General features: G+C 51.8%; 2 protein-coding genes and 1 long non-coding RNA gene across 5 annotated transcripts; 2 read left to right on the plus strand and 1 right to left on the minus strand.

The window, feature by feature from the left end:
- The first annotated feature begins 5968 nt into the window (after nt 1-5968).
- Nucleotides 5969-12750, plus strand: KRT18 (keratin 18). Its single transcript, XM_032786809.2, has 7 exons — nt 5969-6460; nt 9253-9335; nt 9973-10129; nt 10305-10469; nt 10755-10880; nt 11521-11744; nt 12476-12750. Exons 1-7 carry the CDS (start codon nt 6053-6055, stop codon nt 12603-12605), a joined length of 1293 nt encoding a protein of 430 aa, XP_032642700.1. The 5' UTR covers nt 5969-6052; the 3' UTR covers nt 12606-12750.
- A 14137-nt stretch (nt 12751-26887) lies between these two features.
- On the minus strand, nt 26888-28389 carry LOC116828505 (uncharacterized). Its single transcript, XR_012654922.1, has 2 exons — nt 28310-28389; nt 26888-26917 (listed from the first exon to the last, which is right to left on the minus strand). It is a non-coding gene; the product is annotated as an uncharacterized LOC116828505 (long non-coding RNA).
- Nucleotides 28316-53571, plus strand: EIF4B (eukaryotic translation initiation factor 4B). Of its 3 annotated transcripts, none has more exons than XM_032786805.2 (15): nt 28316-28399; nt 36378-36521; nt 37255-37463; nt 41609-41725; nt 41929-41983; nt 42537-42677; nt 44744-44866; nt 45324-45494; nt 45673-45910; nt 46643-46752; nt 47280-47496; nt 47854-47915; nt 49656-49755; nt 50830-50902; nt 51356-53571. In XM_032786805.2, exons 1-15 carry the CDS (start codon nt 28348-28350, stop codon nt 51434-51436), a joined length of 1893 nt encoding a protein of 630 aa, XP_032642696.1. In that variant the 5' UTR covers nt 28316-28347; the 3' UTR covers nt 51437-53571. The 3 variants fall into 3 exon arrangements, with proteins under 3 accessions (XP_032642696.1, XP_074917375.1, XP_032642698.1); XM_075061274.1 differs by having other exon boundaries at nt 47857-47915; XM_032786807.1 differs by lacking the exon at nt 28316-28399 and adding an exon at nt 33852-33912.
- The last annotated feature ends 15897 nt before the right edge of the window (nt 53572-69468 follow it).

The raw sequence follows: 69468 nt of genomic DNA on the forward strand, positions 1-69468 counted from the left end.
CACCAACGTTTGAGTTTACTGTGCTTTGGGGGCCCCACACTTCAGGGGAACACAGGTCCCAGGGGGACTGGGGGGTTAGCGAGGGGGCCTGGTGCCAGCCTGCCCCGGTGACTCATGGTGTTGCTCGGGGGAGGAGGTGGAAGCTGAAAAGAGGCGGGACAGGGGCTTGGAGGAAGGACTGGAATGGGGGCAGGGAGGGGGCGTAGCAGGGGTGGGCTGGGGCCAGGTTGCTAGCTGCTGCTGGCGCCAGGCCCTCCACTAACCCCCCAGGCTGCCCTGGACCCCACATCCCCCTGAAGCGCGGGGTAGTTGCCCCAGTCCATCCTATGGATGGGACAGCTCTGCCTGGACCCCACATCCCCCTGAAGCACTGGGCCCCCCAAAGCGTGAGGCCTGGGGCAGTTGCACTGGTCCGTCCTATGAATAGGATGGCTCTGTTGGGCCCGTTCTGGGCACCACCAAAAATGATACAAACATGGCACCCATGCTTTCATGCCCTGTCTCTTCTCCCCCATGCAGGGCAAACACTGCAGCCTGCATCTGACTGTCCATCCCAGTGAGAACACACAAGCTTTGTCCTGGGGCTTCCAGGGTGGAGAATCTGCTCTCAGGGCCGATCCCCTCACTGATAAACCTCTGGAATGTGCCATTCCTTCAGGCCGGAATGAGAGAATGCAGAGCTTCAAAGCAGCTCATTCATCAGCCAGCTGCAGGCCAGTCAGTTGAGCAAGGCTGGGAGAGGCTGATGGGTTTCAGGCAGAGTCTCTCAGGCCAAGGGGTGCTGCTCTGTACAAAGGCAGGTGGGGTTTGCCTGTGTGTGAAGTGCAGTCGGATGACAGCCATGCCCAGGACGCACAGGTTGCTTTGAATGGGGCCTGCATGGTGGGCCCATCAGAGCACACGGAGGAAGCCCTGATCACCTAAGATCTGTGATGGGTTGGACCATAGCACAGGGTGACCAGATAGCAAGTGTGAAAAATCGGGACGGGGTGTGGGGTAATAGGTGACTATGTAAGATAAAGCTCCAAAAATCGGGACTATCCCTATAAAATCGGGACATCTGGTTACCCCACCGTAGCACCTGGAGCCCCAGACCCTATGTGCCAGGCGCTGCACAGCTGTGGAGTGAGACAGTCTCTGCCTCCCAGAGCTTACAGTCTCAGCAGCATAGATAATGGGGGGAGGGGCTGCTCTCATCAAAGGAAGAGTTAGGGTTAGAAGCCAGCTCTTCTGAGCCCCCACCCAGAGACCTTCTCACTAGTCAACGCTACCATTCCAGTCTCCTGCGGCTGCTGCAGCAGAGAGAGGCTCCAGATATCCCTGCAAATCACAGAAATGCAGGGTGGGGTGGGACCTCGAGAAGTATTATCTGTATGACAGAAGCACCCAGTGGCTCCAGCCAACCACCAGCCGTGCCCCCTTGTACCAGGCAGTGGGAGAAGCCCTAAGCATCATCCCCCTTTTTAGCTGGCTCCTGGATGATTGCCTTTAATTCCAAGCACTCCTGAGTGCAAAGGCCTGGTGCGGAAGAGAGGGGCTGGACTCCATTCTGCTATGACCTGGCCCGGGAAATTCTGGGCAACTCGGTGTCCGGGGATACTGACAAACTGGAGGGGGCTCAAAGAGACACAGCAAAGGAAAACTGTTAAGAGAGGATTCAGGTCAAAGATCAAGAGCTAAATCTGTATAGTTTAGCTAAGTGACTGGCACCTAGGAGATAGGAGTGCAGGCTGCAAATATGTGAGGAGTGTAAACACAGGCTGGGCGTGGGATTAGCGAAGTATCCAAGCCTGTTCCATACCTAACGAGTCTTTATTTTTCTATTTCCCATGACTAGACACTGCCGCAAACTGCACAGCCCCAATAGTTAGGGTGACCAGATAGCAACTGTGAAAAAACGGCACAGGGAGTGGAGGGTAATAGGCGCCTATATAAGAAAAAGCCCCCAAAAAACCGGACTGTCCCTTTAAAAATGGGACATCCGGTTACCCTACCTATAGTCCAGTGGTTCTGAACCTTTCCAGACTTCTGTCCCCCTTTCAGGAGTCTGATTTGTCTTGTGAGCCCCAAAGTTTCACCGCACTTAAAAGCGACTTCTTACAAAAATCAGACATAAAACCACAAAAGCGTCCCAGCGCACAAATGGCATCCTTGCTCCTTTTTACCATCTCATTAGAAAAGAAAACGACTGGAATGGAAATCTTGGGTTTACATTTCAGGGTATAGCATAGAGAGCAATACAAACGAGTCTCTGTAATCATAGTTTGTACTGACTTGGCTAGTGCTTTTTGTGTCGCCTGTTGTAAAACTAGGCAAATATCTAGATGCGTTGATGCACCCCCTGGAAGACCTCTGCGTACCCGCAGGGGTACCCTGGTTGAGAACCATGGGGGGGGAGGGGCACTGGGTTTCGGTTCATCCCATCTATGGGGGCAAAAACTCAGTGACAATCAGAAGTGAGCCTGGGTTGAAATTTCCAAATCCCAGCCCTCCGCAAACGGAGCTGGGGGTGGGCTGGCAAGGCTTGGTTCTGCCTACGGCGGGTATTTCTGTGGGCCACAGGCAAGCTAGATCTTAGAATCATAGAATCTCAGGGTTGGAAGGGACCACAGGAGGTTTGGAGAGTCGGGGGACCGGCCTGTGCTGGAGGAAGATGTGAAAGGAGAGGAGATGTAAAGCTGCAGAGAGAGAGAAAGAGAGAGACAGAGTGTGTGTGTAGGAGGACGTGAAAGGAGAGGAGCTGTAAAGCTGCACAGTGAGTGAGTGTGCGTGTGTGTGTTGCTGCCCACACCTCACCCTTGCCCTGATAAGCCAGGAATGTGGCAGCGCTGTGAAGGATAAAAGTTCCCCCTCTGCTATTAGTTGACGATTTTTACTGCGTGACTTAGGCTGGCTGGATCAAAACTGTTGTGTGTGCACAAGTCTCTCGCACCAGGCTACAGCTCTCAGGGTCGGGCCCGATTGCCCCTTGCTCCACTGCGCTGGCCTGGTGTGGCAACAGCTACACTCTTTGAATCCACAACCTGAATCGCTGGCAGGCTCCACTCAGTTACCAGCTCTGCAAGGGCAGTGGAGTCTAGCGGTTGAGGGGGGGTTGGACTTCTGGGTTCTAGCCATGGCTCTGGCAGGGAGTGGGGTCTAGTAGCGGGGCAGGGTGGCTGGGAGTCAGGATTCCTGGGTTCTATCTGCAGCTCAGGGGTGGGATGGGGTCTAGTGGTTCCAGCAGGGTGGAAATGGTGGTCAAATTCCTGAATTCTATCCTCAGCTCTGGGACAGGAGTGGTGTTTAGTGGCTAGAGCAAATTGCAGCTGGGAGTCAGGACTCCTGGGTTCTATTCCCAGCTAGGAGGGTCTTTGGATCTTAATATCCAACTCACTGCTCTTCCTGCATGGACATAAGAGCAAAGGCTTTGTCCAGAGTCCTTGGCCAGCATTTCTCGTAGCCTGCTGTTTCCCTTGTCTGTGTGAGCTCATTGCTCCACCCCAGAGGAGGGGAGCACTTCCTGAATATACACATAAGCAAATCCTGGTTTGAGTTAAATCCATGTCAATCTGGAGTCTCTCCACTGACATCCCAGAACAGAATTTAACCCTCTCTCATGAGAAACAAGCAGAGCGGGGCTTTGCAGTACTGGCTCCATGCAGAAATATTAATAGGCTTGCTCAGCTTTCATTCTGTCTGTAGCATGCTGGGATTAGCAAGCAAGGAGATCCAGGACAGCACACTTGAAGCAGCATGCACAAAGCACTGGCTAGCATGCATTGCAGACAGAAGTATGCCTGCACACTGGGATAATGAGTATACAAAATCCAGGGGAGTGTGTATAAAACTCAGGGCTTGCATGCCCAAAAATCTGGGTTTGCATGCACAGAAATTGGGGTTTGGAGGTTTTGAAAACAGGACTTGCATGCATGAAGAACCATGTGAAGCATGAATGAAGGACTGGATTAGCAAGCATAGAGAACCATGTTTGCATGCCACGTTAGCATGCAGAAAGAACCACATTTGCATGCTGAGTGAGCATACAGAGAGAACCACATTTGCATGCTGGATTAGCATGCAGAGAGGACCATGTTCTGTAGAACTGATAAATGAAATTGTTTTTAATTGTCCACTTTATTAATGTAACTTCTGTTCACCATTCACTACACTTGCCTACATTGTAACTTCTGTTCAATGTTTGCCATCCACTACACATGCCTACATTGTAACTTCTGTTCACTGTTTGGCATTCATTGCTGTAACTTCTGTTCACTGTTTGCCATATTGTAATTCAAACCCCATTTTAAAACGCTCACTCCATTTCGTAAAAGCTTCCTCCAACCTTCATTTTTGCAAACCCTGCTGTAATCTTATTAGTTTAGTTTACATGTGTGACTGAGGTAAGTATGAATGATGGAATCAACCTCCAGCCCCACCCTGTCCTGATGAAATAAAGTTCAAACATCACCGGCTGAAGATGCAGACAAGAGCCCTAACAAAGTAAGAAGAGTCCACCCTAAAAAGAAAAGGTGCAATAGAAGGAAGATCAAAGCCAGGTCTCAGGCTGAAAGTCAGGCCTGCAATTGACGGGTGATCAATCACCAAACCCAGAGGCAGCCTGACACAGCAAGACCTATAGACTTGATTCAAATTAAACTCTACAAAAAGGCTGGGTGAGATGGGAGACTTTGGAGGGTAACATTCTGCTGCCAATATGGAAGGGCATCGGTGCATGCCCAACAGAGACCCAGCTGGTCCTTGTGCCCGGCTTTCCTGGCCAGTCAGCCGCCACAAGCTACGAACCCAAGCTGCAAAATCAAGCCACGAACTCAAGCTATGTCCAGGACTGGTAACTATGCAGCAGCTGCAGAACATCTGATGGGGGGTGTGTGTGTGTGTAAGGATTAAGATATTAGTTATTGGTCATAAATCAAATTGTTATCATAATAAATGTGGCATCTTTGTCTTGCCCCCTGAAAAGATCCTGTGTAGTTTTGTCTGTACAACAGTTTGCATGCTGAGTTAGCATGCAGAGAGAACCACATTTGCACGCTGGATTAGCATGCAGAGAGGACCATGTTTGCATGCTGAGTTTGCATGCAAGGAGAACCATATTTGCATGCTGGATTAGCATGCAGAGAGGACTATGTTTGCATGCCGAGTTAGCATGGAGAGAGAACCACATTTGCAAATGGGGTTAGCATGCAGAGAAGACTATGTTTGCACTCCGGGTTAGCAAGCAGAGATTCAGCTAAGCGAACATGGAGATTGATGCTGGTTAGGGAGTGATTGCAGTCTGCTCTCTGCTGATGCACCCTATCTACTTTGCCCCCTCATATCACCCTATGCCCCACTCTGCTGGGGGTTGATATGACCCCTGTCTCTGCATCTTCAGAATCTGGTGCAATGGGAGTCCGCTTAGCACCAGCGGATCAGCCCCCCTCACCCTCCTGGAGGGTGCTGGGAAAACCCAGCAGGCTGGGGTGTCAGCATTGTGGCAGCTAGTAGGAGGGGGCAAGCACTGAATGCACTGATTGCAAAAGGCAAGCGAGGTTACCAAATGGCTCTGAAACCCCCACTGGGAACTACAAGGGCAGGCTTCTTGAGCCACAGACTCACAGGCCCAAATCTCTTGTTCGACCCCCTGGCCTGACGACAGGCTCCGGCCCAGAGAGAGCCGGGACAGAAAGGCCTCAGCTCCCCCACGGCTGGACAGATCCCTCTGCTAACTCTGCCCAGAACCCCCCTGTCCAGCTTCCTCAGCCAGGCACAGCTCGGGAACAGGCGTGGGTGGCTCCGGGTGGTATCCGGTTCCATGAGGCTGGGCCCCTGGCGACGGTTCAGGTGAGCCGGCTGTGCAAACAAAGGCCAGGACCAGGCTTCAGCCTAGCCCCACCTTCCTGGAGCAGAGGGAAGCTGGTAGAGGTGGGGGTGGCTAAGCCCTACCCGGCCCCTCCTCTGTTCCTGGCTATAAATCCCAGTCTGCATCCTGTCCAGCCCTGCACAGGCTGAGACCTCACTACTGCTGCAATTGCTTCTCTCTGTCCGTTCCCCACCTGCTGCTAGCACCATGAGTTACTCTAGATCCACCAGCTACTCCAGCAGCGTGAGAGGCCCGAACGTCATGGGCAGGAGGTACGCCCCAAACATCAGTGCTGCCAGCGTCTACGCCGGGGCAGGGGGCTCTGGCTCGAGGATCTCTGTGGCCAGGACCAGCAGCCTGGGCTCCAGCTTCCCAGGCAGCAGCGCCGGAGGCAGTTACAGCATCGCCCTGTTGGGCTCCGGGGTGGTGCAGAACGAGAAGGAAACCATGCAGGATCTGAACGATCGCCTGGCCTCATACCTGGACAAGGTGCGCAGCCTGGAAGCCGACAACCACAGGCTGGAGACCCAGATCCGGGAGTTCATGGACAAGAAGGGTCCCAGTTCCCGAGACTGGAGCCGCTACTTCGACATCATCGAGGATCTGAGGAAGCAGGTGAGGTGCTCCCTGCTCCGCCTCCCCCGCCCAGCCTTGGCCACCTGGATCATGCTCAGATCTGCAGCCCCCAACCCCACTGTATCAGGGCGGAGGTGGCACATGCAGGATCCACACACACACTCTAGCACCACCTCTGCCTGGGACCAAGCAGGAACCCAATGGGACAGGGGAAGATCATGCACCTGTTGGCATCCCCATATCTGGGATCAGCCCTCTGTGCCCCCTCTCCCCCGAGGAGCAGGGGGTAGCATGGCTTTGCTACCCTTCCAGGGGACCATGCAGCAAAGGGAAGCCTAGCAACAAGGCTCCCCCCCGCTTTGGGGAGTGTTGTAAGGTTACTGACTTGCACCCATATCCCAAGCACAGCCCCGTGCGTTCACCCACCTGGGCTCCCCCCCAAGCCCCCAGGAGGTCCCTCTGCAGTCAGCTCGCTGTGGTGCTGCGTCTGGGCATGCCGGGTCCGGTTGGGCTGGAGGCCGAGGGGCCCAACCCAGCCCCCTGTGCGGGGTCGGCCTGTATCCCCAGGTGGGAAGCTGGTAAACTCAGCCAGCTTGAGGGCAGGCACTTTGCTGCAGCCTGGGGCTCCAATGCACCCTGCCACGGAGGAGTTACTCATTCACCTCCCCTGCACAGAGGCCTGACCTTCAGCACAGCTCAGAGGAGCTGTAATCAAGGAGCAGGAGCAGGGTGTGGCAGGGCAGAATCCCAGCTTTTCCCTGCTCCTCCAGCTACAGCCTGTCGGGGCAGCAGGGGTTTAATTCCCACCCACTCTGCAGGGGGGCTCGGCCTCTCCTTCAAAGCAGATGATTATTCCAGTAGCAGCCCTGTTGTGCCAGGCGCTGCACACATACCAGGGGAAGGCAGCCCCTGCCCTGACATGAGCTCCCCTTCTAAATAGGGAGAAGGGAAACTGAGGCATGGAGCAGCAAAGTGACTAGCCCAAGGTCAGTGGTAGAGTGAGGGCCCAAACCCAGGTCTCACGAGTCCCGGTTCAGCGCTCTAACCACTAGGCCCTGCTGCCACCGTTAGGGCTAGTTTAGTCTCCTTAATGTTTGTTGCATGCCAGTTTCCTAATCCAGCCCCCCAGGGCCATCTCAGGGGCACTTGCTTGTTTGCACCAAAACTCCCTTCCCATGCAGAGTGGGACGGGTCAGGGTAAAACGGGTGCGGTGAGATGTAGCTGGGGTAGGTGGAGGACAAGACGGATGTTTGTTCCCTCTCTTGGTTGAGTCACCGGTGGCAAACAGAACAAAGAGAAACGGTTTGGAAAGGCACGGCGGGAACAGGTGTGCAGGGCGACAGGAGACAGCCCCATCTGGAAGGGCGGGGGCGCAGGTGCAGGGGGCAGAGAGATGGAAAGCACCAACCCCTGCCTGAAAACCCCGCCAGGCAACGCCCCTGGCTCCCCTGGGGGAAAGGAAGAGAATTTATACCTGAGGGCATGACCGCCCTGCGATCCACAGCAAATCTCTCTTCCCCCAGAGCTGGGAAGAGAACCCAGAAGTCCTGATGCCTCTGCTCTAACCACTAGACACCACTCCCCACTAAGAGCTGGGAAGAGAACCCAGGAGTCCTGGCTCCCAGCCTGTCCTACTTTAGCCCCCTCGACAAGTCCCACGCCCCTTCCCAAGCCTGCAAACAGAACCCAGGAGTCCTGACTCCCAGCCCCGCCCTGCTCTAACCATTAGACTCAACTTCCCATACCATGTCTTTCCCTACTGGAAGTTCAAAGAGAAAGGCCTGGTCTACCCACACAGTGTCATTGTGCTGGCTAGCGGTGTGAGGTCGTGGCCCAGTGGAACCCCACCAGTACAACCCCTGGGGTGGAGGCTGGTAGAAAGGTGCCCTAGGGGGGAGGCAGCGTGGCTGAGTGGGCAGTGCACTGAAAAACGTGGGCTCGATTCCTGACTCTCCCACTGGCTGGTTGGGCAACCTTGGGCAAGTCACATCACCACCCCGTGCCTCGGTTTTCCCGTCTCTGAGACTGGGATCTCACAGATTTTCGAAGCACCGGTGCTGGGTTTTCAGCAAGAGCATAGCACTTGAGGTGCTAATGTCTCACCGGTTAACTGGCTGTTAATTTAGGGGAGTAACCGGAGCTGAGCTCACGGGGAAACCCAGCCACCAAGGCCTGTTTTTCTGAGGGGCTGAGCAAACATGGGGGCTTCCATCGGCGCTGTGGGTTGCTCTCAAATCAGTCTCCAATTGGACACGCCAAAAGTGGGGTACCCCAAATTGTAGGGCACGTTGGGCCTAACTGCTGCCCAAGGTCACCCAGCAATGGGACTGGGAGCCAGGACGCCTGGGTCCTTCAGGGGAGCCTACCAGTAAATAAAACCCAGGCCTCCTGGCTCTCCTGTGCTCAGCCCCCGTTAGTCTCATTTTTAGGGCTCAGATCTCAGGGTGACAGGCACCCACGAATAGACCGGGCAGTGTCTCTTTAAGCACCTTCCTCTCCCGTTGCTGTGGGAACCGCACCTGCCTTGCACCTGTGCTGAGCTAGGCAAACAATGCGGCGCATTGGCAGGAGCCCAGCGGATTCAGGTTACAGGTTCCTGGCAGAGGCTGGCACAGGAGAGCGAGCGCCAGATCAGAGGCTGGGTGCGGCACCCTCTGGCTGTTGTGGGGCATCGCCAGGGCAGGTGGGACCCTGCTGCCATCCTGGGGGCATGCACACCCCGCTGGGAGAGCTCAGAACTCAGCCCCTTGTCGGGCCCCCCATACCCAGCCAGCCGCAGCGCTGCTTTCTGCACCTACTGACCCCCACCATGCATCTTCCCCCTGCCCAGATCTCAGACAGCGCAGTGGACAACGCCCGCATCGTCCTGCAGATTGACAACGCCCGCCTGGCCGCCGATGACTTCCGGGTCAAGTGAGCGTCCTGCCGAGCAGACACGCAGTCACTGTCCTCTCGCCCTGACCTCCTTTGCCCTGGCCGGGGTGGAGATCCCCTGGTGGGATTGGACTGGTGGGAGGGGCATGGCCCAGAGGGGAAGCGCACCCCTCCCCAAGGTATGTGGGAGGGGTGCAGCAGCTCTGCTGTGCTGTCTGCACCCCGGATGTTGAGGGAGAGGTCTGGCACTCAGAGTGCTCCCCCCCCAAACACACAGACTCATGGTGCAGGAGTCTCAACCCCCAAACATACACCTCCACCCTACTCACACACAGGGTGGGCTGTGCCCCTCAGATGCACCCCCACGCATAGGGGAGGGGCTCTGCTCCACAAATGCATTCCCCACCGCCACACATAGGGGCTCTTCCCCTCCCAAATGCACTCCCACAAATGGGGAGGGGCTTTGCCCCCCAAAGGCACCCCCTGCAGCACTCCATACATGGGGGAGGGGCTTTGCCCCCCAAAGGCACCCCCTGCAGCGCTCCATACATGGGGGAGGGGCTTTGCCCCCCCCAAATGCCCTCTCACCCCCACAGACAGCAGAGGGGCTCCAGCCCCTCCTGCAGAGCTGGAGCTCCGTCCCCAAGCAGTGAACCCCTCCCCATCCCCGGCGCAGGTTCGAGTCGGAGCTGGCCATCCGCCAGTCAGTGGAGAGCGACATCAACGGGCTACGGAAGGTCCTCGACGATACCAACATGAGCCGGCTGCAGCTGGAGGGGGAGATCGAATCCCTCAAGGAGGAGCTGATCCATATGAAGAAGAACCATGAGGCTGTAAGCGGGGGGGGAGGGGGCTGTACCCACATGGGGCAGGACCATCCTGCATGGCTCAGCTCTGGGCTCACCATTGCGGAGTGGGAGGCAGCCCCCAGAAGGGCCCAGGATGGGGTGGGGAGAGTCCCTTCTCCCAAAGGGCGAACGTCTCACCGGTGCGGGTGTGTCCCTGCAGGAGGTGGACAGCCTGCAGGCCCAGATCACCAACTCGGGGCTGACGGTGGAAGTGGACGCTGCTCAGCCTCAGGACCTGGGCAAGGTCATGGCGGAGATCCGGGCTCAGTACGACCTCCTGGCGCAGAAGAACATGGCGGACCTGGACCAGCAATGGAACCAGATGGTGAGCCGGGGAGGTGGGGTGGGGCACTGCCACGGGCTGTCCCGGGAGGGTCCCCCACTTCCTGCCACCCTCAAGAACCAGACCACTTAAGGGGCACCCCCCTGCCCCTCAGTGTGGCTGCACATTCAGGACGAGTTCACGTCCCCAAGCCCAGAATCGGGGGTGGTTCTGATCCGGGGCTCTGGTTTGGAGGTTTGGCCCAGGCTAGCTCTAGCTGTCAAGGAGGAGACTCCCCAACCCCCAAGTAACTGACCTGCCCCATCCCCACTCCCTGTCCCTCTCCAGATCACCCAGAGCACCGTGGAGATCACCCAGAACACAAAGGAGATCGAGGTGGCCCGCAGCAGCATCTCCGAGCTGCGCCGCACCTGCCAGACGCTGGAGATCGAGCTGGAGTCCCTGCGCAACCTGGTATGCTCCCTCTCCCGTGCCAGAGCCGGGGTCCCCCTGCCCTCCCTCCCCGCCTCCCGTGCTAGAGCCAGGGTCCCCCTACTCCCTCCCCGCCTCCTGTGCCAGAACCAGGTCTCTCTGCTCCCCTTCCCGTGCCAGAGCCGGGGTCCCCCTGCTCCACCCCCACCGCCAAGGCCGGGATCCCCCCGCTTCTCCACCACCACTGCAACTGGGCTCCTCCCTCACTCCCCTGTCCCCCAGCACTGCTTTCCCCTCCCCAGCACCAGAGCGGGTTCTCCCTGTCCCACTCCCCCTGCAATACCATAGCTGGGCTCTCAAGCATTATGTCCACAGTCTCCTGCACCCCGTTGAGCCTCTCCCCATCCGTGCGCAGGGAGGAGGCTTTCTCCCTGTCTTCCCCCAGAGCTCTCATCCAGCCCCGGTGCTCAGGCTGGCAACTCAGCATTCCGGGGATACCCTCCGTGGGCTGCGAGGGAGCTAACGTTGGCCCGTCACCCTCAGCCAGGCCACATCCTGGTTTCACCTTGTCCAATGCTGCCCCCCAAAGGGCAGGAGCTAATGCCTGTGGGGCATGGCATCCTCCCCAGAGGTGTGACTGGTGCCCACAGAGGCATGGCACTGACTTCTCCTCCCCTTGCAGAAAGCCAGCCTGGAAGCAAACCTGCAGGACGTGGAGCAGCGCTACGCCATGCAGATGGAGCATCTGAATGGGCAGCTCCTGCGGGCCGAGGCGGAGCTGGCTCAGGTACGCAACGACATCCAGCGCCAGTCTGAGGACTATCAGGCCCTGCTGAACATCAAGGACAAGCTGGAGGCAGAAATCGCTACCTACAGGCGGCTGTTGGAGGGCGGAGAGGAGTTCAAGTGAGTGTCTCAGGCCGGAGTGTCGGCTCCTCCCACAGCCCTGCTGCTGTCCAGGCACCCTGTCACGCTTCCCATTGGTGGGAGTGGTGGGATAAGGAGGATTTAACCCTGGGGCCCCTAGACTTCGTCATTTGTTCCACTAAGGAAACCCAGCTCCAGGATAACTCCTCTTGCCCCTCACTCCCTGTTATAGCAATTCCCAACTGGGTTAGCTGAGGGTCCGGAAAGCTGTTGTGATTTGACCCAGGCCACAGAGAAGGTCAGCAATGCACCCAATATTCCCCCACACTCCCAGTGTCTTGCCCCAGATGCTGGGCCACGGGGCCCCTGAGGCTACCCCAGGGATGGGTAAGGGGCAGTCAGGCCCAGATCCCCACCAGGAATGGGCTCTGCCCCTCTTAGGGGCAGTGCGGGACCAACCACACGTCTGGGGCTGTCTCCCAGGGGAGCCTCATCGCTAGAACCCCACGTTCCTGGGATTCGTGGCTCTGGCAGGGAGCCAGTGGTGGGGAAAATGGGTGCCCATTGAGTGGGGGCAGGGAGGGGCTAATGCTTACCGGGGCATAATGCCACTCCGGGCTACTAATCCCGTGTGGGCTGCTCCCTGATTACCTCCCTCCCAAGAGGTGTGCAGCCCAGCCTCCAGGTCCTCATCCCTGGTTGCATGCAGTGGACCGGGGACTCTGGGATGGCCCCTTGAAAATTCACGCTCCCTCTCTCCCCCTCTGCAGCCTGAGCGACGCCCTGGTGGACACCCGCAGCATCACGCAGACCACCCACAAAGTCGTCACCACAACCAGGAAGACGGTGGACGGCAAAGTGGTGTCGGACACCAGCGAGTTCCAAGAGTTCAAGCGCTGAGATGATGCACCTCGTGGTCCCTGCTCCCTTCCCTTAGCATCTGGCATTGCGGTGCCCTGAGAGGGCCGCGTGCAACCGGCTTTGCCTCCCACTGCCTGCTTGCTTGGTCAGCAGAGCTCAATAAAAAACACAATTGGCCTCAGAACGGGCTGCTTCTCTTGGGCATCTGGTGGCCTTTGGGGGAGGGGCAGGGGATCCTCGCTGAACCCTGAGTTCCCTTCTAATGAGGTTGTAAAGTGGCCCCCTGCCCAAGGTGCTCGGAGCTCTTCTCATGCTGCTGCACGGCACCCTGGTCATGTAGGGACATAGCCCTATATCTCCATTATACAGATGGGAAAACCGAGGCATGCAGTGGATAAAACGACTTGCCCAAAGTCACAGAGCCAGTCACTGGCAGAGATGTCCAGTCCCTGGTCTAACCACCCCTCGCCAACTTTCCCAGGAGTCCTGAATCCCAACCACGCCCCATCCCCAGTCATCCCCATCAGACTGCACTCCCCACCCAGGAGTCCTGATTCCCAGCACTCTCTCCCAGAGCCACGGGTAGAACCCAGGAGTCCTGACTCCCACTCCACCCCTCCTCCCCTAACCATTAGACTGCACTCCCCAGGAGTCCTGATTCCCAGCCCCACCCCTCTCTAACCATTAGACCACATTCCTTCCCAGAGCCAGAGCCAGAATCCAGAAGTTCTGACTCCCACTCTCCCCCCCTGCCCCCAATCACTAGCCTGCACTCTCTTCCTATGGTCAGGAAAAGAACCCAGGAGTCCTGATTCCCAGCAAACCCCCCCACCGGCCTTCGCCCACTTTAACCATTAGACCGCACTCCCTCCCATGGTCAGGAATAGAACCTAGGGGTCTGATCCCCAATCTCCTGCTTTAACTAGCCTCCCCAATTCTAAGCACTCACGCTTCCATTTCCCTCCTTCGGGGTTCCCGTCCTGCCCCTCGATAACACAGACCCCGGTTGTGTCTCAGAGAGGCCCATTGCCACTGGCACTCAGTCCGAGTGGGGCTCACGGATTTCACACTTCTTCCGCTAGTCCCGGGGCCACCCCACGACGCTTTATTCCATGGCGGAGGGCTGCCCAAGTCCAGTTCCCTAATGGCACTAAACTCAACAACCCCACTCTCCAGGCCTGTTGCAACTGGAATGAACAAGTCGGGGTCACAGGCATCCTGCACATCACCCTTAGCACCGGACTGGGGGGTGGAGCGGTTCTGCCCAAGGCTGGGCTGGCTAGTTAGCGGCACCAGTTGCCTTCCATAAGGCAGAGCACTGGTCGTATATGCCATGCACCGAGCCCCTTCTGCTGGCAGCTGGCCCCTGACAGTCTGGCCTTGTCATGCCAGGAATCAAGGTTTTTTTAGGGCTTTCCCCTGACTTGTCTCCAACTATCAGCCCTTTCCCCAAAAGGGGGTTAAATCGGTCGCACCCATTTGGCTCCTTAGATCCATGGTGGCATGGCCACAGGTGAGACCCTGGGTTGCAGGGCCCCTGGGTGCTATGGGGCGCAGTGGCAGAATGAAGGACCCCCAGGCAGGCTGGCGAATGGGCGCCAGCCGTGGAAGGAATCCCAAAATGTACCACTTGGGGATGGAGAGAGGGTGCGGTGTTCCAAGCTCCGCCCACAACATGAGCTCCACCCAGGCCTACTGCCAAGTGAGACCCTGCTCAGATGATGACGCAGGTGTTCAGTCCTGGCCTCTCCCAGCAGGGGGTGCCGTAGGGAGCAGGGCAGGAGCGCTGGCCATGGGGGGAGCTCCCAGCTACTCCAGCCCCAGCCTCTCCCAGTGTAAAGCAGGCACAAGTGTCAATTACTCCCTTTCCCGCTCCAAATGAGCAGAGCTGGGCAAACCCCAGCCTTGGGAGCAGGCAGGAGCAGCTGATTACTGAGGATGGTTCAGAGGGAAGGGAATTTGGCAGGTGCTGCTCCGCTCCCTTCTGCCGGGGCCAAGCAACCTCGCTGCTCTCAGCCATGTCCGTGTAAACACCAAGCAACCCCGCTGATTTCAGTGCCGTTCCTCCTGCTTTGCCCCGCTAGGGGTAACCCCTGGGAGCTGGCGCTCCAGGTAACCTTGGGGTAATAACCCTTTCAGCAGCTCCGACCCTTGTGGGTTGGGGTCCTGGCTTCCCACTTGCAGGGAGAGGAGCAGGGTTTGCATCCAAACCAGATCAGCTGATTAGAGCAACCAGTACCCCACAGCCTTAAACGCCCACTGATTTCAATGGGAGTCAAGCACCTCAGTACCTCTGAGGATCTGGGCCTTTCTCCTCTAGGTGTGTGCTTCAAACTGCATGCTTTGGAGTAGCAGGTGTGGCTGTGTGTGGGTGTGGGTGTGTATTTGTGTGTGTTCAGCCTCAGGGGGTGTGTGTGTGTGTGTCTACATGGGTGGGTGTGCGGGCTAAGGGGTGTATGTGTGTGTGTATGTGTGTGCACACAGGCTCAGCTGTGCATTTCGTGTGTGTTCAGCCTCAGGGTGTGTACGTGTGTGTGTGCACATGGGTGGGTGTCCGGGCTAAGGGGTGTGTGAAAGCTAAGGGGTGTATGTGTATATTTGTGTGTGCACACAGGCTCAACTGTGCATTTCATGTGTGTGTTCAGCCTCAGGGTGTATGTGTGTGTGCGTACATGGGTGGGTGTGCAGGCTAAGGAGTGTGCGAGCTAAGGGGGGGTGTATTTGTGGGGCGCACAGGCTCAGCTGTGCATTTCATGTGTGTGTTCAGTCTCGGGGTGTGTGTGTGTGTGTACATGGGTGAGTGTGCAGGCTAGGGGGTGTGTGAAAGCTAAGGGGGGGTGTATTTGTGGGGCGCACAGGCTCAGCTCTGCATTTCATGTGTGTGTTCAGCCTCAGGGGTGTGGCCATCGGTGAGCGTGGGGATGTGCACACGCAGGTTTTTGTCATCGCTTCTTGGGCCATGAAATCAACGTTCACCGGCGTTTACCAATCAAAATCAAATCCTTCCAAGCCATTGTAGGTAGGCGTATTTCTGGGGCCTTCTGGTGCTACAATGGAGGGAGGGAGGGGTAGGTCAGTACTAGACAAGTAGACATGGGGGGCATGGGAGGCTGCAGACTCACAGGTATGTGGGGACAGGGGTACAACTGTTTTGTATTATTTCTCTCCACTACCCTTGCAGTCTCTTGTGCTGGCGGTCATCACACGCCGTGCCCAGAGCTGCCCCATCCCAGCCAGATGCCCCATCTTCATGCCAGCTGGACCTCGCCCCTTCCCTTAGCCCTTGATCACCCTCTTTCGCTGTGGCTCAGCAGGAGTGGCCAAGCTGTCTGCTGGAGCTGAGATAACTCACTGGCCCTGAGATAGCAGCTGGAATAGCTCTGGCTGGGCACAGCTGATAGGTGGGTACAACACCCTTGAAGACAAATATTTGTTTCAGGGGAGAGACGGCCTTTTCCTGTGGGAACTTGTGCTAGGAAGGGGCCCTGTGGACTGGTGATCAGGTGCCAACCAGGGAATTCTCACTGATACCATCCCCCTGTGCTTGGGAACCAAGCTGTTTGCAGTGAGGAGACCTGGGCTTCCCCTCCCGCTAGGCACGGCAGGGCCAAGTTTCATGCCAGTTGGTGCTTCAAAGCCCCAGCTTCTGGAGTCCCAAGGTGCAGCGACATTGGAAACATGACTCTCGCAGGCTCAAAAAACAGATGGCCAAGAAAAAGATCCCAGGATGATTTTTTTAACGGCATGACTGTTGAGCCAATTGTGATTTTGGGAGGGGAGGGGGGACCTGGCTCATGATTTGTGATGCCGTGGAATTGGCCATGTAGCATGAAACCCCTCTGGATGGGAGGCAGCATCTAGAGGTCAGAGCACAGGGTTGGGCACCAGGGTTCTAGTCCTGGCCCTGGGCGTGGAGCAGTCAGGGCTCAGTCTAGGGGCACCTGCCCAGGGGAGAATTCCCTATTTAGCCAAGGAATGGATGGCAAAGGCAGGAAGCTCTGATAGGTCCTTCCCCCTGTGCGGGGTTCAGACCCTGGATCCCCGGCCTAGATGAGTCAGTTATCCAGAATTCCCTGCCGTGCCCACGGCTGCCTGAGTCATTTTCAAGGACACTTACTGCCGCTCTGGCATGACTCACCGACAGAGACCCCACTCCAAAATGGGGCACTTTGTTCCCCCTTTCTGTCAGGACAGAGTGAGGGGGGCTTCCTGCCCTGTTCAGGGTGCCTAGCTGCAGCAGGACGTGCAAAGCCCCCTGCAGACTCTCCCCAAACGCAGAATCAGTGACTGTACAAGGAGAGGCACAGCACTGTGAACCCAGAGACCATGCAACCAGCTTGGCAGAGCAGAGCTCAGGAGCCCGAGTGAGTGTGTGTTTGTGTGTGTGACCGTACAAGGGTGAGTCACTGCTGAGATAACCTTGATCAGTAACTCCGTTGCCTTGGGGAAAACACACAAACAAAAGCCCCTTGTGTTGCCACCTTATCTCCAGACACTAAACCCTTTGATGTAGTTAGCCTGGGCCGCTTGGAATGAGGGTCAGACACGCCTCACAGAAATAACAGGAAGGCAAGCTGAGAAATGCATTCAGCCCGGCCTGGGAGCCCTGCGCATCCTCCTCTTGGCTAGTCTAGTGCAAACAGTGCCTTGCAGGGCCCCCCAGTGTTGGGAGCTTCCCCACAGCAGTGCCCAGTTCAGTTCTCATGGCATTGCCCAGAAAGTGAAAATTGGCACAAGCTCCCAGCCCAGAGGTTCTCCTGCTAGCATTCAGGAGAATAACCTGCAGTTAAACTTTAAACAGCTTCCTCTCTCATATCAGCAGCTCATTGAGACTCTGAGGGCATTTGCGTGGTGGCAGAGGCTGTCATGGCCCCTCTGTGCGTACCCCCCACTGCCGTGTTAATGACACCTCAGCCAGCAAACCCTTAAGAGACTGAACTGGGGCCCAGCGGGTGGGAACAAGGCTCACGGATAGATTGAAACTTCCAGGGTGCAGAGGACCAACAAACTTCAGCCTTAGGTAGCAGGGCCAAAGGCTATTCCCTAGATATCCTAGGGGTCTCAAGGCATCCAGAACTAGAGGCCACTTTGGAAAATGTGGTTGCACATAGATAGATAGATAGATAGATAGACAGATAGATGTTACTGGGTATTTATCTATCTGTTCAGGTTCCTGTACTGATTTAGCTTTGTTTGGGGTCTGCTGTGCCCATGGCATGACTATGTATTGACCGGGAGGGTTGTCTCTAGTGTCACTGGATTCCAGGGGAACCCTTTGCCCCCTTGCCAGGCCGGTCTGTAATCCAGGAGGCGGGCAGTGCCCCAGCACAGCAGGGCGGGCAGTGTGTTCTTGCTGGAGGGGTGAGCCTTTGCTGCGTGGCCGGAGTGGCAACATCCGGGGAGTGGAGGGACGGGACGTCCCCTGCAGGCCCGTGTCTGGGCAGACAGGAGTGGGGCTGCCGGGCATTCTGGGGATTGTCGGAGCAGGCCCCAGCCCCTCTCTAAGGCTGGAAAGTCCCACTCTTAATGAGCATGAGACCAACACAATGCCAGGCTCTGGGAGCAATTACAGGAAGCAGCTCTAATCTCTCCTCTTGATGGCCTCCCACTGCTGCTCATTTCACCCAGCCACCCTGCATGCTGATAACGGCCTCTGGGCAGGGTAGGGCTCCTAACGACCTTGCCTGTCTGCAGGAAAATCCCCTGGGACTATCATCCTGCTGAGCCTAAAATGATAACCTACAGCAGGGGGAGATCCTGCCTAAGGGGGCTGGGGGTGCATCAGTGTAAGCCTTTTGCCCCAATGGAGGACGAGATACTGCTTTGCACCAGGACAGCTCTCCCCACTGTGAATTGCACCGGGAGGGCCCTGTTGTGCACCGGTGTCCTGTCTCTGCACCAGTGTAGTTTTTGCAGCGGTGCTGTTGCAAATTTCTCTAGTCTAGACCAACCCCAGGGAAAGATGAGGAACCTGGGAGGAGATTAACGCAGAGCTAGGCACTCACAGCTCCTCCATGCCTTTGATCACTGCACCCCCAGGAGCTTACTCCTTCCCCCTACAGCCTGGCCACACAACGCACACCCGTCCTCCTCTCTCTTTCAGAATCTCTCCCGCTTGGACACCTCCATGTGTGGTCCAGCCACACTGAGAGCCACCCTGGGGTAGTCTGGCCCCCCATAGTCCTTCACCAGGATCCCAAGCCCAGTGTGGACACACCAGTGTGGTAGGGATCAAACAAGCCATGTCCACAAGAAGGTTGTTATGAGCTGGAGTCCTTCCTCTGCTCCCCTCCCTCCCTCCTTGCTTGGCACTGCGGGAAGCCTGGGGCTTTCCAGGCCTTGGCTGGGAACGCTCCACATTGCTGGCTGCCTGGGTGTGCTGCTCCAATCTGGCAGAGAAAATGGGGGCCTTCCACCAGCCCCGGGGATGCAGCTGTGCCACAGAATTGCCCCTCCCCTCTTCGTTGTCTTTCCACTGCCGCTGTCACGCACTAAGGAGAATCCACAGTGCACCTGGCACAAGTGGACTGGCAAAGGCTCCAAATCCTCCATTTATCCCCACACCACCAGCAGCAGGGCAAGTGTCTGTCCACACCTTTCCCCGGACCTCCCTATCCCCTCCACACCGACTGATGACTGCAGAAGGATCACCCGACCCCAAGCCATGATGTTCCCATGAAGGAGCTGGGTTCTAGCCTCCCACAGGCCTCCCTAGCCAGCGCCTGCATGTTGTCCTCATAGGGAAGCGCCTGGATATTTTGATTCCCCTGGAATTTCAGGGCTGGGCTGGGTCAGCTGGTTTTGGCCCTTTCCCCTCATTGTTTCAGCAGCTCCCGTTCAGCCAAACAGGAATGTCTACCCAGCTGCCAGGAACAAGAGGACTCCCCACAGGTGTGAGTCTACACGTGTTTTTATGCAAACATCTCTGCTGGCCCTCTGGGGTCCCTGGGCTCCAGCCCTGGCAGCCCCTGGAGAGGCAGGGTTCAAGTTAAGCTCTCCCCGCTGCATGGCTCCGTGTTGTGCACTGATCAAGCAGAGGCAGCGGCTGGAGCATAGAGGGAGTGCCAGGGCCAGAGCTAGCGTCCCAACAAAGCTAGCTTTGTAGAGAAACAAATAATACGCCAGCGTTAGGTTTCGCTTCTCTGCATCCAACCCAAGAAGCGTCTCCAGCTCCTGCAGCAAACACTCGGGGCTCTGTCTCACCTCCTCTGGGGTCTGTCCCAGGGCAGAGGATGGTAAAACCAGTGTGCACAGGCCAGCGTGCAATAACAACCCTACCATAACAAACCGGCACGTGCAGCCAAGCGCTCATAAACCCATATGTACTGCCCAGTCCTCACAGGCAACCCTACAATAATGAACCAGTCTGCACAGCCCAGAACATAGGCATGACTATATAAAAACAAATCAGTGCATGCTCACGTTTCCCTTGTGGAGCTGCAGGCAGGATTTCAGTTCGTCACACGAGCTTTGCACTGACAGGGGAGGATCTTAAAGGAGAATTTGGTCCTGGAAGAATCCAGCCAGCTAACCCCTTTCATCCACAGTCAGCGTGAAATGGACAAGAGGGGATGGGGCGTTAGGAAACTGACCAAGAGTGGCTCATTGCTTCCTTTAGGGTCAGGCAAGGCATGCTCTGCCCCACGGTCTGCTGACATCCGTGTCAGGCACTCTAGGGACAAGCCCAGCACTCGATCTGTTCACACTCCGATTCACACGCTGGACTCTGCTTTGGCATGAATCCATGTCCACATGAGAGTCGGGATCACCCAGCATCCCTGGAAAACATGGTGCCGTGCAAAGGGGACGGTGCCGCTCAACTCACGCTTCAGGGGGCAGACTCAGCACCCGGGCAGGGGCAGAGGGGATGCATCTTGCCTTCCTCCTATCCAGGGGCTGTGGAGGTTGGTACAGCCCCCAGCTCAGGCTGGTGCAACCCTGAGCACCACTGTGACAATGGCCCCTTGTGGGTGCTCAGAATTGCTGGGGCACACATCTACCCCAGCCCAGACTCCTCTGGGTCCCTTCCCACCAGGGCCGCTGCAGAAGCAGTCCGCAGCTCTATCCATCAGCTCTGGGCATGGTGTAGGGGTTCTCTGTGCCACTCGCCAAGGGAGCATTATACCCACCCTAAGGCCCCTTTTTGCAGCCACAGCACCAGGCTGAATCTGGCCACAGGTCCTGGGTGCATTAAAGTCCATGGGAGTTTCTTACATCCTACAAAGTGGGACCATAGGCCCCTGGCTGGCAGAGGGCGGAGTCCATGCAGGTATTTGGGGAGAGATTCGTAGCCCAGTCCATGCTGGCTCTGTAGCTGTGGATGTTAGAAATACCCGGTCCAGTCTGAGTGAATGGAGAGATCAGGGGGTGAGTCACCCGGGAGCAGGAGCCAGCAGCACTGAAAACTCAGTTCAGGCTTTGTGATATGTCTCTGCACCAGGCCTGCATTTCACTGGAGTGAGTGGGTGGGTGGGGAGGTAGCCCACGAGCCTTTTCCTGTTCCTGAGGTTGCAGTGCCATCATGTGGCCGTTCTGTTTTACTCCTTGAGAACACCCAATATTTTTGTTGGCAGTGTTGGGGCAGCCATGGTGGCCCCGGGCTCTGAGTGCCAAGGTGGGCGAGGCCATGTCATTATTTGGAGCAGCTTCTGTTGGGGAAAGAGAGAAGAGGAGCTCTGTGGAGCTCGGAAGCGTGTCTCTTTCCCAACAGAAGTCGGTCCAATAAAAGATATGAGCTTACCCACCTTGTCTCTCCCCCCTCCATTCATAAAACAGGGTTTATAGCCATCCCCCCCGTTTATTTGCCATCTGGCTGAGCTCTGCTTTGATTGGTCACAGCCCATCAGTAACCCTCCAGTAACAATCCAGTGTGGGGAGCCTTAGGGGGGCAGCTATGATAACAAACCAGCATGTGCAAACGAGCCCTCTTGAGCAACCCTGCAAACGCAAAGGTGTTTGCACAGACACTCCAGCACTCAGGAGCAACCCTACGTTAACAAACCAGTGTGTTTAACCCAGCACTCAGGAGCAACCCCACAATACGAGCCTGCATAGCCCCCCACTCACGAGTGCCCCTTCAATAATAAACCAGTCTGCGGAGCCCAGCACTGAGATGCAACTCTACAATAACCAATCAGTATGCATAGCCCCTCACTTAGGAATGACCCTACAATAACAAACCAGTGTCCATGACCCCTCGCTCAAGTGACCCTACAGGAACAAGCTGGTGTGCACCAGTCTGCAGCTCACATGTTGGAAACCCTGCCGGTGCCCTCCCAGACCCCTCTGGCAGAGTAGAAGCCACATGAATAATGTTAAGGACCATTTCACACCAGCCAGGGAAACTGTGTTAAGACCCTTCTAGCAAGAACCAGCTCACTAGCAAAGGGCTAATGCATAAGCCAGCCCCACCAGCTAATGAAGGCAGGGACTTGCTAGGCCACTGTAAAGGCACCAGCTAAGTCTCCGGGTAAGCGATGGAGCTGGTGAGTCCACAGCAGCTTCACGCGCTTGCAGCAGTAAAGGAAGGAGCCATTAGCCCATCCTGCAGGTCCATGGATTTTCTTGGCTCTGCACTAAAGGGTTTGGATCTGCCCTGTGGTTCTCCCTTCCATGCCCTTGCCTCATCTCACGTGCAGAAAGGGAGAGTGTCCCAGATTCTCCCAGAATGCACTGAGACAAACCGAGTCAGGCAGCGTGACCAGAGCTTATTGTTATTATTCATCTCCTAACAGCAGGATATCATGATGCCAGGTGCTGTACAAACACAGTGAGAGAGCTCTTGCTCTGAAGCGTTTGCCTGCTAAACAATACAAACAATGATTTGGGAGGGGAAACTGAGGCACAAAGCAGGGAAGTGACTTATTCAAGGCCATGCAGCAGAGTCAGGAATAGAATCCAGGTCTCCTGACAGCCACTTCAGTGCCCTAACCACTGTCTTGATAACACAGCAGCTTGGCTGCTGTAATCCTTAGGCAGTGTGATCTAGTGGATAATGGACTGGACTGGGATTTAAGAGACCTGAACCCTGTCACCTGCTGGGTGACCTTGGGCAAGTTTCTTCCCTGCTCCATGCCTCAGTTTCCCTATAGATATAAAATGGAGGTAATGATACTGACTTCCTTTGTAAAGCATTTTGAGACCTACTGATGACCAGCACTAGATCAGAGCTACGTATTGTTATTTAATAAAGATTTTCTGTCAGATCTCACTGGGGTGGGTCTTGTTTTGTAAATGCCTTTTCTGGGCAATTTCTCCCCTTCCTCACCCCCCAGTTGTTGACCCTGCCTGAAATGAAATATAGTGAAGTACCCTGGTTAATGTAGCCACAATGGGCGATCATCTACGTAGTAAATAATATTCTGACTTCCACTACTGACTATGAGAGCTGAGATAGAAAGCGACATTCCTTTATTAATAGTTCACACATACCGAACTCGTTTCATCTGAGGATTTCAAAGCACCTTACGCATGTGAATTAAACCAGTGTATTTATTATAATTATTAGTTATTATGATGATTGTTAACTTCCCTCTCAGGTAGGCCAACATTATTAACCCCGTCATTTTACAGGGCTGTGCAGTGAGTTGACCAATGTCACATAGGGGGTTACTAATAGGATTAGGAAGAGAACCAAGGAGCCCTACGTCCCAGGCCCCTACTTTGATCGATATGCCTCATTGTCACTATTGTATCACAATCTCTCCTGGAGCCAGACTGGATAAAAACTACAGTCCAGGAATGGATTACAGTCTTTTAAAGTGATGGCCCCTTTAAGAGAGACAGAGAGAACTTTGAACATACCAAATTCTGAGTCGGTTGGGCACAGAAGTGGAGGAACAAGCTGCAAAATGGGGCTTTCTCTTAGCAAGACCCAAAAGGCTTCCAGAAATCGGGGACCCAACCAGAAACTGGGGACCAGAGAACCAGCGATCCTGTGGTTTTCCCATCAGCTCCGCAAAGGTATGGGGATTTAGGTATAGGCTAATTGGAACAAGGGGCGTGATTTCGGATGGTTGCTTCACTTTAGGACTCTTGGGTTTTAACCCCAGCCCTGGCAACTACCTTGCTGTGCAGACTCAAGCAAGTCACTATGCTGCACTGTGCCTCAGTTTCCCCATCTCATAGACTTTAAGGTCAGAAGGGACCATTATGATCATCTAGTCTGACCTCCTGCACAATGCAGGCCACAGAATCTCACCCACTCACTCTTGTAACAAACCCCTAACCTATGTCTGAGTTATTGAAGGCATAAATTGTGGTTTGAAGACCTCAAGCTGCAGAGAATCCTTCAGCAAGTGACCTGGGCCCCATGCTGCAGAGGAACGCGAAAAACCTCCAGGGCCTCTGCCAATCTGCCTTGGAGGAAAATTCCTTTCCGACCCCAAATCTGGCAATCAGTTAAAGCCTGAGCATGTGGGCAAGACTCACCAGCCAGCACCTAGGAAAGAATTCTCTGTAGTAACTCAGATCCTACCCCATCTAACATCCCATCACAGACCACTGGGCATACTTACCTGCTGATAATCAAAGATCAATTGCCAAATTAACTGCCAAAATTAGGCTATCTACAATACTCACCTATGCAACAGCGGTGTGTGGAGGAATCCTCAGCTCATGTTTTCAGCAGCATTAATAACCCAGAGAGTTGGTCTGAGAGAAAAATAATCTCTAAATTCCCATTTTTCTGTTTCCTTTTTTCAAACAGTAAATTGGAGGATTTTGTGGGGTGAAAGAAAGGTGGTTCCATTGGCAGTCTGGGGACCCTAGGCCTGTCTAAGGAGTTGGGACCAATCATCTCTGGGCGTGAAAGGGCCTTCACTCTCTCTGTTAGCTGAGATGATGAGCCTACCACAGATCATAGGTTAAGCAGAGGTGTCCCGGATCAGTATTAGGGTGCTGCAGTACGTGGTGCTAAGGATGCACCAAGGGGTGCTCATTCTTCCACGTCTGCAGGGATACCCCAGTATTGCCCTTGGGGGTGTGGCACTGCAGGGAGCAGTGTGGCTCTCCCCTCAAGTCAGTACAGACTCCAGCATGGTGAAGGGAAGAAGGAATTGTGCTGCAACAGTAGCCGTATTTCAGATGAGCTGTAAAACCCAAGATTTTGACCAGTTGGCTCCCTTCAAACCCTATAGCAGGGTGCCAATAGCTGGGGTGAACCCCTTTCATCACTGAGGTAGGCATCTGCACTGTAGCTGGGCGACTGTAGCATTTCGAGTGTAGATATAGCCTCAAAATGTATATCAGCATGAAAATCCAGACACTTGAGCCATGTAGCTATGCCGTCGTGATGCACTTTGCGGTGTTCCTACAGCGACAGAAAAAATCCTTCTGTCGGACAGGCTGTGGCGACACTGTGGGGCTATGCCGGCTCCGACTCCATAGTGTAGACATCTCTTATCCTGATGTAAGTGTGGCTTTCTTTGATTTAGCTTAAATCCTATCCCAAATAACATAAGTTAAACGGAAAAGGCCATTCATACCAGAGTAAGTGTGTCCACATAGGAGGAGGTGGTGTCAGAGCAGTATGATTATACTGGTATAACAGGTAAAACTTTCCTGTGTAGACAAAAGCCCACGGGGATGTGTGTTGGTTACGCAGCACTGGTACACAGCTGGAAATAAACCTGTTCCTTGCTGCTGATGGTCAGCCCTGACTACGCTGCCATGAACTGCCATGACCCCAGAGGTGGCTTTCTTGCAGTGTTAGGGAGATGTTGATTATCATCCCGCTGTGGTCTTTCGAGAGGGCCCAACACCCTGAACAAAGTTCCCCTCACAGACATGCGCTTGCCTCCGCCAGCTGCCACCCACACCCCACCAAGTGCCCCAACTCACCCACAACCCTACTAACTGCCCTGAGACATTCCCAACCCCACCAACTGCCCCTCTGAACTACCCCAGCCCCACTAACTGCCCCAAGTCACCCACAACCCTACTAACTGCCCCCCTGAGACATTCCCAACCCCACTAACTGCCCCCCTGAACTTCCCCAGCCCCATTAACTGCCCCTGAACTACCCTAACCCCACTAACTGCCCCCCAAATATCCCCACCCCACTAACTGCCCCCCCAACTACTCCAGCCCCACTAACTGCCCCCCGAACTACTCCAACCCTATTAAATGCCCCTCTGAACTACCTCACCCCACTAACTGTCCCGATCTACCCCAACCCCACTAACTGCCCCCCAAACTACCCCAGCCCCACTAACTACCCCGAACTACCCCACCGCAGTAATTGCCCCAGCACTACTCCAACCCCACTAACTGCCCCCGAACTACCCCAACCCCATTAACTGCCCCAAACTACCCCAGCCCCACTAACTACCCCAAACTACCCCACCGCACTAATTGCCCCAGCACTACTCCAACCCCACTAACTGCCCCCCAAACTACCCCAGCCCCACTAACTGCCCCCCAAACTACCCCACCGCACTAACTGCCCCCGAACTACCCCACCGCACTAATTCCCCAGCACTACCCCACCCCACTACTCCCCGAACTCCCCAACCCATTAACTGCCCAACTACCCCAGCCCCACAACTCCCCCAACTACCCCACCCCATTAACTGCCCCGAACTACCCCAGCCCCACTAACTACCCAGCCCCATTAACTGCCCCCCAACTACCCCAGCCCCACTAACTGCCCAAACTACCCCAGCCCCACTAACTACCCCAGGCCCCATTAACTGCCCGAACTACCCCAGCCAACACTAACTGCCCCGAACTTACCCAGCCGCCACTATTACCCCAGCAACTTACCCAGCCCCCCCCCACTTAAACTTTCCCCCCCCCCCGAACTACTCCAACCCTATTAAAAGGCCCCTCTAACCATACTCACCCCACTAACTGCCCCGACTACCCCAACCCACAAACTGCCCCGAAATACCCAGCCCTACTAACTGCCCCGAACTACCCCACCGCACAACTCCCAGCACACTCCAACTCACAACACCCCAAACTTGTCCCCCAAAACCATTCCCCAGCCCCCTCACTGCGCCCCACCAGCCAACCAGAGACATCCTTTCAAAGAGCGGCGGCCCCGCAGACTGCCCGGGGGGGCAGCACTGCTGACACCCCAGCAATTCACCTCCCCATCTTGGCGTTCAGACACCCGAGAGCGCGCCGATGCTAAACAAATCCTTCCCTCACCCCTCGTTTTTTTCGTGCTTGACCGCCCCCCGCGGCGCTGCTGGATTTGCTCTGCACCGCCCGCACCGCAGATCAACCGCGCTCCCTCCCGCTTCCCCCTGGAGCCCCGCCCCTTCGAGTGAGAGGCTTGTGCCTCGCATAGTCACGTGACGGGCGCCATCCGGGCCTTTGCCTTCTCTCCCTCTGCCCACCATGCGCTCAGAGCTGGGGGTGCTCGGGCGCCTCCGGCCCTTGAGACAACGAGCCGGTCCCGGTCCCTTCTCCGGCCGAGACTCCACCCGCTTCCTCGCCCTCCCGGCCGGAGCGAGGCGAATCCTGTCGTCGTCGCCGCCACGCAGGGATCGCGCCGCCCGCCGCGCACCTCCCCTCCCCTCCCTCAGCCCGCCGGCGTCGGCGCACGCCCCCCCCCAGCACCGGGGCGCGCGCGCGCGGCGCTCGGAACGTTCGGAGCCGCCGCGGCGCGCGCCGTCCTACCGTAAGCGGCGTGGGGGGGGCAGCTGGGGGAGGGGCGGCTCGCGTCGCCGATGATTGACGGGGGAGCCAGATGGAACCTTCGGTCGCGTGACTGCGCAAGCGCAGGGATTGGCTGGCTGAGGGGGGGGGCGGGAGCGGACACGGAGAGAGGCAGAAGGAGACTGGGCGGCACCCACGTGGGTGCGCTGGTGATTGGGGGGGAACAGCCCCTGGCTGCGGGCGGCGCCCAGCCCGGGTGCGTGCGCGGGCCCATCTCTCCTGAGAGAGGGCGGGATACAGGGCCCGTCACTGCGCACCCAGCCCCCCCGCCGCCGCGTGGAGCCCCCCAGTGCTGCATCATCTCCCCCAGGACAGGGCCGGGGGTGCAGGGGGCCCCTGGTTTCTCCCCCACCCCAAAACTAAGGGGTGTGGCCTGACTGCTGTACATAGAACCCCGTGGGGGGGCGGGGGGGTCTGCGGCCTGCCCCTAGTGCTGGGTGTATCTCCTGCCTCCCACCGCCTGCCCTGAGGGGGTGTGAAGCTCCACACACCCCAGGGACCAGAGGGGCTGCAGTTTGCCCACTTGGTCCCTTTCTCGGGGGAGAAAAGGACAGCCCAGCCTGCACACTCACCGCGGGCTAGTTTGCATCTCTTATCTCTGTCCCCAGGGAGCTGGATAGACCCTCTCCTGGGAGGTTGCACCCCTCTCTTGAACACATTGCCCCATGCCATTTTGCCTGGTCCTGTTGCGACACCCTTCCTCTTGCGCTGTAGAGTTGTCCCTCCCCAAAGCAGGATCTGCTGCTGTCCTGGCCCTGTGTCCTGGGTGGCAGGGATTCAGCGCCCCTTCTACTGCGGGAAATGGGGTTTGTGCCCTGCTCTGTACAGCTCCTCTGTTCCTTTCTCTTTGATGTGCATGGCTCCCTGCCCATTCCAGGCCTTGCTGTCTGCCCTGTATTTCTAATATGGTGCATAGGGTCAGGGTGGAATCCGGGGGGTGGGAAAAAGCATTGCAGCATTTACCTTCCCTTCAGAATAAAAGGTGAAAGATGTGGCTGTTCTAAACTGAAAGGGCTGTCTCTGCTGTTGAGATTCATTTACCTCCCTGGATGATGTTGAACTTGAATTTCTATTACTGTCTTAGTCTGAAGAGTGACTTTTATATGCCTTTGAAATGCACCAGACTGCACCATTATCTGCAGGTATTATCCAAAATAAGCTGGAAGGTACGTACCCTTGAATCTCCTAGCAGGGCTCTTCTTTCTGACCCTCTGAACCCAAGACCCCATGTTGAAGAGTTTAATCACATGTCCCTTATTACAAGTTACCCCTTTGGAACATTCCTTCAGCAAATGCAGTTCGTTTAGAAAACCTCTCTGGAGCTAAAGGCCTGTTTTTTGGGGGTAGGGGAAGCGCCATTGTTTAAATATAGTCTTACCCTGTCTGGAGCAATGGGTCTCCCGTTAATTTATGTGGAAGACTGGCTTTACTCTGTTGGACTCTTCCTGGCACTCAGCCAGTATTGCTCCATTAAGAACTGAAGGGTCTGTAGCTATTGAGTCAGGATGCCTTTGTTTTAGGGCTGTGCTGAGGTTCTGCAGTTTAACTAGGCGGAGAGCTTTTAAAATAAACTGACTTCTGTCTTATCTCGCTGGTTACACTTCTGATGACAGTAACCACAAAATCCCTAGCTGTATGAGAGTCCATTGGTATGAATTCGGTCGACTGTGTCCCATTCAGTTCCCTAGAGAAAAGGGAGCAGAATTTGTGTGTTCTGTTGCATTTATTTTTCATAGGATGGGGAGTGCAGTGTTTGACATGTAGGAAAGATCAAGGCATGAGTATATTGTTCGGGCAATTTTCTTCACTTCACTCACTTTTTCTCTAAAATAAGGAATAGTTTATCTTTCTGAGTTAAGTACACAACCAACTACATCCCATATGAACTGCAGTAACATTGCTCTCTCTGTATGACTGAAATGTCAAGGTGGCATGGATTAGGATAGTTAAGCTAAACTGAATCGCTCTGAATTTGCAGATGCGGTTTAGAGTTCCCACAGCAGAACTGTAAGGTCCCATATTTCATAGCAAGCAGTTTGAGGCAGAAGTACCTGCCTTTCCCGTAGGTGTTTGCACAAACACGTCTGTAGCTGACTAGAACCTGAGCCCATGATGTGCTTGTGCATTGGTGCAGCCCAAAAAGCAAAATATTGCTTTGAGCTTAAGGATAAGGGAAAGTGATGAAACACACAAAATCTCTTAAGTCACTCATTTAGAGCTACATTAAATATCATACTTAAAAATTCAAGGCAGAATTAGTATATTGTATTTTCACATTTGCTGGGGTAACTTTTTTTAATGGGGTAAGTTTAAAAAAAAAATTAAAAATCTAGCATTTTCAATATTGCATCAGAGGGTAAGCAAAAAGGCTTTGTGCCTAGGCTAATCAAATTTCCCAACAGTTTTACAAAGCGGCATTAATAAAATGTAGATCTCTGTACAAGTGCCTGTACATCTCTTAATAATGGTAATGTTTCAATAAGCTAAGTTTGAGGAGAGCCAATAGTATATGATTTTTGTTTGTATATAGCAACTGGGTAAATTCCAATTCCAAAAGTAGATGTTAAGAAAACATGCTTGGAGGGCTTGGTGCTCCCAGGTATAACTGATGCCTAGTCTGGAGACCGCCTCCTTGATATGAGCAGAATCTGCTAATGCTAGCCTTATTGGAAATCCACAACTGGCCAGAAAGGACTTCTTTTGTCCAAGTGGCTTTCCCTGCATTGTTCTTCCTGAGCCATATGAGGTTTTGACAGACTCAGTGATGCATAAGCAGCGAAGAAGTTGCTTCATACTGTTCGCTGCTCCTGTCTGTGACAAATTTGAGCAGCCTCTGCTCTAGTTAGCAGTGCATTTGCTGTCATTTAGCAACCAGTCATTGACGCCAAGTAGACTTCCTTGGGGGGTGGGAACATGCATGAAACACACCTTCAGCACTCTTCTTTCTGAGCAATGCTTGCCTACAGCAGGAGGGCACTGCTGCTGCTGAGCCACCAGTTCTTTTATCCTTGGCCAATGTCATAATTCCAGGAGTTCACCCCTGACAACAGAGCTTTAACCATCCTAGAGGACTAACTCAATTTTAATTCTCAGTCATTGTAGACTCCAGTGCTTTAACAATTGATAGTTCTTAAAGGTTAGCTAGATTCCTCTATCATCCTGATTTGCAAGAATTCTTGCAACCCCCGCTTGCCATGCTCAGCAATAGCATTCCCAGCATATACGATAAAAACATGAGACCAGAGAATTTTGCAGGAAGGGAGGGCACTTCGGAGTCTTTTAAATTTCTTCTGCTGCATCAAGAGGGTCACCTTAAACATCATGCAGCCTTTATCCCTGAGTTTTCTGGAAGGCTGCACAGGTAGCAGCATGTGGAATTTCTGTGACCACCTTTAAAATAACAACGTTTTGTGAACTGAGTGGCTAATACAGTAGCGATGAACTTCTAAAGCTCACCCCAGGGTAGACATTTCTCATTTAGATCTAATTATCTATAGTGCTGTTTTAGTCACTGGTGAGGCCATCTTCTGCACAGTGTCTGGAAATCTGGTTGCTGAATTAGGTGTGTGACAGGAATTGAGAGGGTAGAGCAGAAGGTAACCTGGAAGAAAAGAGATGTTTGCAGTGAAGTAGGTGGATGCTGGTGATATCATTTGAGTGATGGGGGAGGGAGGAAGCAATACACCTGTGCCTCTGCTCAAATAGTTCCACTAAATTATACAGACCCTCCTTTAATCACTTCCTTCTGACAGATTTTGGGTATAGGGCATTATTCCTGAAACAGCTGTTCTAGGTAGAGTGCAAAGTGGGCTGACCTTGTGATCAAATATTAATCATTGCTGCTCTGTAAGAAGCCTAGCTGCAAGTCTTTTCTCTTTCTTCCATAGTCAACGTGGACTCTGTGTAGATACCTCTGGACGACTGAAGGTACAACCACACTAGAAATGCTACAGCAGTGAGGCTGCAGTGCTGGAAAGCAGACACTTAACTACAGCGATGGAAAAACCCCAGCCATGGCAGTAGTAAAGCCACCTCTCCCAGACAAAGAATTCCTCCGTCAACCTAGTGCTATCTACGCTGCGACTGAGGCTGGCTTAATTACATTGCATGAGGAATGAAACTTCGCAACCCTGAGCGATGTAGTTAAACCAACCGAACTTTGGCGTGTCGGCCAGCCCTGAGTGCTGTTGAGGGGCTCCGGAAAAGGCAGTATGGCTTAGTGGGTAGAGCACTGGACTGGGATTTGGGGCCTGAGTTTCATTGCTGACTGTGGCCTTGGGGAAGTAGCTTCCTCGCTCTCTGCCTCAGTTTCCTCACCTGTAAAATTTGGATACTGATACTGACTTCCTTTGTAAAGTGCTTTGAGATCTACTGATAAGAAAGCACTGGCTAAGATCTCTGCTAGGAGGATAGTAATTGCAGGCTTCATAGGTGATGGATTAAAATAGGGGCTAGCAAAATGGGATAGGAGAATCTACCCTATATGTTTATCATCCTGACACCTCAAAATGCCTCCATAGGAAATGAGGGTCTTATTAACTGGATCTCACTGTTACTCCTTGGAACTCAGCCTGCAAGGCTGGAGGAGTTTTAAGGCTCCAAGTCCATTCCCATCTTGCTTGAGGTCAAAACTGCCTGTGCCTCAGGGTTTTTTCCCCTCTTCCTCTTAACCTAGCCATGAAGTCATAATGCTGAATCTGTGATTTCACAGTTGCTTCCGTGGCAACAAAATAGGGTGGCTTAATAAAAAAAGGACCATGTGGCTTTGCTGCAGGATTTAGTCTCTAGAGTGGGCGAAGGGGGGAGGAAACTGAGGAGGACGAGCAGTTCAAGCAAATGCCATGTATCTTTGTTCAGGATCTGCCCAGTTACCATGCAGGCAGCAGAAGAAAGTAAGTAAACTTACTTGAAGCTGCTGCGTCTGAACCAGTTCATTTCATATACTGAGCTGCCCGGTAGGGCACGGGAAGTGCCTTGTAGCCAAACTTACTTGGGAAGATTATATGCTGCTGTAAGAAGTATAGTTGTTTAATGTTGTGGGCAGTCAGGAGCGAGCCACTGCTTGTGGAAGGGGAGAAAAGTCAGGTGGTGCTGGACTCCCTCGGTGTGCTGGTAGGGAAAGCTGGGCAGGTTGCAGAGAAATCGATTTCTTGGGAGCTGCTGAAGGAGAAATAGTCATGCAAAGACCCCCTCCCAATAGAAAATATCAAGCAGTCTCCAAGCATGGGCGGAACAGAGGTAGGGAGGTGGGAGCAAAAGGAAGGGGAACGAATAGAAACACAGCAGGTACCGCTAAAGGTGTCTTTGTGGGATGCCGAATGCAATGGCCTACCCTTGATCTTCTGCAGAAGTCCCATTGATGTCCCTGGGACTAGATGGCTCTAGCTTAGCAGTCTGATTCCCCTCTCACCAGTTTTATACCATTCTGGCTTCAGTGGCATTCCTTCCTATCATTTGGGTGGAGGAATAATCTGGCCCAGCTAATGAAAATACTTGGGTGTGAGCCTGCCTGTGAAGATGGGCACAGTGAAATCCTCGAGGCCCAGGCTTCATACGGCATTCAGAGGGGGCACTAAAGGCTGAAGATCAAAGCTGGAACATCCTCAAGGAGCTAGTAGAAGGCAAAGAAGAGAGCAGGCTTGCATCCTAAAGTCCCAATACGTGTTCTGTGTCACTCCGCATTGCTAAGCTTATTAATGCTGAACACATCCTCTGCCTAGTGTGTGGGTTTAAACCAGCCTGTGATACGGAAACGCCATTTTAAAGACACATTCTTTAAGACACTGAATGAACACTGGTGATGGGTAAGCTTGCTCATATGACTTCTTTACCACCCCCAGGAAAGCCGTTAGTGATTTGGAAAGCTTTGCATGGGTGTAGGAAGTGCTACAAGTAATACCTGCCCTGACCAGCCTAAGGGGAATTCTAAAGAGCCTCCTAGGACCTGGCTAATCTTATCAAATATTATTTCACTGGGTGACTTATTGACTGGGTGGATGAGAGAAGCCTGAAGGTCAGCCATGGAGTGCCCTGTTATCATATGACAGGAAGCTGTGGAACCTGCCCATGTTCAGAGTCTCCATGCTTGTGCACAACTGGCAACACGGTGGATGGGAGGCTGTAAAATTGGTTGCTGCCAGGTTATGGGTCTCTAGGAGCAAAAATACTGATATCTGTCCACTTATGATGGCAGCATTTCACTGCAGACTGGCAGGCTTTCCAAGCTTGTCTTTTCTTTTCTTGTTTTGTTTTCCTCAGGTGGTTAAAGAGAAGCAGCTGATAGGTCTCCTTTGGACGCAGGTGGTTACACTGCTCTGACAGCCCAAAGCAGAAAGTCTAGATTGTTTGCTGAAGCTTAAAATAAAGGGAAGGTGTCCAGGAATGTCAAATTAGATTCAGAGCAAACAACAAAACTACTGAGCAAAAAGAGTTGGCCTGTTCTGTGCCCCTCCCTGGCTGTTGGTAGAAGACACTTAGGATGAAGACCCTGTGGAGAGCATGGCTTAAAATTTCTGGGGCAGTGACTTTTCAGTAGATATTCTTGGATGCCCAGAGAGTTTAGGTTTTCTGTAGGGCACAGTGTCCCAGGAGTTGTAGCAGAGGGCTGAAATAGCAGGGGTGAGGCTTCTTGCTATGCTACAATTTGGACTGAGACCAAAGGGGAACGTGAGGATACAAAGTAAGTCCGGTGTGCTGAAAGGTGGGGAATAGGTTTGGGTAACAGGGAGGGTATTATCGGATGTTCAATATGCAGACAGAACTCGATGTTACTCTTAGTGACGGGCTGTACAGCTACATGCTTGTAGCCAATTTGCTGTCATCATACTGATCCTCATCCACCAGAAGAAGAAACATTTTTTTGTGCTGTCAGTGAGCGGTTCCCTGCTTGTACCAAAGAGAATGGTAGACGAGGGCTGGTTTATTGGCAGCTGCAGAACATATTTGAAAGCTAGTAGGATCTTTTTCATAACATGCATTTATTGAGAGGTACTAATTGTCACAATACAGAGGTCAGTTCTTCATTCCCCTGGCAGAAGGTTGGTAAGAGATCTGTTTGAAATGCAGCAATGCTTCTACTAAAGTTTATTGTAGCAACTACTAAAGATAAAAGGGCATAAATTTATTAGTGGTTTTGGATGCTCAGCGCGAGATACTTTGGAAGGGCCTGACTCAAGTGTTGAGCATCTGTCCACTGAAAATTGAGCACCTGTAAAATATTTCGAGTTGAGAACCCAAAATCTCTCGTTGTTTCTGAAAACTCAAGCCAGGTTTATTAGAATTCCATCAACTTCTCTGTTTTAAAATGTCCAGTTTCCATTAACTCTCTTCAGTGCTTGTTTTTGGCCTTAAGGTGGTATTTTGAAAGTTTAAGGAAATTGCTTACTAGTTTTGGGTTACATGCAGGTGAAAATCTCTCTAGTTTTTTGTTTTGGTCTTTTGCCACCACAGAAACCCATATTGAGTTGTCTTGTGCATATGTAATTCACATGCTGCAGTTGAAATGCTGAATCTTTCAAGGTGGGTTATTTTGTGAGTGTGTATAGGGGATCAGTAAGGAATTATGCTCTTGCTTTGCACATGCACAGCACAAATTTCCAGTAAATGTGCAATGCCGTGCTGGTTACCGAATAACACAAACGTGATATCAGTGTTAACCACGGGGTGGTTTTGTGCTGTCATTTCATTGTACAGTTCCATAGTTCTGTCTGTGCGTGTGCAAGTACCTGATTAGTGTGTTAGTCTCTTTGTTAATGTAAACAAAACAGAAGTTGCCCAGGTGTACAATTAAAGTTAGTTTTTAAAACACAAGAACTGTAGCTGTCAGGCTTTCAGAATAGCGAATCTCCCTTGTCGTATGTATAGAATACCAGACTTATTGCATATTTGAGTGCATTTAAACCTATCTAAGGAACTTTTCTTGCCGCCGTCACCATAGTATCTGAGCATCTCAGTCTTAAAAGCATTTCTCCTCACAACCTCTGTGTGAGGCAAAGCATGGCCGCTATTCTGATTTACAGGTGGCCTGAATCTCTGTGCTTCAGGTCCCATGTCGGCACTGCAAGCTATGCCACTGTAGCATAGACACTTCCTACATCAAGGGAGGGGGGTTTTCTCTTGGAAAAGTGGTTTGACCTAGCCATGTTTATACTGACGTCTTTCACAGCCCTGAGTGATGTAGCTAAGTCGATCTAATTTTTATGTGTAGACCAGACCTCAGTAATTTGTCATGTGAAGCCTGTAGCAGATCAGGGAATTGGTTAGCACTGACCACTGGACCATCCTTCCTCCATAAAATAGACCATGAAAGGGTTCAAATGGGATACAGTCCTACCAGAGCGTCCAGTCGCGCTCATAGTTCAGGTGATCTGCATGCTTCTCACAGTAGCATTTCAGCCACCTTGTTGGCAATAGTATATTACTCACTTAGAAGCCAGGAACTCCCAGCACAAGTAGAATATATGGGGCTGTAGACTTTTCACAGGAGGGTCACAGAGGCCTTTGAATAATTGTCCGTTGTAAGTAAGAGGTTGTGGGTGTCGCTGTAATTCGTGTAGCTAAGGGATGCTCTGGGACAAAGGAATGAAAGTAAAGAGGTCCATCTGAACTAACAAGGGCTAGGGAAAAAGTGGGGAAGGTTCAAAGTGAGATTTTTAATTGAAATCCAATCTATCAGAAGGGTCCTGAAGAGAACAGCAAAACGGGTCTTTTCTCTGTCCCATTCCCCTGAATCCTTAGGCCACAAGCTACAGCCAGCGATTCTAAGTGCTAGTGAGAATTCCTCTGGTGTCAGTTCATAGAGATGCCAATTAAAATAGCAGGAGTCAAATACCCAACAAAAGTTATGATGGAGACCCGTGAATAAAAAGTCTTTCAACTCCATAGACTAGTCTGCCAGTCTAATGCTATATAACAAGTGGATGGCTTTTGTTTTCCTAGTCTGTGGGAATGGTGGGGTGTGGTTTTGTGCTGGTGAGATTTGGCCTGGAGGTGATAAGTTACTTTTGCCTCCTCCTCCTGAGCACGTAGGATACTTGCCTCCATAGACATTGTGATGGGCAGTAACTCCTCCATTCCCTGTCTTGTTGAATGGAATTAATTGTGCCTAGATGTTACTCAGATCTGTCCCCTTCTCCCCTTTAACAGCTAAGAAGAAGAACAAGAAGGGGAAAACCCTTACTCTGACAGACTTTCTGGCAGAGGATGGTGGCAGCGGTGGTGGCGGTGGACCCACCTTTATTCCAAAGCCTGTCAGCTGGGCCGATGAAACAGACGACTTGGAAGGAGACGGTACGTTTGTTCCCAAGTTTCCATACTGTTAGCATTCTGTCTCTAGGTACTGTCCCTGAATAGCGTGTGTGTCAGTGAAACCTACTAATGTTAATTCATCTTGAAGCTAAAAGATTACAGGAAAAGTGCCTTAACTTTTTTTTTAGCTTGTTCCTGATGCACTTGACTGCACTTTGGTCAGTTTCACTGTCATGTTCTGTATATAGTTTCCCTGCATTTGTGAGAGTCTTGTACATCAATGGGGAAAGAACGAAAATTTTCAGTGACACGTAGTATTTGGCACTATTTGTAACACCTAATTCCTTTGAGAGACCGGCTTGAGTTCTCTGCTTTATCTGAGGCTTGGTCTGGGGCTTGCAGCAGAGATGTCGTGATTCAGGGATTCCGTCTAGGTAGCTCGTGGCTGTACTCAGAGCCCACTGAAAACGTTTGTCTGCTGTATTTGACCATTTTGTTCCCATTTTCTCACCAGCCTGGTCTCTTGGTTTTTTTCCTTCGTCCAGTTTTGTTCGTTAGCTGAATTTCATGTTTTTGTGCAGCATATGTAATTTTCTTCATAGTTATACCAATCATAATTGGCGGCATCTTTAATGCCTTTATTTTACAGCTGAGGAGGGCTGCAAGTAAATTCAAACATTAATTGCAATGGAGATGGGATCCAAGAGGCATCAACATCTATAAACACTGGGGGACTTACTCTGTGTCTTGACCATGTGCAAAATTTCTTTTCTAGTTTCCACCACTTGGCATAGTAATGATGATGATATGTACCGAGCCGCACCAATTGACCGGTCCATCCTGCCCACCGCACCTCGGGCTGCTCGGGAACCCAATATAGACAGAAGCCGTCTCCCAAAGTCGCCCCCGTACACTGCCTTTCTGGGAAACTTGCCTTATGATGTGTCAGAAGAGTCTATCAAGGACTTCTTCAGAGGACTTAACGTGAGTATCTGTTATGCATAATGTTAAGTTTATGTGACACATACAGGGGCCATGTGGCAGCAGAAAGCAGGTGGGACGTAACTTATGGTTTGTGGAATGCTCTCATCTATTGAGCTCTCAGCACCCTATAGAGGCTTGTGCTATTGTACCAGTTCTACAGACTGAAATGACTTGCCCAACATCACCCAAAAACTGAATGGAGCTCGGAGTAAAGCCCAGATTTTTCCTGGCAGAATTGCCTGTATGGATCCCACTTCTGCATTGTTTGTGTCCTTGGCACTCAGTCCTGTTATATTCTGAGGCTGTGTCTACACTTCAGGCTGGGATATAAGTTCCAGCTCAAGGTGATACACCCATGATTGAGCTAGTATGTGAAAAAAGAGTGGAGATGTATGCAATGGGAGAAGCTAGCCACCCCAAGTAGGTGCTTTCTATCAGACACTGAACTTGGGGTGGCTAGCCCCTCCCACTGCTGCAGCTAGCCTGCTATTTTTAACATGCTAACTTGATCAGAGTTAGTGTGGGTATGTCTCCTTAAGCTGGGAATTGCACCCCAGCTCAAAGCACAGACATACCCATAACAGTATTGTCTTCTGGGGCCCACCCAAGAGCATAAAAGCATTCATTGCAAGCTAGTCGCTGCTAAGAGCAGCTGAGGCAGCTCGCAGAAGCTCGAACAAGAAGTTGACTTCTAACAAGACAAGTATCTTTTAGAACGTTTGTTAACAGAGCCCCAGGCTTCTCTATAACAATGGCCACTGATCAGGAGAGCCACTCTTGAAAGCATTTTATTTGTGCACCATGAATAATCTGTCCCCCTCCTGTCTTTAGACCAAGCAAGGATAATTCTGCTTCTGTGGTTGATTTAGCAAGCTTGTCTACATAAAGGAAACAGCTTCTGGTTCTGGTAGCAAAGGCAGACTGTTTGTGTCAGTCTCTTTCTGAGGATCTGATACTATCTTCCACTGGCACATGATCTGGATGTGTCTTCTCCTTGGCATTAGGGGGCAAAGTTGGGATTGTCTTCCTCTATGAACCCTTAGCTGCCAGCAGGACTACGTAAGGTCTGTGGGACTCTGGTAATGCAGTCTTCAGATGCCCATAAAGTCTGAACAGCCAGAGATCAGACATCTTACGTGAATACATATGGGTTCCCACAGGTTCAGCCCGAAGGAGAGTTTCTTTTGGGTTTCACCTATGGTATTTGCTAGACTGGGTGACAGCTTGACTGAGGAAAGAAACAGCTTTAAAGAGGAGTTCAGATTGCTATGAACTATTAATTCAGTCCTAATCAAGCAGGAGGCTCAAACCGTCTTCTCTTGGAAGGCCTGGAATAGAGGGGAGTGGTGGTGAAGGGAGAGAATTACAGGTAGGAAATTTTCCCCTTCCTGAAATAACACAAGCATTACAGTGGTGCTGAAGGTCAATATGAAATATTACGTGATGTCCCATTGGGTGTTGAACTGAATGTTGCCCACGTGATGATGAGCTCAACTGCTCACAGCAGATTATGTTCAAAATGACATTGCTTGCGTTTCTTGTCCATTTCAGCTTGCATCTATAACTCATTTGTTCTGCCTACTGATGCAGCATCCCCTCCTTCTTGGAAGTAATAGCATGGGTGAAACTCCTGCAGCAAGCCATGAGTTGGATGGCAGCCCGAGGGATAACAGCTGAGGGTTAGGCAGCCCCTGGGATGGGATCTTTTCCACTCCCATGTCAAACTTGCTCTCCAGCCTGTTCACCAGAGGGAGCAGGACAGGGTGTTGCATAAGCAAGTTGCCTATGACAGTACAACAATAGACTTCACAGCACCAGCTGCATATAGCAGCCTAGGGCTGTGTCGAAGACCTAGAATACTTAGCATGCAGTGAAGAAGCCATTTTTCATCTCATATGCTCCAAGTTCCACATATGCCTCTACCCTGATATAATGCGACCCAATATAACACGGTAAAGCAGCACTCCAGCAGGGTGGGGGGGCTGCACAGTCTGGCGGATCAAAGCAAGTTCAATATAACATGGTTCCACTTATAATGCGGTAAGATTTTTTGGCTCCCAAGGACAGCATTATATCGGGATAGAGGTGTATCTGGAAAAATAAATGGGAAGAATAAGGAAGAGATGAGGTCTAGTAAGTGGCTAAGGGTGGATAGGGACTTAATCTGTGGGACAGCTGGGAGTAGAACCCAAGAGTCCCAGGCTCAGTTTTGCCACTGTCTTGCTGGACAGCCTTGGGAAAGACTTTGCTTCAGTGTCACCATCTAGAGAGGCCGTGGTAGCTTTAGGTGGCTGGCAATGGTGAGTGTACCTCTTAGAGGTGACCGATGTACTGTATCAGGCTTTACCTACGCTACCACTTTTGTCAGGAAAACGTGTCAGTTGACATAAGTTTAATCGGCAAAAGTGATGATGTGGACAGCACTATGCTGGCAGGAGAACTCTCTCCTGCCGGCAGACTGTCTACATGGGAGACCTTACACAGCAGCATGGCTGTAGCGGTACAAGTGACGTAGCCTTACGTAACCAGTTGGTGAACTCATTGGTATCTTTGCACTTCAGAGTAAGGGACTGCCTTGTTCATTTCCTGCCAACCAATCTCCATGGCATTCTGATGCTTATAATCCTCCAATACTTGCCCCCATCCTCTACTTACACCCTAGGTGCATTAGCAGATGACTGGGTACTTTTGGTGGTGGTGGTCCATGCTTCCGAAAGACACCACTGAGCAACCCTAGCTGGCAAGCTGATGTTTTTTTCTTCCAGCAGCAAAAACCTCTTGTTCTGACTGAGTCAAACTGAGCAAATTTGATAGGGAAATATTAATGGGGTGTGCGCGCATGTGTAATAAATACGGGATGTCAGTTTAATGACCATCGTGAGAATTTTTCTTTCCTCACTTGCTGAGCTGCAGCTTTGCTCATATCATTCACTCTTAATCACTACCCAACAGCTTCTGTAATTCTTTATCAAGCCGATGGCTTGTCACGTGTGGCTTATCTAAACACAATTTGAGTTCCTTGTTTGAGTGTAACCTCCACAAACCTCCGTGTTGATGATATGCTGTGGCTTTGAGCTGTGTGCTGTGCTGTGCTTCTCTAAGCAGGAAGCACAACTGGGAGCAACAGTGCTTATGAAGAAGTTAATCAAGTGGAAATCATGAATGTGATAGAATTTGGTTTAGCCTTTGAAGTGACATTTACTACTTAAACTAATATCACTGCTTACAGTACAATTTGCTTAAAGTTCTGCATCCCAAACCTAATGGTAAGCGTGGTGTTAGCTGCCCTTCCTGGCAGTGGGATGTCATCTGTAGTTAATTGTGCAGCTGGCTATAAAGCTGCTGTTCCTGTTTTCCGTAATCTAGCTTGAAGGGTCTTCCAATTTCTGACCTGCTTCAATGGACCTTATATGAGGACCTTTATCTGGTAATACTAAGTAAGCTGTGGAAATAGATGGAGTTCATAGGTCGCATTCATTGCGGGGTGGGGAGAGAGCACGTCTAATGATGTGCAAACATCCTTTTGCAAATTGTGTAAATGTGAAACGTTCTGACCTGTGTTGTCAGTTCTAACCCCAGCCTAGGTCAGTTCTGAGCAGTGCTCTTCTTTGACCTATGTGCAATGGGGAGGAAGGGGCAGCAGTTATCTCTGCTGCTGGTAGTTCTCAGCAGAGATTAAAGATTGAAAGACTCGCAGACCTTGTTTTCACCAGGAATGGCAAGGAAGCTTGCTCTACCACTGCCTGTTTTTTCCCTGTTCTGTGGATAGAGACCTTCTGTCTCCAGGGCTGAAAGTCAGGCACCATTTACCAGTGCCATATTCTTCATTCCAAACTGCTATTTGAGTTCTCAGACAATAGTACTTTAAACAGGAACCAGGTGTTTTTGATATACTAATCTTCTTATTTGCCTGCAAGCGAACTATGCTGTCTGGCTTGCTTAATTCATAAATCTTATTTGAGTCACATGACTTTGGATAACTCAGCATCTCGTATTTGGAGACCACATGCTTTCTCCAATGGATTTGAACTGCCAGATGAATATGTAGTTAAACCCAATCCTATTCAGTCTTTCTCTGCATTGCTCATCAAGGGATCCTGACCCTTCTGATGAGAATCTTCCTTTCTGTTGCCAATTGACTGCAGATAAGTGCCGTGCGCTTGCCCCGGGAACCTACTAACCCAGAGAGATTGAAAGGTTTTGGTTATGCCGAGTTTGAAGACCTTGACTCCTTGCTCCGGGCTCTGAGCCTCAATGAAGAGGTGAGTTGAAACCCTCAAAGAAATGGGATCAAAGCAATTCCCAAAACTCTTGCTTCCAGACCCCAGGTGGCATCACAGGGTGTTCTGGGGCCCAGTTAATGGACTCTGTGCCTCAGTGTTCAAAGCTCTCCCTAGAACAAACTGTTTAGGCACCCCCACATCCTCAGACTGAAAGGCTAATGAATCTGGTATTGTGTGTTCAGTCTCTAGGGAACAGAAGGATACGAGTGGATGTTGCTGATCAAGCTCAGGATAAAGGTGAGAACTTCCTGGAATAGGTAGCAATTTTCTTCTCTGACCAGATAAACTGCTGACAAATTAGGCACCACACCGCAAGGCAACTGTCTTCATGACTGAATCTGCCTTAGCACTGGAGTGCCTGAAGAGCTGGCTGGCAGCCTTACCTCCCTCTGACCTAAATAGTTCAAAGGCAGCATACAAGCCCTCCTTGTTCATGCGTGCTGTTCTCAGACTCACTGCAGGGCCCAGGCTTCTGCACATCTGCAGGCTTTGCTAAAGGGGTAGCTGGACTGTTCAGAGGCTGCTAGCTGCCTGTCAGCAACATTAGGGCAGCCCTCTCCTCCACTGTCCTTGAATCTGGCTGGGGCTGTCATCCTTCTAAAGCATCGGTCAGAGGTTCTTGTTGCCATTGATGTATGAACTGCAAGGCAACATGCCCAACGCAGAGATGCCATATTAGTCTCAGTGCATTTCACATCCATGGATTTCTCCTTGGGTGCTCAGCCCTTGGGCATTTGAAGACTTGACCTAGCAAGCCTGACTCAACTGTCTGGTTCCCTTCCTCCTGCAGACAGGGACGATCGCTCCTTTGGCAGAGATCGTGATCGCAACCGGGACTCAGAGAGATTTGAGACTGACTGGAGGGCTCGTCCTGCTACTGATAGCTTTGATGATTACCCTCCACGCAGGAGCGAGGATAGCTTTGGAGACCGTGAGTTGGCCAAGAACCCTCCCTCTAGATACTATGATGAGCATAGTCATTAAACGCTACCTGTGAAATGTTAGTTCCACGCCTCTTCTTGGGTTTCTTCTGGGATTTGCTGAGGGTGGGAATTTATTGGCTTCCTGGAGTGGATCTGCAGATCCCCAGATTTGAGGAATCTGATCCTGTGTCCCCCTCAGACTCCAGCGATATCCTTCCTCTTGGGATAGTGTCTGCTGGAAAACTAAATCACCGTGGTATCCTAGCATGCTTATTTTCAGCTCTGCACATGGTGACCAATTCAGGTACTGGGTGGAGGCTAGACAGATTCTATGTAGGTAGGCTCAGGTGTTTGACTGGGACCAGGAGATCTGAGGCCTGCTCCCATCTCTGCAACAGCTTTGTTATATGACCTTGGGCAAGTTCGTCTCGGTTCCTCTGTTTCCCATCTGCAAAATGAGTAATGCTTCCCTGCCATCCCGGGGTGTTGAGAGTAACATATGTGACATTTCAGTACCAAAGTGGCAAGTGCTGTAGACAGTCTGATGAAATATGTGATTCAACAAGTGATCAAAGGTGGGAGGAATGAATTGAACTACGTATAATCTTTGCCAAATGAGCTCCTTGGGACAGTGTGTCAATTTAGGGCATGTTTACACTACAAAATTAAGTCGACATACAGCCATTGCAGTAGTTTAATTCAATTTTTAATGTCCGCACTTCTCCTTCTGTCGGCAGTGCTCATTCTCACCCTGCGCACTTGCTCCAATTTAACAGATGTTGTGGGGCACTGTCAACTGGAGCCCTGCCCCCCTGAGGCTGACAGCTGGAGCCCTGCTGCATCCTCCCACATCCCCTTACCAGGAGGTGACCACAGATCAGGCTCTCCACTCCCCAACCCCCTCAATCCCTCATCAGCTGTCAGCCCTGGGCTTGGGCTCCGGCTATCAGCCCCGGCAGGCAACAGGTGATGTAAGCAACACATTGTCTACATGGACACTGTCTTGACCCAACTACTTTGGCTTAAGCGTTACACCTCTCACGGACATGGAATTAAATTGGGGTGGTGGGTGACTTGCAAAGACAGAAGCAACATTAGGTCAGTGTAAGCTGCCTTACATTAGGCTCAGTCTACACTACAAAGTTAGGCTATCATAAGCATCTTTCCCAAATCTGGACCTTAGCGTCCAAAAATCTGGGTGCCTGCATGAAACCCTCTAAGCTTAATTACCAGCTTAGATCTGATAGCCTGCCACCAGCCAGGAATTCCAGTGCCTGGTACACTCTGGTCCCCCCAAAACCTTCCTGGGGACCCCAAGAACCCAAATCCCTTGGATTCTTAAAACAAGGAGAATAAAACCATTTCCCTTCCTGCTCTTTACTTCCTCCCAGATTTTCCCGCCCTGGGTATACTAGGAGATTTCCCTGCTTCAATCCCTTGAACACAAAACCGAGAGGACAATTTACCTTCCCCCTTCTTCTTTTCCCCCTCTCAGTCTTTCCCTGAGAGAGGCAGTAATCCTGGCACAGAGATTCCTATCCCCTTGCCATAACTAGAAAAAGAGAAGTCAACAAGTTTAAGAAAAAGAGCTATATTAAAAAGAGAGAAAAAGACAAAAAAATTAATCTCTGTATTAAAGTGACAATACAGGGCTATTGCTTAAAAGAAAAATATGAATAAACAGCCTTATTCAAAAAGAGAGACAATTTAAACATTCCAGCAACTACACACATGTAAATACAAAAAAACAACAACAGTCTATTGTTTTTTCTACCTTTGTACTCACAACTTTGAAACTGAAGATGAGAAGCTCACAGATAGAAAAGATCCCCTCTCATAGCTGAGAGCCAGACAAAAGACACAGACCCAAACATTCCTCCCTCAGCTTTGAAAAAATCCGGTTTCCTGATTGGTCCTCTGGTCAGGTGTTTGGTTCTCTTTGTTTACCCTTTACAGGTGAAAGAAACATTAACCCTTAGCTATCTATTTATGAGAGAGCCTCAGTGTTTTGGGAATAGTGTGTAGTCATCCAATACTGCCTGTCTCGTACTGTAACCTTCCTTTCTCTCTTTAGGGTATCGGGACCGCGATCGTTACAACGATTCAGACCGGTATCGCGATGGCCCTCGCAGGGATATGGATCGCTTTGGGGGCCGAGATCGTTACGATGACCGTAGCAGAGACTATGATAGAGGAGGTAGTATGGCTTCAGAGGCTTTCCTATGATCTGAGGGATCGTGGTCTCAAACTGCACGTCAATTGGAGTCTGTTTCTGTCCAGAGCTGGCGCTAACCATTGACAAACCACTTAGTTGTGCAGCTCCTAGGGCTGTTGTTTTTCCTCATTCTAGAAGTGGGGGATGGACAGTAGGCCAGTCATTGTATGCCTCGGAGCTGCAGTCCACTTAGTCCTCTGGGTGCGAGATGGTGTGCAATGCCCTTCCCTCATACTTCCATTTCATAGTGCCCACTGACTGAGCAGATCCAGAGAGGTTGGGTTGGCTGCACCATTGCCCCTTTCTTGCCTTCCTGTTTGGGGAATGTTGCTTAAACCTGGAAGGGCCTCCCTCTCCTGCACTTCATCAGCCATCCTCTGGTGTAATGCTCCATTGCTCAGGAGTAACCAGCGCTGCTTTCCCTCTCCTCCTCCTGTAGGCTACGATTCCAGGGTGGGCAGTGGCCGGAGAGCCTTTGGCACTGGGTACCGTCGGGACGATGACTTCAGAGGGGGCGGTGACCGTTACGAAGATCGCTATGAAAGGAGGGACGACAGGTGGAGCTCCCGGGATGACTACGCCCGGGATGACATTCGTCGTGATGATAGAGGTAACGCTCTGCTTGTTCTCAGGGGTGGGCTCAACAGCTGAAAGGAAGCTGAGCTTGGAGGGTTGTTAGCCTGTGCATCCTGTGCTCCTGCCTCCTCCCAGCTGGGTCTTCCTGGGGTCCTGTTCTGAGCAGTCCCATGGCGTTTGCCCTCAGTCACTGTCCACTTCATCCAATGTAGGTCCTACTCAGAGGCCAAAACTGAACCTGAAACCACGCAGCGCCCCCAAGGAGGAAGACTCCTCAGTGGCCCCTGCCACTCAGTCCAGCCGCGCAGCCTCTATCTTCGGGGGTGCCAAGCCTGTGGACACAGCTGCAAGGGAGCGGGAAGTGGAAGAACGGCTACAGAAGGAGCAGGAGAAGCTGCAGCGTCAACTGGAGGATGATAAACCAAGGCTAGAAAGGCGGCCCCGAGAGAGGTAGGTGGCAGGATGGGGCTGGAACACCACTGGGAGCAGCTCTCTGCATGAGCTGTCAGACTGCACCTGGTGGTTGTGTGGTGTGCACACTGCCCAACTCGCCACATCCTTCTTCTAAATTGTTCATGCTAGGTTGCTGAGGCTCAGCACACCTGCAAAGCTGTGTAGCCCTCTGATAAAGGGTGCTGGAGATGTGACTGTTCCCCTCTGTAATATTGCAACGTCTGCTTGTTTTCATCCTTTGGAATAATGTTGTCAAAGGCCATACGTTCGTTAGAATTCCAGGCGGCTCCATAAACCTAAAAGGAGCGGTCGGCCCTAGCAGTGGGCTCCTGCTATGTCCTATTCACCGAGGCAGCTGTACTTTCTTGACTTATATTGTCAAAGATGATGGGCTTGATTCTCTCTTGGGTGACTTCTGAAGAGAGGCAGCCTTGTCCAGTGGGGAGGGCCTGGGCCTGGGAGTTGAGACACGAGTTCTAGTCTCGCCTTGGGCAAATCTATTAATCTCTGTGCTTCACGTTGCCCATTTGTCAAAGAAAGGTAGTGGTGATAGCCCTCCTTTACTATCTCTCTTAAAATCAGCAGATGGGAAGTGCCAAGCAATTGTACTGCCTTCCCCCAGCTTTGGGCTGCAGAGGGGCCCTTTGCCCACGTTCTCCTCCAGCCCCGCACCCAGTTCTTACTGGACACTGCAGTTTGATCAGACTTGCTTCCCCGTTTCTATTGTAGGCACCCCAGCTGGCGTAGTGAAGAAAACCAGGAGCGCTCACGGACAGGGAGTGAGTCCTCGCAGACTGGGAGCACAGGCACATCCGTGGGAACTGGCCCAACGGGAAGAAGTAAGTCGAGGATAGGATGAGTCAGCCTGGAGCAAGCCTGCCTTTCCCAAGTCGATTGCTTAGCCCCACTTCTGTTGAAAGCCCCATTGCGCATGGGGAGGGATCCCTAGCAAGGCTTGGTGGATGGTTGCATGGGACCAAGAACATCTGTGACGCTCAGATGTTTGTTCACCAGACTCCTTTGGTGCAGCCTCCATCATCGTACCCATATTCTGTCCCATAAGAAAGCAGGTGCTGTGTGAGGCCTAGCTTCCTGGCTGTTGTAGCGATCAGGTTTTAGTGGTCATTGGCTACACAAGAGCCACTTATCAGGTTACTCGTGGGTATCGTTAGGTCAAACCTTCTGGTCTCAGACAGGCAAGAATCCTAAGATGATAGTTAAGGGGCTGTCGAGGTCGATGACCCAGGCTGCCCAGATTGGAATAATTGGGGATCTGTCCAGATCACCTCCCTTGGGCTAGATACATTTGGGGGAAGTCTTGCCTGCCCACGTCCATTGTGCTCACTGCCATCTCCCGTCCTTATAGCCACCCGAAGGAGAGAGAGTGAGAAGTCCTTGGAAAATGAAACTTTCAGCAAAGAGGACGATGCCCCGTCTCCCACCTCCAAGATCCCCAAGGAAGAGAAGCTCCCTCTGAAAGTGATGCCAGCACCGCCGCCAAAAGAGAACGCCTGGGTTAAACGCAGCAGCAACCCCCCTGCCCGCTCCCTGAGCTCTGACACGGAGCAGCATTCTCCTACAAGGTGCGTTTGTACTGAGCCCCTGCTTGGGGTCTGATCTGTCAGCCCTAGATGCTTGCAAAGAACTCCGGTTACAGAAGGGAGGTTAAAACTCCCATGGAGATGAGCTTCTGTTCTCCACTGAAACGATGAATTACAGCATGCATCTTCTAGAGCGTAGCTTCAGGCAGTGGCCTCAGGTTTAAGGCTGGTTTTGGGGCTTCTGGTTGCCGCTTGTATGACCCACATGTGTCTGCTGAAATCGTAGACCCAAGGCCGAGGTTCATCAAGAAGGAAATAGCTCTCAAAGTCAGCAGTATCCCAAGCACCTGTCAGAGGATGCAGCATCCCTGATGTTCACATTTTATTCTTTTTTCCTAGCAGCAGCCAGGCAGCACCAGCACCAGAGGACAGAGCACCCCCTAAGAGTGCTCCCAGGAAAGGTACGGTCAGGGTTTGTTTTCACTTGTAGGGCAAGAAGGGTTGAGAATTCCCGAGGTGGACTAACCCTTTGATGGTTTGATGCCCTTAGTTATATGGCATTAGCACTGCAGAGTTAAGGGGTGGTTCCAGGTTTGGGAATTGCTATTGTTCGTATGGCTTTATTGATCTCAGCAGGACCAAAGGGTAAAAAACTCTATTCAAGTTCTAGTGACCTTAAGCTGTTCCTCTGCTGGACAGTAGAGGGCAACAGTCACCTCCCTGCATTGATGGGAGCAGAAGTGGACAGTTTCTTCAGACATCTGCATAGATATGTGACCAGCCGCAAGGGGAGAACTGCCATGGGTCTGAAAGTGTAACCGCTCACTAGCCTGAATTTCTGTTGGAGTTTCTGTGGTTGGGGAAACCTGACTTCCTGTGCTGTTGTGACTGCAAAGCCTCCTGCCTCAACGCTGGCTTAACTGGTTTGGGGGGTGGATTAACCTGAAGAGTGTTGAATTAACAGCCCAGGAGAACAGAGATTCAGGTCCTCTGCCTGCATAGAGACTGTAACAATGCCACTGACTACGGCCTGCGTAGGAGACTGTTGGAAAACAGCACATTTTGAAACAAGCATAAGGAGGCTGTAGTCTGAAGTAGCATGTGCGAGATGGTTCAGGAAGCATCTTCCAAGGAACGTAATTCGACCTCAGATCCTCTTGGATAGGGCTCTACTAAATTCGCAGCCATGAAAAACGCATCATGGACTTTGAAATCTGGTCTTTTATGCTTTTACCCTAACTCTACAGCTTTCGTGGGCGAGACTAGTGTTTCTCAGATTGGGGGTCCAGACCCTAAAACGGAGTTTTGGGGGATCACAAGATTGTTTTACGGGGGTCGTGGTATTGCCACCCTTACTTCTGTGTTGCCTTCAGAGCTGGGTGGCCAAAGAGCGGCTGCTGTTGGGCAGGCACTCCGCTCTGAAGGCAGCACCCTGCCAGCAGCAGCGCAGAAGTAAGGGTGGCAATACCGTACCATGCCGCACTTAACTTCGGCACTGCTGCTGGCGGCAGCTCTGCTTTCAGAGCTGGGCTCCCAGCCAGCAACAGCATGAAATTCATGATTTTTAAAATCCTGTGACCATGAAATTGACTAAAATGGACTATGAATTTGGTAGGGCCCTACTTAATCGGGAAAGGGATACTCAAAACTGCCTTTGGGATCCCTGAGTTCTAGAAAGAGGATTTCATAAAAGGGAGAAGCAAGTCATAGATGAATCCTAAAATTCTTAGACTTGACATGGAGGCTGCTTAAGGAACTGAGGGTCACAGAAGACATGCTAAACAAAAGAGGAAGCAGGAAGGCAAAGAAAGACTAGGAGAGTGAAATGTCAAAGGGGCCAGTTGGGCTGTGTAGGCATCCCTCCGAACATGGACAGCCAGCCCTTGTGGAGCTAATAGAGACAAGCAGGTAACAGGCAGGCTGGAACTTAGGAAGGCTCAGATGGGTTTTGGGCCTTGACTGTAAGCTGTTTGGGGTAGTGTTGTGCCATGTGTATCACAGGCTGCCTAAGGGCTTTCTAAAAACACACCACAGAACTTCGAGTGTGCAGCCGTAGGGTCCACCCGACATCTAGTGCACAGCAGGCTAGTACACCCCAGCTTGCTGCGCTGGAACCATTCAGATACACAGGCGTTAAGTGATTGGTTGAGATTTTGCTATATTAGTGAGAGGGAAGGTTTCATCGGCTCTTTTTTCTTCAGGAGATGAGAACAAACTAGATGAGGGGAAGGAGAGCGTTCCGAAAGGTCGAAGTGGCCCAGGAGACCGAGGCAGCAGAGATCATTGGCAAGATTCAGATAGGTATGTCTGTCAGTCTTGTGGTGCCTCATCTTCCCCTTCTCCTCCTGCCAGTCCTATTTCAACAACTGTTTCAGATTTGAGCAGGATTCCAGTGTCCTGCACCAGCCCCCTCTGACCTAACCAGTGGCCGGTGTGGAGTGTCTGGCCATCTGCCGTGCTGGGGTCAGGCCTTAAATAGCCGCAGGCTTCTGTGTACTGAGCTGTTACGGCCTCGGTAGTGCTGATGCTTCCAAGCTGGGAGCTGGTTTTGCCTGGTTCAGCACCCATTGCCAGCTGAAGCACTGGCTGGTGTAATGGTCTCATGACTCCTCATTCTCCAGCTGGGCCTGAGGCGGGGTGGTCTTTTACAATAGACTGTGCCAGGTATTTTAAAAACACTGCACCACCTGAGCTGACCTCGGTTTTAGTTCTAACTTCAAAATGCTCATTTTGGGCCTTTACCAGAAGGCTAAAATCCAGCCCTGCAGGTCTTCCCCTGCATTCCCTAGACACCTTGTCAGCATCTTCCCCGATAGCCCTGCCCCAGTGATGCTGCTACCACCAAGGCCAGTAACCCTTCTCTTCTCTTATTTAAGTCCCTGGGTTTTTGCTAGAGCATTCATACTTGGCTTGTTTGTGAAAGGGCTGACGTCAGAGAGCTGAGCATGTTACTAGCTGTGCCCTCGGGGACAGGCCAGTACTCCCTCATTCGTCCACCTTCCGAACTCCTAATCATCTAGCAGTAGTCAGTAAAATAGCTACACGGCCTCCCTCGCCACCAGAAGTAGGCACGTGCAGACTTAATTCCCCTGTAGAGGATCTATAAAGCCAGTATCCCTCCTTAACTGGAGTGGTGCATGCTGTGTCTGGTCAGCAGTCAGCGCTGGGCTGAGAACCAGGCTGTGTGAAACACCAATGGCTAGCCTGTACGTTCAATGTGAAATTGGCCATTTTCTCTTCTCGATTGGCACCCCTTTCAGATCCAGTGTGCACCTATCGTGGGCACAGCTGTAGCTTGGTAGCGGTACACTGGCTCTGTTGGCAGCTCCTCCAGCTAAGTGAACGCTTGTTCAGCTGAAACTCTGACTCTTGCAGGAAAGAAAGCAAGAAGGATCATGACTCGCAATCTGCGTCTGAGCCAAAGAAACCCAATGAGAATACAGCCTCTGTAAGCATTTAATCTACTAGCTGCTGCTTGAAGCACAGAGCAGCGTGTGGGGAGAGGAGGGTTGGCCTTACAGTTAAAGATGCTGGACTGAGATTTCATAAACCTGAGTTTGATTCCTACCTGTTCCGTGGGCTTCCCGAGTGCCATCTGCGTCTCCTGTTCTCTGTTCCCCATCTGTCAGATCAGGCTATTCTGCCTCTACCTCTTATGTGGGAATATAAATTCATTGTTTGGGAAGTACTCGCATACTATGGTAAGGGATGTGGGGTATAAATACCTTGATTAAAAACCACAGTGAAAATTCTTTGGTGGGTAGTGGGAGCTGGGTGTGATTCTCCTGTGAAATGCTCTATCCAAACTGAAGTGTCAGGCTACTGAACTCTGTCACAAAGAGGCTGCAGAGTTGCTGACCTGCTGTTTCATTCCCCATTTAACCTGCTTTATTTCTTGCAGAAGTTCAGCTATGTTAGCAAGTACGCTGCTCTGTCAGTGGATGGTGAAGATGAAGTGGAGGAAGACAATTACACTGATTAAAATCTCCAGACCCTGCGCTGTCTCCTAGCCGATCGCCACCCAGGAACATAGGAAAAGCAAACCAAACCAGATGAGACAGAAATAAAATGTAAAACTCAACATCTCCTGGAGACCTTTCTTAAACTTTTTTTAAAAAACAAAAGGAAACCATTTCTCTTGCATGCTGCTGCAGCCTTTAAAGTATTGAACTAACTGGAGAATCTCTGCAAAGTGTAGCGAGAGAGAAGTGCAAGTTTTAAAAAGAAAAGGGCGACTCAGCGTGGTTTCCAGCGTGACTTGAGCATAGGCCCTGTCACTTAGAGTGGACGGTTTAACATGTTAGCCAGCCAGGTGTCTTGGAGAAGCCTGAGCTGATTGGGCAGTAGGATAGCTAATTAAGGAAGAACTGGCTCTTCTCCCTCATCTTGCTAGCCTAAATGGATGAATTCTGCAATGTTACCTTAATAAATGATCACTTTGAAGGTAGGGTATCTAGTCCATGAGGTTATTCTAGCTTCCTTCCTTAAGCGTCCAGCTCTTCCTTTCCAAAATCCAGTGCAATACAAAGCTTTACCCAGTGCACTAGGGAAGGAGAAGACTGTCTTGCTGTCCCAACAGTGGAGGATGGGATGAGACGTTGAGGCAGAAGAGGGGGTGTTGAACCGTGCCCGTCTCTGAAATGAGCTTCGAATCCTGACACTCGTCTCTGAAAGCGATGCACCAGGTCAGGCCATTTGATCCAGGAAAGAACAGGCAGGCTTTCCAGTGAACACCAGCAGCAATCCCCTGGGCAGTGAAGAGCCTCAGACAGCAGTCAGTTGGGAAAGAGTTAAGCATGCTAACCAAGCAGTGAAAGTCCTCCCTTTGGAGGCACAAATGCTCAGCTCCCCTCCTCTGAGCCCTGCTGGGACTGACAAACCTTTCAGGATTTGTCATCTTCCCGTGGGTTGGTATCTGCCTCTCTTGGAATCTCTTCTTCCCTCCTTAGCCACCTTCTCCCCACTTCTTTAATCACCTGGTGTCACCCCTTTCACATGTTTTAAATAGCCCCCCTCTCCTTGAGTGAGAGCTCCTCTTCTGGTTGGGCATGTAGACCTATTGAGATGCACGAGAGGGCAAGCTAGATAGCCTCAAGGCTGTCTCTGGGTGCACGGAGCAGGCTGCACTTCTGTGCCTCCAGAACATGTTCCTGCCTCCTCTGTATCTGCTTGTCCAACTCTCTCCCTCCACTTGGACAAGCAGGCAGACAGCATTGGTGGCATAGGCCCGTGTACAGGGAATACCTGACCCAGACTTCCACTGAGGAGAGATTCTCCAGTCCCTAAATATTCAGTGGCCTAAAACTGGCAAGATCTTAAAAGTCAGATTCTAAATTTTTAGCCATTTTAATTCACCTCACTAGGTTTCCTGAGCTGACGGCAGAGTTGTGATAATCTCATGGCATAGTCAAGCCATCACGAGGGTTTCACTGCCTTCTAAAGAATATGCTTCTCAGAAAGAACCCATTCATGGTGTAGCATATCTGGATTGCAAGACTACAGACAATACTCATTTGATTGACAAGGTGTGCACCCATTCATTCATTATCGCCTTTTTACCTTAGTTGGTGGGAGGAGAATTGCACAAATGCTTGTGACTTAGGACTGTCTCTCTCCTCTGGGCAAACTCCACAAAGCACAGCTCTCTGTCGGGTGCTGGATTTGATGCATTGTAAAGCTGCAGTTGGTTGGTTATTTCAGTCACTTTTTAGCTAGTTTCAAAAAAGCTTAAACCTGAGGTGTCAGCACATACTACGGGGGGCCCACCACTGGGACAGCAGAGCTGAATTGCAAACATGGTATTGCGTAGGTCTAGTTAACGCACGGGCTGTATTTGAGGTATGACTATCACTAAATTGCATCTGAAAAAAGCATTCTCTTCCCCACCCCCTCCTCTGCTGTCGGGACAGGGTCACACTGATTGAGTTGTGTTTTACACATTCTGAAGACATGTAAAATTTGTACAAAAATATCTTCTATGAAAATGATTTGTAATCTGTAGTGGACTTCCTGGGAGATGTCTTTTATTATGTAAAATCCCCTTTTTGGTTGTTTTTTTGTTTTTTTTTTTGGTTTTGTTTTTTTTGTTTCCTCCAAATAAAGCTAATCTTTAAAATACCCGCTAAGGCCCAAATCATTTGCAAGTCTCAGTCCCACCATTGGCAGTTGGAGGCTGTGATCCTGAACTCTTTACTTGGTACCACGCCAGCTTTCCAAAGCCGACTGGACAGTCCTGGAACATTCCCTGTGGAAACATCTACACCAGCTTCTGTTGCAAACTAAGGAAGACTTCTCAGAGCAAGGAGAACAGAAATCTTCCCTGGCTTCGAGTAAGAAGGATGTTTTTCCTGCATTACAACCTCGCTCTTAATTGAATTGTTGTTCCGGCCTTGGCACTGACGTTAATCATGGTAGCCACAAGAGGGAGGCGTTTGCCAATCTTTGCTAAATTTCCTTAAGGAGCTCTTGGCTTGATCCGAGAGATTGTCCTGCGTGCATCTGAGTGAAGCCTTTGCTGCTGACAGTTTCAGCCCTTGCAGGCCAGGTTTTGTCTTCTGTGCCGCCTCATTGCCTGTAATGGGTGTGTCAGGATAGTCTAATCTGTACTCAGTAACTAATTTGGATTACGCTCATAAAGGCGCAGAATCCAGTTTGTGTTCTTTCTCTGTTGGTTCTGCAAGGCAAACACAAGCGGCAAAACCCAGTGGCCATTGTAATCTAAAGCCAACCAGTAGTTCAGACTGGATATACACGGACCAGATGCCACTTTTACATGGTCATTCTCCAGCGCAGACCCTCCTGTCTAAAGTGCCAGAACCAAACCTGCTTTTGAGGAAGAACACGGAGCTTCACTCCTTTCTCTCATTCAGGCCTGGCCTCTGTCCTGTCACCACTGCCCAGTGCTAATGGAGACAGTTCCCTTTTCCTAGGGAGACTGTTCCCCTTTATCCCCAGTGGGCTGGAGCTACAGCAGACAATTGAATTGCTCGAGGGCCCAGTGTTTGGGTGGGTGTTCCTCTGGGCATGCTGATGTAGCACACACAAGGAACTATTGCTGCGAATGTGCTCTCGAACCCCAAGAATGGTGCAGGGCCCACTTCGCTAGGGATAGGGCTTCACACATGGCTCTCTACCCTGGTGAATAGTGTTTGGCTCCATCTCTTAAGATCTCATTGGCCTTCGGTCCTTTTTGTTTCCCCTTCCTTAGGCTGCTGTTTGGGAGATCAGATGCAAACCCCTTGGGCCAAATTCCCAGCCTGTATGTGTCAGCTCCTCCCCCAGCCAGCTGAATTGCAGGAGGGCACTCTAGTTGAAGGTCTAGCCAGGTGCCTCCTAGTTTACCTGCGTATGTGCTTCCAAAGGAAGGCAGGTCTCAATCCCTTTTGCCTTCCCATGTCTGTTCTGCACCATTCACAGATGTCATAGGCCATTCCCGACCCCAAAGCAGCAGCTTTCACGTCTGGTATCCGCTGGCTACAGCAAACTTCATCCTGGGACTGTAAAGTCTCTAGCTCAAAGCGGCCTGCTGCTCATTTCAGAAGTGCTGAGCATCCACAAATCCTGTTGCTGCTAGTCAGAGCTGCGGGGAGCTCAGCACCTTTTAGCCATCAGCCTACTTGTATTTAGGTGCTTCAATATACCTTATGTTACGGTGCCACCTTACCAGCCCCAAATGATGCTTTCCCTGCACAGTTGCCTGGATTTATCTAAAGTCCAAGTTCCCCTGAGCCAACGGCTTAGTGAGCTGACGTGGTTAAGACACATCCATTTCGTACCCAAGGGTACACGAAGGAGCCATGTGTCCAGCATCATGTCTGACAACCAAGGACGGTCTCTAAATCAACTTAAATACTGAAGGCATCATTCAGTGTTTAAAAATTGATCTGCAGCTGACTTAGAGCCGTTCAGTTGAAATCAATCCATCCCCGAATTGCATCAAACTCTTACAAACCAGATTTAAGTAATTAGTCAATTCCTTCCTGAATTAGACTTAAGGGCTGGTCTATATTAGGAAATTAGGTTGCCTCAACTGCGTTCGTCACGGGCATGAAAAATCCACAGCCCTGAGTAACATAATTAAAGTGATCTAAGCTCCCGTGTAGACAGCGCTAGGTCCCTCGACCTAGCATCCGCCTCTTGGGGAAATGGATTGCTGATGGAAGAACCCCGCAGGATGGTCCCTGCGTCATTTCTAGTGTAGACAAGCCCAAACAATTTACCCAGGTTTGTAACAGGGCCATGCAATTCAGTGAGGAACTGACTTCAGCTGAACTGCTGAACATCTGAAAAGCAACCTCCGGTGGGATTTTGCATCTGTTTAGATAAAGTGGTTTAATTACAGCATCTGAGCAAATGAACACAGCCCTCCAGGCTCGACATTTGCTGTTCATGCTTCTAGATCCCCGTGATCTAGTCCTGGCGGACACTCCATCCCAGCAGTGTTACAGGTGCTGGAACCAAGGTGAGCGATGCTTGTGTTAGCAGGGAGAAGGGTTAGCCAGGGGTTAGGCCGCTAACCTGGGACTAAGCCTCAAGTTCAGTTTGTCGCTATCCCCCATGCTGCTGGTGTGACCTTGGGCAAGTCACTTAAGGCCTGATCTTCAAAGGAGTTTTGACTCCTAACTTCCATTGATAATGGGAGGATTGGGGCTTGAGGGCCAGTCTTCCAACGGTATTTGGGTACCTGCTGGGCTGTTCAGAAGCACCACTGGAACTCACTGAGAGTTAGGGGCTTTGGGCAATCTAAGTGCCTAAATCTCTCTTAAAATCTGGTTCCCAGGGTGTGTCTGGGGGAGCTGGACTTGTGAGCCCCCTCACTACCACTACCCTTAGTGTGAAGATTTCTTGTCTGCCTACTGAAGATTAGTGCCCTCACTCTCTGCCAGCCTCTGACCATGCAAGCTCTGCCTTCCAGGCCTCTGCAGGCCTTGTGCGCTGTGTCTCTCTCTCTCTCTCTCCAGGTTAGCCATAGGCATGCACCCCCCTGGAAGTCCTCCCAGCATCCCTCTGGAGTGCCCAGACCCTGTGCCACTCAGCTCATGCAGAGATCTGAGATCTGCTACTCCCCGGGAATACCAGCTTCAACTCCAGATACCCACGCTCTGCTTAGCACACCGCACTTGGAAGTATACCTGGTGAAAGGAAGAATTAAATTCATCGTCGCAGAAGAGAGATTCAAAAGACAGTAAGTACGAATATGGGAAGCAGTTACATAGCAAAGAAAATCATCACACACCTGCTGAAGCCTAAATTTAACCCATCTCCTACAGGCTAGCTTACCCCAAGTCATTTGCTCCACTGTTTTCAGCCAGGATGATTGAGATTCCCCATTTGATAAGATTGAACATATTGTCAGCTTGGCTTCACAGACTGAAGGATCCTAGGGTGTGTCTCTGCAGCACCACGCATAGCAGGTCTGACCTTTGATCTTCACCTGAAAATAGGGTCTGTCCCCCTACAGGAACAGTTTACCTCTTCCCGTTAATTTTCTTCTGAAGTCTCTGCAAGGGTGTGTAGATGTACCCACGGGGCTCAGCCTTCCCTTGCCTTTGAGCACCAGGGGCTGCAAAGCGGCAGCGAAGCCCAGCGGTTGCAAAACACCAAGCTCCTTGCAGGCCATCGGAGGTCCTGAGGCCGGGAACAGGATGTTTGCTCCCCGTGCTGCCTCCCGTACGTTTGTGCAGGAAGCTGGAACTGGCAACGCTGGGACTTTGTGGCTTCCTAACTGCACTGAGCTGAGAACATGCTTGGCCTTGTCTACTTTTTTTTTTTAATCACCTTGGGGCCTGATTTCATTCCGTATCTTGCACGAGAAACCAGCACAATCAGAGCTCTGTGTCCAGTCCCTGGGCTTGGATGGCTTTTGTGTTACTCTGGCCTAGATTAATTCCACACCGTCACCCACCCCCAGATAACAATCGGGCTTGGGGCAAGAGCGCTTGGCATTGCAAATCTGCTCCCCGGGATTTTGGTGCAGCAGCTGGCAAACCTATGCCATCCCGACACCCCACCTTCCCTGCGGGAAGGGATCTAAAGTTGTGGAAACCTAGCAGAGCTGGCTGGGAATGGGAGAGGGGAAATCAGCGTGAGAATGCCCCAAATCTAGGCATCCTCAAGACGTGCATTTATCTAGTTCCTCTTCAGAGTTTGTCTCTGGGGTTTTAGTTGTTAGAGAGAACATGGCGTAGGGGTAGTTCTGCTAATAGGGCCAGATATTAAGCTGGTTTCACTTTGCAAAGCTCCATCGACTGTTTTATGCACCAGCTGAGGGTCTGGCCCAGTGTGGAACTGATTGAAAACTCTCTAAAGGGGCATGTCAAACAACTGAGCCTGTTTGAAGACAAATAGTACTTTTTAAGAGGAGTCTGGTGCACCATTTGGTTCAGCAGGGTCCTATGTGGGTTGCGTAGCTGAGAAATACACCCCTTCGCTGAAGGATTATGCTGCTGCAAAAGTTAAGTTTTTGATGTTTAATTAGAACATAAGAACAACCAGACTGGGTCAGACCAAAGGTGCATCTAGCCCAGTATCCTGTCTTCCGACAGTGGCCAATGCCAGGTGCCCCAGAGGGAATGAACAGAACACGGAATCATCACGTGATCCATCCCCTGTTGCCTATTCCCAGTTTCTGGCAAACAGAGGCTCGGGACACCATCCCTGCCCGTCCTGGCTAATAGCCATTGATGGACCTGTCCTCCATGAATTTATCTAGTTCTTTTTGAACCCTGTTATAGTCTTGGCCTTCACAACATCCTCTGGCAAGGAGTTCCATAGATTGGCTGTCAGTTGTGTGGGGGAAAAAAAAACTTCCTTCTGTTTGTTTTTAAACCTGCTGCCTATTAATTTCATTTGGTGACCCCTAGTTCTTGTGTTAGGAGGAGGAGTAAATAACACTTTATTTGCGTTCTCCACAGCAGTCATGATTTTACAGATCTCTGTCATATGCCCCCCTTAGTCATCTCTTTTCCAAGCTGAAAAGTCCCAGTCTTATTAATCGCTTCTCATATGGAAACTGTTCCATACCCTTAATAATTTTGTTGCCCTTTTCTGATCCTTTTCCAATTCCAATTATCTTTTTTTGAGATGGGGCGACCACATCTGCTTGCAGTATTCAAGATGTGGATGTATCATGGGTTTATATAGAGGCAGTATGACATTTTCTGTCTTACTATCTATCGCTCTTAATGATTCCCAAATTCTGTTTGCTTTGACTGCTACTGCACATTGAGTGGATGTTTTCAGAGAACTATCTGCAGTGACTCCAAGATCTCTTTCGTGACTGGTAACTGCTAATTTAGACCCCATCATTGGAAAATATAATCCCAACTATACATATCAAATGTGCATTGCTTTGCATTTATTAATATTGAATTTCATCTGCCATTTTGTTACCCAGTAACTCAGTTTTATGAGATCCTTTTGTAGCTCTTTGCAGTCTGCTTGGGACTTAACAAATTCTAGCTGTTGCGGTTGTAAACATAACCTTGAAAACCTGAACAGGGTATATGCTGATGCAATGATGTCTGCTTGAGTTTGCACACAGCCTGAAACAATAGCGCTGGGTGGCCTGATTCAGATAATTGTCCTATTAACTCTGAAACCTAATGGTCAATTGCCAACGTTGTTCCTTTTCACAGAAATACCCAGGGTTACAATCCCCCTCCAAGTCTGGCCTGCAGGGCCTCTTGGCTGAGGCATCTCCCTGGGCTCGGCCCATTGCCCAAGGTTCCCCTTGCTCGCCCTAGCTTCACTCTGCCTCAGCCTGGCTGCTGCTGCTGCTCTGCCTTCAGCTTCCTGGGCTGCTGCTTTGGCCTCTCTGGCTCTGGTTGCTGCAGGTCTGCGCTCTCTCTGGGCTGTGCTCTGGCTTTTGGGCTGCAGCTCTGCTCCCCAGCTTGGGCCCCTGCTCTCTCTCCTGAGCTCAGCCCCACTCTGTCCAACTCAGGCAATTCCAGCTCACACAACGGGACCCTTTGGCTCCCTGATTAGACTGGCCCCTCTCAATCAGGCTGAGCTGATGCATTGGCCTCTCCCCATTGTTCCTGGGGACTGTCAGTCTCAGGCTCCTGATTTCCCATCGACCCTTCCCCTTTTGGCTAGCTCCCAGCACTAATCAAAACACCCCAGTCCCCTGACACACAAACTGTGGGAACCACCTGGTATCTATTGCTCTGTTCCCCACCTCCAAAGCCATGAGGCAAATCCATCTTTGCACAAGTGCTTCTGATACTCATCTTTCCCCCAAGCATCACCTTTTCTCGCAACAGGAAGGGAAGGAGCATGTAAGTAGTGGAGTGAGGACAATGTGCTGTGGAGTTGCAAACAGTCTTTTCTGGTGGCTCCTCATCGAAAGCCCGAAAGGAAGTTTTGAACTACCTGCAGGAAAAAATCCTTGAATGGTAGAATTAGTGCAAACTCTCCTACTTTCCCCCTCATTGATTTGATTCATTTCTCAGCCACCCTGTGGGAAATCCTGTATGATTCCCCTTTCACCATGGGGAAACTGAGGCATTAAGAGTGTCTCATAGCCCACTCTGCTCCCAGCTGGGAATCGCCCTGCTGTAACCTCTACACAAACCGAGCCCATTTCAGTTTGGTGCTGAGCCTCCCACAACTAACGTGAGACCAACTGGAGTTTTCAGGGCCTCGCAGGAAGCATGTTAAGGTGACCTAGGGTTCATTCCCCGGGGGAATTAGTCTAACACTTCCCACAGGGCTGCAACAGGGCTCTGTGCCCCTGAGAGCTCCAGCTTCTTGTCAGACATGGGCTTTGTCCTTCCTATCTGTATTAGGAGTCGCCGCCCAGTAGGAACCCAGCCTCTCTGGCGCTAGCAGAACTGGCAGGCCAGCTTCTGGCTGTCTGGATAGCTGTAGTGTATGTGGCCGTGAAGTGGGCATTGCTCGGAGAGCCAGCTTCTGTTCCTGGCTTTGCTGCTGACCTGCTTGGTGACCCTGGGCTTCCCCACCATCAGCCTGAAAGCTCCAGGGCTGGGACTGTCTCTTACCCAGTGCCTGTGCAGGGCCCCAATCTCTATTGGCACCTCAGAACCTGAGTGATAATGGTGCTTTATCCAGGCTGGGGGGTGGGGATTTGCAGATACAGCATTGCCCATGGTGTAGACTCCAAGGTCCTACTGGTCTCTGTGCAACAGCCGGGGGTCCCGGACTGGTGCTGGGCAGCGGGGAGGGAAGATAGGGTGCTGCTGAGGGAATGGGGAATAGTGCTGCCTCTGCCAGACCCCTGCTTTGGAAACATGCACCTGCCTTCTCCCAGTTCTATTAGCATCTATGTGAGGTCAGGGCCCTCTTCGGCCAGATGCAGCACAGACACAGAGCAAGGGCCAGGCCCTGCCTCTAAAGACACCTATGGGCTAAACAGCACCAGCAAAGGGAGCATCCTTCTGCTGACCGTGTTCATCTCATTGTTACCTTAGATCCTCCTGCATGTTGTCTCTTGTCTTATCCCGTTTGTAAGCACCTCAGGGCTGCCTTGTTCATACAGCCTCTGGCACAATGGTAATCTGAATAATAACTAATGAACTGGTTAACACGGCATCAGCTGTGGGCAAGGTGCTTTGTCACTCTGTGCCTCAGTTTCCCCTCCTAGATGATGAGCTCTCTGGGGTAGGACTCAGCCTTTTGTTCTCCGTTCGTAAAGCGCCTAGCGCAATGAGGGCTGGCCTATCGCTAGGTTTCAGAGTTGCCACTACAGTGCTAATAATATTTATTAGCCTTGTTTTATCAGGGGGAAGCTGAGGTGCTGGGAGGTCAAATAACATGTCTGAGGAGCCTGGGAATTGAACCTAGGTATCCTGAATCACAGTCAGCATCTTAACCACAGGGCTACCCCCCTACTCTTGGTTTCCCTTGGCTGGTTGCTGCTCCCTTTACATTCTAACTCAAACATGACTGTAATTAGCAATTCAGAGGCTCCCCCAGCCCGTCCCAGATGCTGAAAGCCCTCCTTTGTTCTGCTGTGACTCACATCTGTGTACACATCTGCGGCCACATTTCTGCAAGCACAGGATGCCACGATTGAGATGCTCTCTTGGGACTGTCTGTGTTGGCAGCTGTTCGCCTTGCTTTAAAGGTGGCTTGCAATGGAAGAAAATGGCTTTATGTCCCCTTTTTTTGCTGCTGCTTTATTAGGTGTATTAGGGTAGCAGTGAGAAACCCCATCCAAGATCCAGGCTCCATTGTGCTAGGCACTGTACGAACACAGGGGCCTGGTCTTCATCAGGGTAAAGGGAGGGTATGTGTGAATCCTAGTATAGACAAGGCATGTAGCAGCTTTGATTAGAACCACGTGACATTTTTCAGCTAAATTTTTTTTTTCTGAAACAAATGCAGATTCAGGTCCACCAAAATGTGTTTTGCAAATTTATGTTGGTTTCAGCACATTATTTCAGTCCAAACCCCCCCCCCAACCAAACCAAACTAGTCCCCTCACAAAATCCGCAAAGCATCCACACGTTTCGTGTCTGAAACGACTTTCTGTTTCAAAATTTCCTTCCATTTTTTTTTTTTTTTTGGAAAAAACTACAAACGTTTTTGAAAAGCATCAAAATGAAGTGGGAAAATAGTTTGACTTTTCAGTTGACCAAAAATTTCCAGGGCAATTTTCATTTTGGGGTTGACCTGAAACAATTTTTTCTCCCTTCAGTTTCTCAGAACTGCCCATAAACCAAAAAACCTCATTCCTCCCACAGCTCTAGTTTTGACACCTACTGGCTGATCAAGGCCAATTCTAGACCCCTCCCTGGTACTGGAATGAACAGAGCATAGGGCTGGTGAAGGAGGAAGGGTGAAAGTGTGTGTGTCTGTTGTGGGGGAGGGGTTGATGTTCCAGGGTACAATCATTGTGGATGGGAACCAGTGTAGGGACAGCAAGGCTAATAGTCACATCGTTAGAAGCAAGAAGTCAAAATTTTTAGAGCCGATCAAAATTTTCCATCAAAAATGGGAAACTGGGTTTCCAAGTCAAAGACGCTTATCACAGGAAATGGCTGCTTGCCTCAAACTGTCACTTTCTGGCCAACAACTGCAAAGTTTTGACTAAAGCCCAAAGTTTGTTTCAAGTTTTGGTCAAAATTTGCCTGTTTTTTCCAATAAAAAATGGAAACCTGTCCTCTGAAAATACCCACAGAAGCAACAAATGGTTGGTTTTCATTGCAAGTTTGCTGTTGGGAGCAGGGAAATGTTTTTCATCTGGCGCTGGCAGCTTGATTTAGCTGCAGCACTGGCTGGAGGGCTCTGAGAGCGAGTGACCCTCTCAGTGAGGCAGGACCAACCCTGGGGCAAGCACATTCCAGGCTTATCCAAGTGAAGCATCCTCTTGCCAGTGTGATCCTCGGGATGGGTTGATCACATCTGACTCCCGGCACAAAGCCGGCAGGGCTTATGGGAGAAGCATCACCACGATTCAGGCATGTGATTTTCCCCGCACCCCGGTTTGAGCTGGTGCTAATAAAGTTCACTCCTGCAGCTGCCTGAGGTTCGTGGGATGGACAAACTAGACACAACTGATTGCAAAAAGGGCAGCTTCACCCACCCAGGCCATTGAGCAAGGGAGGGTGAAGCCCCAGGGGAAGCTTCTAGCTATGTTAAGTATATAAGATCTGCCATGCCGGGTCAGGCCAATGGTCCGTCTAGCCCAGTAACCTGTCACGGACAGTGGCCAGTACCTGAGCATCACGGAGAGTGTACAGGACAGGGAAATTTGGCAGAGATCCACCCCTGTCTTCCTCTCCCGGCTTCTGGCAATCGGAGGATTAGGATCCCCCTTATTAGCAGGGGTGACTCCAGGCCCCAGCATGCCAAGCGTGTGCTTGGGGCGGCAAGGCATGGGGGGGCGCGCTGCCAGTCGCTGCAAGGGCGGCAGGCAGGCTGCCTTTGGCGGCATGCCTGCGGAAAGTCCGCTGGTCCCGCAGCTTCAGCGGACCTCCCACAGCCTGCAGGAGGTCCAGCGAAGCCGCAGGACCAGCAGACCATCCGCAGGCAAGATGCTGTGCTTGGGGCGACAAAATGTCTAGAGCTGCCCCTGCTTATTAGTATGAGGGATTAGATCCCTGATCATCTGGATAGACTTGCCCTCCATGAATTTAGCTCACTCTTTTTAAAAACCCAGCAATGAGTTTTACAGGTTAACGATGTGTTGGGTGGCAAAGCATTTCCTCTTGTTTGTACTCAACTTGCTGCCAGTTAATTTCATCAGGAGCTCCCTGGCGTTCTCTGTGTGGGAAGGGGTAAATAACACTTCACGTTTTCTACACCACTCGTGGTTTGATAGACCCCTGTCATATCCTGCCGTACGCGTCTGGTTTCTAAGCTGAACAGCCCCAATCTTTTTAGTCTCGCCTCATCCCGAAGCCGTTCCAGGCACTGGATCATCTCGGCTGCAATTCTCTGTCCCTGTCCCAGTTCCACTGTCTCCTGTTTGTGATGGAGTGACCCGGACTGGGCACAGGCTTCAAAGCGCGGGTGCATCAGGGATTTACATAGTGATATTTTCTGTCTCTTTCCCTAATCGTTCCTAACATACTGTTAACTGCTACTGCTGCACTTCAGTAGCACCGGAGCAGCCCACAATCTTTAATAGCGTTGTTCTCCGGCTCCTGCCGTGAGGTAGGGCAGTGCTGCTACCTTGGGGAACCGAGGCACAGGCTGTATCTACAGCAGTACCGCCAGCCACACAAGTCATCACCCAGGGTTCCTGGTGGGCACGCACAGCTCCCAATGCTGGAGCTTCACCTCTTCAGTACTTGCGCGAGCTAGATTTACATCCTGTGACAGCAGGGTAGACATGTCCCAAATCACATGGGCTGCCTGGAGCAGAGCAACCTGGGTTTCCTAAATCTTCAACTAACCCCTAGCCATGAAGCCATCCTGCAGTCAGCCTACAGCCTTGGAGGCAGGGGGCGGGAGCTCTTTGGAAGATCATGATCAGATACTGTGGAGGGAGACCGATCGCTACAGTAGCTCATCCCTAGCCCGTTCCTGGCTTTGCGAATCAGGACCAAGCCCCCTGACTTGCCAGCAGAAGCAGGTTGGGAGCCGGCGCAGGGAGCTAGATGCTGAGGGCTGATTTTTATCCTGACATTGTTCCAAGCCCTTCCAGTCCTGAGTTCCTCTGAGATGCTGCGGGGCCTGTGGGATATTGAGTTTCTGTCTCTGTTATTAAAATGCCCCGGGATCCATTCACCACTAACTGCGTGTTGCTCCCTAGAGCTACCAGCTGGAATGCAAGGCAGGGGCAGGCGCTGCAGCCTTGCCAAATGCGTGGGCCTCTGTGACAAAGTGAGAATGTTCTTAATGTTTTCTCCAAATGCTGTGTGGGTGCCTCAGTTTCCCCTATGCCTTTCTTAAGTATCTAGGTGGTGGGATAAGGGTGTGTGATGCTGTCTGCACAGAGAATAGGCAACACTCTGTCTCCTGGCAACTGATGGCCTGGGCCCCTCCCCTGCAAAAGTGCCAACTGAGGGTGTTGGAGAACAAAGAGATCGGGTGGCCTCCTTGCCTGGGGAAAGATAAAAGGGTCTCCCAAGCCAGCAGAGAGGGTAGGGGCCAAGCTGGTTTGAGCCTTGTCCTGCTAAACCCAGGGTTGTGACTTCAATCCTTGAGGGGGCCATTTAGGGATCTGGGGCAAAAATCTGGGGATTGGTCCTGCTTTGAGCAGGGGGTTGGACTAGATGACCTTCTGAGGTCCCTTCCAACCCTGGTATTCTATGATGGGGAAGAGTCCCACAGGGGTTAGCACTTTGATGCACCTGGGTTCAATTCCCTGCTTTATCGTCTATGCCTTTCCACAAGTCTGTGCCTCAGTTTCCGATCAATATGAGGGGGGACAATAGCCCTGTCTCTCAGGGGGGTCGTGAGGGTAAATCCATTACCAATGGCAACATGCTTTGAAAGCTAGTGAGGGAAGGTGCTGCCTGTTCTGATTTCTCTCCCGGCTCTTGCTTCCAACACTCCCCTCTCCGGTGTATCTTATTCCCCTGGGAAATCCCAGGGGCAGCTCCGTCAGTAGTTCAGACCCACAGTCTCCTGCTCTCATCTCCCCTTTACCAGTCATGGGAAGAGTCAAATCTCTAGAGAGAGACTGAGCTTGTTTAAGAGACTTAGAGAAGTTCCTGGAGGATAGGTCCATCAATGGCTATTAGCCAAGATGAGCAGGGATGCTGGCCCGAGCCTCTGTTTGCCAGAAGCTGGGAATAGGCGACAGGGGATGGATCACTTGCTGATTCCCTGTTCTGTTCATTCCCTTCGGGGCACTTGGCATTGGCCACTGTCGGAAGCCAGGACACTGGGCTAGAAGGACCTTTGGTCTGACCCAATCTGGCCGTTCTTATGAGACTCCTTAGAAAGAAGGAAGGAGTTTGTCTGGGGATTGGCAGGGGGCGGTTGGCTAGTTCCGAGCTTCTCCCGCAGAGACATTAAACCCCAGCCCTTGGTTAATTCTCTCTCTTTATGGCACCAGCTAATGTGATCCAAGAGGCATTGCAGGAGTGGGGGGTTAGAGGATTCCATGGAGGGCTTAAAAGGGCTTTTGCTCACATTGATTTCAGCTGCTCCTTTGCCCTTGTTCCTAATGAATTAATCCCGGCCTGGCCAGGAAGAGGGAGCAGCTGATGGAACCCAGGTACAATGACGCAGAAAGGATTCCCACGGTGTGCTCTGCTTGCTGAAGATAACCTCCCACCATTGCAGCTGTGATGCTGGGACAGGCCCCCCCACGGGCTGGGAGCTGGGCTCAAGCCCCCAGCCTACGGTACTCAAGGCACGAGGCATTTTGACAGGAGCTAGAAGACTGGGCCACTGCATTAAGGGCCCATTGGCCCAGCCGCTAGACCACACAGAATTGCTGAGCGTTCCCAGGGCAGGTCCAGCACCGCTCCAGCCGGGCATGATGTCACAACTGCAAAGTGAATCAACGAGTCTGATTCCAGCTGGGAAGAGTCAGCCGCAGCCTCAGAAGTGAAGGAAGAAGTCACCAGGGGTGATGAAGTGAGACTGTTCTAAATGTTTCCTCTGAATACTGTGTGGGTGCCTCAGTTTCCCCTATCCATTTCTTAAGTCTCTAGCGTGCATAAATGGCCGACACTCTGTCTCCTGGCAACAAATGGCCAGGACCTTTGACCCCCCAGAAGGGAATGGCTAAAGGTGAGCAAGGAGATCAGGTGAGCAAGGAGATCAGGTGACCTCCTGGCCCAGGAAAGAAACAAAGGCCAGAAAGGAGGGCCTGGAAGGCGTTTCAGTTGGGAGCTGGTTGGGGATGAGGGGTTAGTGCAGACGGGGTTGTCTGGCTCGCTGGACCCTAGAATGGACCTGGCCAAGAGGTCCTGTTCTCTGTACCTACAAGCTCTGTTTTAGACCATGTTCCTGTCATCGAATAAACCTCTGTTTTGCTGGCCGGCTGAGAGTCACGTCTGACTGCGAAGTGGGAGTGCAGGACCCTGTGGCTTCCCCAGGACCCCGCCTGGGCAGACTCGCTGGGGGAAGCGCCCAGAGGGGCATATGCTGAATGCTCCAAGGAGAGACCCAGGAGGTGAAGCTGTGTGAGCTTCTTGCCCTGGAGCCAGTCTGCTCCAAGGGAGAGGAGGCTCCCCAAAGTCCTGCCTGGCTTGGTGGGGAGCAGTTCCAGAGCATTGCCCGGGGACTTCATGACACCAGGTTCCCCAGGTGGCAGGAGAACTCCCCCTTTGGGGAGGCTAGCCCTCCCGCCCACGCACCAGAGCCCTGAGCATGGTCCCTCCCGTGCCCCCCCGCGAGTGGAGGAGCCCCAGCCCTCCCGAGTACCGGGCCAGCCCCAGCTCTGGGCCGAGTCGCCGTCCCACCCCAGCCATGCACAGGGTCTAACGTGGGCCAGGGATCTAAAGTCTCAGAGAGGGCGAAGCGCCTGGCAGGGAAGAATCAGGCAGATAAATCTGTAAGCAGTTTGTTTTGAAACAACCTCCATATCTGGCAGCCAAGAAATGTGCTATTTTTAAGGCTGAACTCTGGATAACCTTGAACCTGACCTCTTCCACCCAACCACGCAGGCTCCCAGCCCCTCCCTGCTTGCCACAGCCCCGGGCTCGGGGTGATTTCAGCAGGGCCCAAAGGGGCACGCTGTGTCTTCTTGTTTTGCTGGGATCGATCTCCCCAGATTCCCCCCCTCCCCACCCCCACCGCTTCAATGAAACTAAGCAGCCGGAGGCTGGAATTCGGTGATGGTTTCCCATCCGTATTAGCAGCCTCTGCCCAGCCAATCGCTGATCCCAGTCATCGAACCGGGAGACTCTTCTGCCCCCGGCAATGCTCAGCTTGGGATAATGTCTCTGTCCCATTCCTGGGAGCTGAGTGCCATTCAGATCGTCTCTTCCCGCGGCCTCGGAAGTGAGACCCAGAGGCTAGCACCGAGGAGCCCTGACTGAGATCGGGGGTCTGGGTGTTGTACAGATCCTGTGGGATTTGTGTGCACCAGGGAAATTCCCACCCGTGTAACTGGGATATTAACACACGCGTGATTTCCCCAGACAAGGCCTGAGTGAGAAGCAGCCCCTGAGCTCTGAAGGAACCTAGAATGGCTCAAGGTCACAGAGCAGGTTGCAAGCAGAGCAGTGATTAGAACCCAGGTGTCCTGATCCCTAGGCTGGTACCTGAGCCACCAGCCAGTGCTGCCCCCCTTTGCTGAAGACCCATCTTGTGAGGGCAGAGATGACGGACAGAAACTCCTCAGCCCCACACCCTGGGGTTCTGTTTGTTTCCCCCTTGGGCAGGTTTGGGGAGGCGGGTTAACTGTGCATTTGTGACCCAGCAATGGTGGCTTCAGAGTTAGGGATCAGCTGGGAAAGGAAAACCGGGGAAAAGTGTCCCAAAGGAGTTACTGAGAGACGGCCGAGGCCGTGTCGGGTGCCTGGGCTGGGAGCTCGGCAGATCAGAATGAACGTAGAGTCATGGGCCAGATGTACTGCTGCTGCTGGCGGCACACGTTGCTGCAGTGACACGTTGCCACTGTGCCCACCTAGCCTTGCCCATTGATTTCATCTGGAGTGGCATGTGCTCGGGCTAGAGGGGGCTTGGCGCTGGGAGTGTACCCCCCCCCTCCGTGGAGGGTTGAGATGAGGATCCTGCGGTACTCCAAAGCCAGGCATCAGGATCCTGGCCAGGGCATGGACCCTACTACACACAGTGCCCAGGAGCTGCCTCGGCTGGGCTTGCAAACAGGCCTAGCCCCTAGCAGAGCAGCTGAAAACACCGGCAGATCTTACAGCAAAGAATCGGGTTGCAAAATGGGCCCGTCTTGCCCTGGAATGTCTTCTCCAGAGGGCTCCAGCCCCACCCCCCGCCCAGTGCTCCCAGTTCAGTCCTGGGAATGATCGCTGGACCCCACCCTCTGCCATTGCTAGCGGAAGCTCTTTGACCATGGGAGCACCCCAGGGCACAAGACACAAAGAACCAGTCGCAGTCTGACCAGGCAAGACAGATACGGGGTGGAAGGGGACTAGGGGCCCAGAGGGAAGTGAGTGGGGCGGGGCAGGGAATAGCCCCCATTAGGGTGGGGAGTAGCCCACGTCTCCTGATTGCCAATCAAAAGCATCAGCCATGAGGCCACTGCTTAAAGCCGCGCATGTCCCCTCCAGCCCGTCCCCCCGCCCCCAGCCGTAACCCAGCCCCGTCAGAGCCACGCTGCCCAGTGGGACTCGGCTTCCTCACGGCAGCAGGAAGGAATTTGTCTCCCGCCTGCTCTGGGATGCACCGTGTTGATACTGGTCCCTCACATCAGGGCAACGGTTCTGACCTCCTGACCCTTAGGGACAGGGCAGGGAAGCCAGGACCCCGCAAGCTGCAACTGTGATGCTGCTGGGACGCCGGCCCCCAACCCCAGCCCATGCCTTCCACGTGCAAGAGACTAAATCCACCTTCATCCCGGCCCTGGCTCCATCCGTGTACAGCTGCTCCAGTGCCCCACTCCCCAGGCACAGCATGGAGGGGCACTTCCACACACCACCAGGCCAGGATGTCTGGGTTCTCACCCAG

Source organism: Chelonoidis abingdonii, chromosome 26, assembly GCF_003597395.2.
Source record: "Chelonoidis abingdonii isolate Lonesome George chromosome 26, CheloAbing_2.0, whole genome shotgun sequence".
In the NCBI taxonomy this organism is placed as follows: Eukaryota; Metazoa; Chordata; order Testudines; family Testudinidae; genus Chelonoidis; species Chelonoidis abingdonii.

What these genes read in the sequence shown, in the direction of transcription:
- EIF4B (XM_032786805.2), top strand. Translation starts at nt 28,348, where the DNA reads ATGCACCAGACTGCACCATTATCTGCAGGTATTATCCAAAATAAGCTG. An exon ending in TATCCAAAATAAGCTGGAAG is followed by an intron (nt 28,400 to 36,377) that starts GTACGTACCCTT and finishes CCCCTTTAACAG; the next exon opens with CTAAGAAGAAGAACAAGAAG. An exon ending in TGATCAAGCTCAGGATAAAG is followed by an intron (nt 41,984 to 42,536) that starts GTGAGAACTTCC and finishes TTCCTCCTGCAG; the next exon opens with ACAGGGACGATCGCTCCTTT.
- KRT18 (XM_032786809.2), top strand. Translation starts at nt 6,053, where the DNA reads ATGAGTTACTCTAGATCCACCAGCTACTCCAGCAGCGTGAGAGGCCCG. An exon ending in ACCAGCAATGGAACCAGATG is followed by an intron (nt 10,470 to 10,754) that starts GTGAGCCGGGGA and finishes GTCCCTCTCCAG; the next exon opens with ATCACCCAGAGCACCGTGGA. An exon ending in TGGAGTCCCTGCGCAACCTG is followed by an intron (nt 10,881 to 11,520) that starts GTATGCTCCCTC and finishes CTCCCCTTGCAG; the next exon opens with AAAGCCAGCCTGGAAGCAAA.